The 70,468-nt window shown below is 43.4% G+C and overlaps 4 protein-coding genes across 7 annotated transcripts in view; 1 reads left to right on the top strand and 3 right to left on the bottom strand.

Annotated features, from left to right (window-relative positions):
* Positions 1-3,525: 3,525 nt before the first annotated feature.
* Positions 3,526-29,108, bottom strand: ADAT1 (adenosine deaminase tRNA specific 1). 3 transcript variants are annotated; one of them, XM_080643455.1, is made up of 10 exons: positions 28,909-29,108; positions 25,241-25,430; positions 24,845-24,913; positions 23,853-23,907; positions 23,234-23,364; positions 15,691-16,309; positions 14,918-15,063; positions 14,297-14,396; positions 10,909-10,995; positions 3,526-5,379 (listed from the first exon to the last, which is right to left on the bottom strand). In XM_080643455.1, the coding sequence occupies exons 2-10, from the start codon at positions 25,407-25,409 to the stop codon at positions 5,247-5,249; spliced, it is 1,509 nt and encodes a 502-aa protein (XP_080499581.1). In that variant the 5' UTR covers positions 25,410-25,430; positions 28,909-29,108; the 3' UTR covers positions 3,526-5,246. The 3 variants fall into 3 exon arrangements, with proteins under 3 accessions (XP_080499581.1, XP_080499579.1, XP_080499580.1); XM_080643453.1 differs by having other exon boundaries at positions 5,048-5,324; positions 28,909-29,080; XM_080643454.1 differs by lacking the exon at positions 28,909-29,108 and adding an exon at positions 28,760-28,822 and having other exon boundaries at positions 5,048-5,324.
* Positions 29,109-31,949: 2,841 nt separating this feature from the next.
* On the bottom strand, positions 31,950-49,362 carry KARS1 (lysyl-tRNA synthetase 1). Of its 2 annotated transcripts, XM_080645646.1 has the most exons (15): positions 49,159-49,284; positions 45,296-45,475; positions 43,189-43,339; positions 41,634-41,799; positions 40,143-40,236; positions 39,353-39,539; positions 39,149-39,274; positions 36,823-36,942; positions 35,440-35,602; positions 34,916-35,089; positions 34,682-34,767; positions 34,337-34,422; positions 33,633-33,759; positions 32,787-32,930; positions 31,950-32,227 (listed from the first exon to the last, which is right to left on the bottom strand). In XM_080645646.1, exons 2-15 carry the CDS (start codon positions 45,439-45,441, stop codon positions 32,132-32,134), a joined length of 1,866 nt encoding a protein of 621 aa, XP_080501772.1. In that variant the 5' UTR covers positions 45,442-45,475; positions 49,159-49,284; the 3' UTR covers positions 31,950-32,131. The 2 variants fall into 2 exon arrangements, with proteins under 2 accessions (XP_080501772.1, XP_080501773.1); XM_080645647.1 differs by lacking the exon at positions 45,296-45,475 and having other exon boundaries at positions 49,159-49,362.
* TERF2IP (TERF2 interacting protein) lies at positions 49,350-68,608 on the top strand. Its single transcript, XM_080645648.1, has 3 exons — positions 49,350-50,105; positions 60,402-60,559; positions 67,392-68,608. Exons 1-3 carry the CDS (start codon positions 49,436-49,438, stop codon positions 67,782-67,784), a joined length of 1,221 nt encoding a protein of 406 aa, XP_080501774.1. The 5' UTR covers positions 49,350-49,435; the 3' UTR covers positions 67,785-68,608.
* A 1,552-nt stretch (positions 68,609-70,160) lies between these two features.
* DUXB (double homeobox B) overlaps positions 70,161-70,468 on the bottom strand; it is a gene marked incomplete at both ends in the record, with an annotated part of 12,776 nt that continues 12,468 nt past the window's right edge. Inside the window, one exon of the mRNA XM_080645223.1 lies at positions 70,161-70,468. This exon is cut by the window's right edge and continues 280 nt beyond it. Coding sequence (XP_080501349.1) covers positions 70,161-70,468 — 308 coding nt within the window.

Here is a 70,468-nt window from a genome sequence, read left to right as displayed (position 1 = left end):
ATTAGACTGACTGTTAGAACACTTTAAAAAGCACAATTGGTTCCCCTTTTCATCTTTTATTTCCTTAGGGAGAAAAAAAGATCCTGGTGGTTGACATGTGGGAAGCAAAGCCTTGAGTTCCATAGGAGGATCTATATATAGCTCTGTGATCAACAGCTTTGCTTCCTTGCCTCCTTAGCAGCTGGAGACAGGCTGTTGCTTCCAGATGTGTGACGGAGAAGGTGCATGCAGGCAAACTTACATGTGCCTGGTGTGCAGCCAGAGGCTCCATAAACATTTGCCCAATATGCTTCTCCTGAAGACAATCTCATATTTATTAGCATAAGCTCTGGAAATTGGGACTAGCAAATTGAAGAGAGTCACTTATGAGCTGAGCGACAGACCAAGGTTGGTGTGTCCTATGTGCCAGGCACTGTACACATGGTGGGCAGCCCTTCTCATACCTATATTGTACATGATCTCATCTCATTCCCACAGCCCTATTGCCAGGGGGTAGTGCTGCTCTCATTTCAAAGGTGAGCACACACACTCTGATAATATATTTACCTCCTAAGATCACACAACTAATTTACATCCTGGAGAACAATTCCAACTCAGGGCTACAGCCAAGAGCCCCTAAGGCCTTGTTTCTCCAGCTGCCTGCTGGTTTCTCAGCCCAGTGGGTCCTGCTGTGCTGGGGTAGAAGGGCGTTCACAATGGCACAGGATGAGTGAGGAACGAAAGGACAGCCTAAAAATATCAGCTGAAAAGGAACTCACTGGAGGTCAGGACAGTTCACAAGTGGCAGCAATAAAAAAGGAAGTTGATGAAATCTTGGAGTGGCTGGTGGAATATATACATCAAGAAAAGCTTTCTTTCTCTCAAGTATCAGAATCTAATTCAACAAAAATGGGCAAACTAGATTATGTGCATTTATTGTTGGGCAAAGTTTGGGTTGCCCATAGTATAATTTCTCAAAGATTTCCTGAGAGATTGCACATAAAGGTCCTGTTGTTGAAATGAAGAAAGATGCTGGGAATGGGCTGTTGTCAGGTTAGTTTCACCACCAAGGGGCCCACCGTGCCTCTCCCCGTGGAGACATTGCAGGTTTCAATGCGCTTTTCTTTCTCTTGGCTGCCTGAGCATACAGCCATCACTGTTTCCATTGTGAGCTCTTCTCCTCTGGAGCCAAGCCCAAATTCAGGGAACATGTGCTCAAGACACATTTGGCAGCCTGGCTCCCTACTTGCAGTGACTTTCTGCCTTTGCCTTTTCCCCATCAAGGCACTTTCCTGCACTTGGAGGTTGAAAAGCAATGCTGAACACGCTTAGTTCTAAAAGCTGGTTCCTAATCCTACTGGCTCATTGGGATGAGACACAAAAAGTCCACACCAAATACAGAACCCAGGTTACTGAACTCAGATGAGAATTGTTTCCATCCCTTCCTTGTTACAGACATTACTGAGGCCATATGTTTCTCAAAGCATCAATGGGCTCAGTTTCCTGAAGAAAATTTCTCTTGTATTATTTACCCCATTAAGAATTTTTATGAGAAATCCTACCTTACCGTTGAACAAAATTGAGCATCCTACTAGCTGGGACCTTATTTTGTAGAACAGGTCACAGGTTAGAAATCAGAGATTAAATACTTTCCCTACATCTACACAGGTAGTTGCAGAGTTGGTATGAGAACATAATTACTTGAATATCCAGTTGTATAAGGACTAGTTTATTTTTATATTTTTTTAATTGAGGTAGAATTACATACAATAAGCAGAGATCTTATAAGTGCAGAGCTAAATAAAGTTTGAAATTTTTTACACTCATATAGTCAGCACTCTAATAAAAACCGAATGTTTCCATCATCTAGAAAGTTCCCTTGGGCCTTGTTCCACTCAACCCCAATCTCCCATCTTCCCCCACCAGGCAACAACCACTGTTCTGATTTCTATCCCCTTTGATTAGTTTGAGGCCCCATTTTTAAGAAGTGAAAATTGAATGTACACAACTTTGCCTGCTTCCCTGAAGTGTCTCTGCAGAAGTTTGCTCTCCCTTTTGGAACACAAGTACTACTTAAGCTTTGTTTTAGACCCATCTGAAAAGCCTTTCAGAAAGTCAGTCTTTGCCCCAGTACAGACACATTTAGATTTAAAGGAATTTACATTTATAAGTTATGAAGGCCAATTATGATTCAGTATAAAAAGAACTCATCTTTCTGGAAAATACAGTTGCTTTCTCCCAAAACATCTGCCTTCTTGCCTTTCTGTATCCAACCACTCCTTCAGGATAGCAGCCTTTGTTTCTGTGGAAAGGATTGCTTGAGCCTTGGAAAGTGAGCACGTATGCACCCTATCTTTCTACTTGGAGGCCATTTCCTGGTGTCAGTAACCTTCCTGCTGCAGTGGGACTCCTCTGAACAGCTCATCTCACTTCCCAGACATCATCCCAGAACAGTGGTAGCTGAAAATATAATAGCCAGCAAGGGAACTTAGAAACTGGAAACTGGGTTTTAGAAACTGGGAAACTTTGAGTAAGTCTTGCTCAGAACATTGTCTTAAAGCCAAAGAATGTTGCCAAGGTCCAGGTGGAGGCAGCTTTCCACCAGCCACAGACACGGTGAAAGCAGACGGTGCCTGCTTCTCTTCCTGGAGCGCTGGCGGCCAGGCTGGGTCATTTTCTCCACAGCAGATTCATCTCCCCAGACAGTGAGCTAATGCTTGGCACTGGCAAACTCCATGAGAAAAAGGCATTTAACCCCATGCTTTGTTTATATACAAACTTAAATCAAGCTAAGTTTTTTTAATATTCTAAAGAAAAAGGATAAAAGTGATGCACACATCGTCATAACATTAGAACCCACTGTGAACATAGAATGCAAAAGTGTAAACTCCCCTGAAAAAGTCGAATTCCAGAAGTCATTTTGTTAGGAAAGAGATAATTCTGTGGAATTATAAACAGCTGCCGAAAGCATGTGGTGAGTCCCTCTTTCCTATACAATGTCACTGAATATTTTCTGGTGTTTCTACAGTTTAAATAAAGAAACCTTTTTCCATTATTTTTAATTTCTAAAAGTGTATTTTTAAAATAGGTACTATATTAATATGGTTCAATTTTTTTTTTAATAACAAAATATAAAGGGTCTTCAGGAACAAGTGTCCCTCCCACTCCTGGGCCCCAGCCACTCCCTTTCCTTCCCCATAGCCTGTGTTAGTGGTTTCTTGTGTATCTATCTATCCAGAGACAGTTTAGCATACACAAACAAAACAGATATATAACTTTCATCGTTTTTTTTTTAAATATATATATTTATTGATTTCAGAGAGAAAGGGAGAGGGAGAGAGAGAGAGAAACATCAATGATGAGAGAGAACCATTGATTGGCTGCCTCCTGCACGGCCTCCACTGGGGATGGAGCCCGCAACCCAGGCATGTGCCCTTGACTGGAATCGAACCTGGGACCCTTCAGTCCACAGGCTGACACCCTATCCACTGAGCCCAACCAGCTAGGGCTCATCTTTCTTTTTTATACAAATGAAATGTTATAATGCTGTCTTGCATTTTGCTTTATTTTTTGCACTCATATTTAGAAACAAAATTTTGAAGACATATTTAAGTAAAGCAAAATTATATGTTCATTTACCCTTTGATTCAGCAAATCCCACTTCTAAATCTATTGACAAAAATACAAAATACTTTATGTAGCTTATTCACAAAGCATTTCCAAAGGAAAGAATGAAATGTCCACCAATAGCTGAAAATAAAATGAAACAAAATTAACTGTGTGTAGATTTGGAGTAATAACTAGAGGAACTATGTCGTGACTTTAAAACACAATCCCTGGGCCAGGGTGTCTCAACCTCAGCACTGTTGACCTTTCAGGCCAGATAACTCTTTGTTGTGGAGGGTTGGATGCCTTGTGCATCATAGGGTATTAGCACCCAAAGCTCAGGTGAGCTTCCCTTATTGGCAACAGTTTGAATGTACTTTGTTGTTGGGAGAATTTACTGCTGGATGCATGTGACTCCACTGGGAGAGTTTTAAAATGTAGGATGGGGGGTGGGGGGGGCAATGGGGGGGGGGATAAGGACACATACGTAATACCTTAATCAATAAAGAAAAAAGTTAAAAAATAAATAAATAAAATGTAGGAGGAGGCAGCATGCTGTGGCACAAGGAGCAACATGGGGAAGCACCAGGGTCAATCAGGAGGCAGAAGGAGTGAGAAGGAAATGTGGGCAAGAGTCATTCTGTGATGAGGCACGACAGGGAAGCAGGCTTGGGGTTGGCTAGTTTGACTAATTTCAGTGTATGCTGAGGCACAGAGGCTGTCCCTACCTTTCTGGTACCTGGTCCTGGGGTGATTAGGGCATGTAGAAGGTGGCCCAGAGTGTGCCCCAGACAGGAGCTGGTTTGAGTATGAGCTCTGGATTGGTTGGTTTGCATATAAAAGATAGACTCACAAATGAGTCTTACTATCTGTAGGGATAGGCTAGTCCTGGGAGGAGCAGTCTCTCTGGGATCAGCTAGGCCTACTCAAAACAATAGGAATTTCTCTCACATAATTGAAGTCCACTGTGGGCACTAGCTTCAGGCATCCAAACAAGGTCACCAGAGCTTTGATTCTCTTGGCTGTTTCATTCTTTGTTGCCTTAATTCTCAAGCTGGCTGTCTTTATGTGGAGGGCAAGTTCCAAGATTATGTGGCCCTTACAGCTCCTGATACAAGAGGAGAGAGAATCTTTCCTGATAGCTCTGGCAATAGTTCCAGGACTGTCCAGGGCTAGCTCACATTCCTGGAGCCAGGAATAAGGTTTGCTTCAACCAAGTCTCATGGTTGCATAGCTTCCCACTGAGCAGGAAAGGGTGGCTCTCCGAAGGAAGAAAGGCTGGGTATACAAAATATACATCCACTATGCGAGGCAAAGCTCTAGAACTTGCAAAGATGAAAACATCATCTCAGCCCAATACATTTGCTGAATTAATGTAGGAATACAAAGCAGAGCATCACTTTTAAAGTATCATAGTATTTCAAATTCTTAGTTCATATTTTAGAGAAGCAATAAAAAACAAGTCAGAACAGATTCCATGTTCCGCAGTTCCATCCCTCTTGCACAGAAGAGGTATGTTGCTCTGGTAGAAGGCAGACTTTTGTCCTTATTCAGCCTCAAGAAAAGCTAAGGCTTATCCAGCACAAAGGGAAAAACATGGTCCAGCATGAAGGGCTGGAAAATACCTTGCTACCAGTAAGCTCTTTGCAGACTTTCTCTTCTCATTTAAACTGGTGGTAATCCGGGGGGTTTCTGATCCAGGACCCAAATGCCTGCTTCCGGAGTGCGCTCCAGGCTTCCTGGTAAGCAGATGCAGCCTCCTTGTACTCCTGGTATGTTTCTAGCTTCCGCACCCTAATGCACACATACCACCAAGCACACAGGTTCTCATTGAATAGCTCACTACCATGGCCAACAAGACACCTGAGCAATCAACTGTTCAGATTTACTACAAGAGACTTAGGAACAGGATAATCTTAGTATGCTTTCCTAGAGAGACTCTGGCTCCTTTGTAGGAAATTCACTACAAAGTAACATGGATTAAAACAAGCAAGAATGAGCCCTCGCTCGTGTGGCTCAGCTGCTTGGAGCATTGTCCCATACACCAAAAGGTGTTGAGGGCACAAACCCAGGTTGCAAATTCAATCCCTGGCCCTAGTCAGGGCATGTGCAGGAGGCAACTAATCAGTGTTTCTCTCTTTCGCTCTCCCCTTCCTATCTCCAAAATCAATTAAAAAAAAACTCACAAGAAAAAACAGCCCAGCCAGTGTGGCTCAGTGGTTGACCATTGACCTATGAACCAGGAGATCACAGTTCGATCCCATCAGGGCATATACCTAGATTGTGGGCTCATCCCTGGCATGGAGTGTGCAGGAGGCAGTTGATCAATGATTCTCTTTCATCATTGATGTTTCTCTCTCTCCCTCTCCCTCTCTGAAATCAATAAAAAATAATTAAATAAAACACAACAAAACAGGCAAGACTAAACAGAATACTAGTTTTGTCTGGTCCTGGTGAAATCAGATAAAACAAGAATAACTATCATATTTTTGGTCTAAAGTTTCCTAAGTGTCTGTAATTTCCACCAGAGCACAGAGCCATTAGAAACCTCTTGGCTGCATTTTCCCAAACCAAGCAAAGCACTTTCCATTCTACACATACTCTCCTATACCAGCCAACATCCCTCCCAATCCCTTAGTCGTCTCTGCCTGCTAAAAAATGGCCATGTTGAGTAATATCTGTAATACTTATATCCTGTTAAAAGATTTTCTTGTGACAGACTCTTCTCTCCTTTGACCAAATCTGAGTCAGGCTCCTCTGAGCCCTTTTTTCAACTTGGACCTTGAGCTCTGTCCTTGCATCTTATAGTTGAAGAAACTGACACCCATGTCTTATTGATCCAATTTTTCCCTGCTTCTAAGTTGCATCTTAGCTTACTTCAGCAGGGCAAAGTTGCTAACTGCAGCAAAAATTGATTTCAGTTGTTTGATCAATTTCCTACAGCTTTTTGTTGGTTAAAGGATGGGATCTACACACATGACAATGTTATACTTTACCTAAGCCCTGAGTTTCTAAAACACAGCGATGGTTAAAAAAAAATCTCCCTCCCATCCTTCTGTGTCCTGGGAAATGGCTGATCGCAAAGAACTGCCTTTTCCCATGACTTAGATAAGACTCATGGATGCCCCCCTGGGTTACCTATGACAGGCCAGACACAGACCCATCAAATTCCCATTCTTTGCCTCATAATGATTAGCTGAAACCACTGACCAATCTTGACAAAATACCTGGTAACTTGACCAAATATTACTTATACTTCTCTCCTTAGCCCAGGCCCCAGAACTTTGATTCAACCTCAACCCGAGCCAGCATCAGAATGTATAACAACCCCTAACAGCCCTTCCTGAGAATTGACTGACAGCAAGAGAGGACATTTCCTGTTCAATTGTCCCATCACACCACCTGCTCATCCCACTCCCCCATTCCAGGTTCTGTTTAGTCTTGTATACCCCTCCGTATAAAAGAAAACCCCTTTTGAAAGAGAGGATCCAAGATGGCGGCGTAGGTAAACACCTAAACTGCTGCCTCGCACAACAATTTCAAAACTACAACTAAAAGACAAAATGTCTATCACCCAGAACCACGGGAAAGCTGGCTGAGTGGAAGTTCTACAACCAGAAGGAAAGAGCAAACAGCATTGAGAGGTGCACAAGCACTGAAAAGCTGAGGTACGGAGGCACGCGAATTGGGCTGGCGACTGGCAACGGGCAACTGGGAGTGCTGCTTTTTTCAACCCGAAGGGAGACATTACTCCAAACTCCAGTTTCTGGGGAGACGCGGGGGACCCAAACTCCTATGGGGAGAAGCTGGACTGTCTGCCATCAGGTCGGAAAGTGAGGGAGGCTTGCTTGCAGAGCTGCACGCAAAAATAATTGTTTACTGTGTTGGGGCATGGGAAGCGGGGATGTGGTCAGAGATGCAGAGCAGGGCCGGCTAACTGGCAGCCATCGCTGTTTGCCACGCCCTAGCCTAGTGACGCTCTGAGACCCCGCGCCGCACAATCTACAAACCCACCCAAGCTCCAAGAAGCGGCTTTAGCATATGAATGACCTGCCCTATCACAGCTTAACCTAGCAAACTTGCAGCCCAGGTCAGACAGCTCCAAAACCTCCAAACCCCAAGCAAAGAGGAGAAAACTGTAGTTCTCGCTGTAGCTCCTGCTGGGTGGCCTCAGACAGTAGCTGACCAGCACCCCATTGGAGATCCAGAAGCCAGTGTACCTAGTGGTCAGTGTGAGACACCAGATTTCAACTCCTCACATCCATAAGTGACACATTCAAGAGGCAGACTCAGTGAGCACCAAACCCCCACTGAAACAAGTCCTGCACCATAAGCGTGTCTCCAGCGCAGCAGTTCTTCCATTATAGACACAGAAGGTCCTCACAGCCAATTGGCCTGGAGGTCAATTCCTCCCAGTGACACCAACAGCAATAAAGGCTTAACTACACCAAGACTTTACACTCAGCCCACAAGGGGTGTACCAAGAGCGTCCACCTCAGGTGATTGGGGAGGCTGAGCTACTGGCCCCTATAGGTCACCTATCACACAAAGCCACTCCATCAACACAGGGAAGCAGCAAAATGCGGAGACAAAGAAACATGTCACGAATGAAATAAATGGAGGAAAGCAAACTACTGGACAACATAGAGTTCAGAACCACATTTATAAGGTTACTCAAGAATCTTCTAAAAACCGCCGAGAAACTTGATGAGACCTCCAAGGAGCTTAGTGAGACCTTCAAGGACCTTAATGAGAATGCCAAAAAAATGGAAAAGGACCAGTCAGAAATTAAGCATACACTGTCTAAAATAAAGAATATACAGAAACTCAACTGTAGATCAATGTACCCCAAGAATCAAACCAAAGATATGAAATATGAGAAAACAAAAAACACCCAACTGGAAAACAAAAAGAAAAAAGAATCCAAAAATATGAAGATAGTGTAAGGAGCCTCTGGGACAACTTTAAGCGTACCAACATCCAAATTTTTGGGGTGCCAGAAGAAGACAGAGAGCAAAATATTGAAAACCTATTAGAAGAAATAATGACAGAAAACTTTCTCTACCTGGTGAAAGAAATAGACTTACAAGTCCAGGAAGCGCACAGAACCCCGTACAAGAGGAATCCAAAGAGGACCACACCAAGACACATCATAATTAAAATGCCAAGAGCAAAAGACAAAGAGAGAATCTTGAAAGCAGCAAGAGAAAAACAGTTGGTTACCTACAAGGGAGTACCCATATGACTGTCAGATGATTTCTCAACAGAAACTATGCAGGCCAGAAGGGAGTGGCAAGAAATATTCAAAGTGATGAACAGCAAGAACCTACAACCAAGATTACTCTACCCAGCAAAGCTATCATTCAGAGTTGAAGGTCAGATAAAGAGCTTCACAGACAAGAAAAAGCTAAAGGAGTTCATCACCACCAAACCAGGATTACATGAAATGCTGAAGGGTATTCTTTAAGAAGAGGAAGAAGAAGAAAAAGGTAAAGATAAAAATTATGAACAACAAAATGACATCAAAAACATACCTACCAACAAGTGAATCTAAAAATCAAGTGACTAAAAAATCTGAAGAACAGAATGGACTGGTGAATATAATAGAATCAGGGACATAGAAAGGAAGTGGACTGACAATTCTCAGGGGGAAGGGGGTGTGAGGGGTGCGGGAAGAGATTGGACAAAAATCTTACACCTATGGATGAAGACAGTGGCGGGGGGTAAGGGCATGGGGTGGGGTGGGGAATCAGGTGGAGGGGAGCTATGGGGTAAAAAAAGAGGAACACCTGTAATAATCTGAATAAAGATTTATTAAAAAAAAAAAAAAAAGAAAACCCCTTTCCATCTGCCCTTTGAGAGGCTTACAAAACTTATGATTGGAGTGTTCTTGCCATTGCATTAGACCTCCTATTGTAGTAGACCCCTTCTCTTACTGCAATAATCCTTTTGAGTAAAGTCTCTCCTTACCTAAGTCCAGATTTGTTTTTAACACACAGAATGTATGGAAACCCACCCAGTTCCAGCTTGATTCATTTTTCTAGACAAGAAACAAAAAAAACTGACCATTGAAGACTGAAGGGCATCAATACTGACCACAGTATGGATGATGGTGATAACAGTGGCCAGCCTCTTCATATAGAAGTTTCTGGCTACTCTGCTGCTTCCCTGCTGTTATATAATAAAGATTTTGGGCTGGTCTTTGTTGCCAGTTCCTGAATGGGAACCTCTAAATCCTTAGAATTTCCCAAGTGATAGGACTATTTTTGTTATTCATGGTGAACCCTGAGATCACACCTAAGTTTATGTTTATCAAGTTAACTCATGGTGGGCCCTAGAATTTCAGAATGGGGCTGGCCATACCAGAAAGACCAACCAGGAGATGAGAGAACAGGAGCACTGAGACACCTGATACCACTATAACCTCCTAGGGTGGGAGGAGGAGACGAAGACTGAGTTCAATCACATCATGTGAATTATGAGTCAATCAACCATTCTTATTAATAAAACCCCAATAACTCTGGTCAGCTTCTTGGTTGGTGCTGAAAGGGTGATGCATCATCGGGACATGTTTGGGACTCTCCCAGACCTTGCCCTAAGTGTCCCTTCTTTTAGCTGGTCTTAACTCATATAGATTTTCCCCCAATATATTTTTATTGATTTCAGAGAGGAAGGGAGAGGGAGAGAGAGTTAAAAACATCAATGATGAGAGAGAATCACTGATCAGTTGCCTCCTGCACGCCCACGACTGGGGATCAAGCCCACAACCCGGGCATGTGCCCTGACCAGAATGGAATCTGGGACCCTTCAGTCTGCAGGCCAATGCTCTATCCACTGAGCCAACCCAGCTAGGGCCTAACTCATATTTTTTAAAAGGTAAAAGGTAATTGTAAATACAGTGCTTCTCTGAATTCTATCAGTTGTTCTGGTGAATTATTGAACATGAGTGGGAACGCCCTGGGTTTGCAGTCAGTTGGTCAGAAGTATGAGTGCCTTGCGGCCCCCGAGCTTGTGGCTAGCATCTGAAGTGAGGGCAGTCTGTGAGGACTGTGCCCTTATCCCGTGAAGTTTTGCCTGACTCTAGGTAGTTATTGTCTGATAACTGAAAAGGTTTGTACCACAAACCACTCATCCTCCATGCCTCAGATCATACACGTATCTACAAGCAGGGCCATGGGGACGGGATGGAAGAGCATGTGGTCAGTAATAAGCACCCACTGGCCTATGGAAACACCACTCCTGCTAAAGCTTCCTGCTACTCATGAGCCTAAATGAAACCAGAAGTCTTCCTAAATATGAAAAAAAATGGGTTAATAGTGTTACCTGAGGGAGTCTGGCCACTTGTCCTCTGAAATACTGCTTAGCAGCTCCTGGAATGATCTAAAGAGTTCCACTTTGCTGATTCGAGATCTGTTTGGAAAAAGACAAAAAGGGTTTATTAAGTGTTTGCTATGTACCAGATCCCTATCAAAGATGCGAGGCTTCACATGGTATTTAAGTTTGCATGTGCCAGAGATCCATTTCACCTGTAGTGGCAAGGAGAAAATCTAGACCTGAGGCTTTGATTAGGTTGAGGCACAAAAATGAATCTCATCTTTAGAAATGTCACCAGCAGTGAAATCATCAAGGGACAGGTTCAAATGGGGTAAAGGCAGAGGTGAAATTACCAAATCCCCCCCAGAATACCTATCAGCCACCTTGCTACCTCCTTTCAAGGGAGCTGGCCCCTTGGGTAACACTGTTTACAAGAAATTAAAAGCTTTTGTTTCAGAACCTTGTGTGCTGCTCCCTGTATGAAGTCCACTTGGATGAGCCATCTGAGGCAGAATCTCCAGACTCTCCCTTTGGGCACACGAGCCATTGCAGGCCAACCCGCTGCTTCTAACATCAAGCCTCATGGAGGTCATCATTTGGAACAGTGAAGGAAGTGAGTGTGACTTCCTTACCAGCTCACCTGGGGCTTCTGGGTTTGGCCCATCCACGGCAGTGTGTCCTAGACTGTATGTACCTCCTTCCTTTCCCTCATAAACACAATTCACAAGCTGATTTAGAAGTTGGGAACTGTTGTGTGTGCCCACACTGTGTGTCTCCTGTCTACACACCGTATCCTTCACTGTTTCCACAAATGGCACCATCAGCTTGGACACAGTGGCCTTATTGGTACATATGATATAGGGGATTGTACAATCTGTCAAGAAACTCCCTTACCGGACTGGGACCTGGCCTCCTGAAAAGAATCACTGCTTAAAGCAGAACCTTGAGCCCTCACAGGCTGCTTTCCCTGGGCCTGAATTGTGGTAAATGGCTATTGGCACGCAGGAATATAAAGCTGCTTTAACATTGAAAAAAACCCCAAAGCCAAAAAAGTAATGGAACTCATCTCATTAACAGATTAGAGGAGAAAAGTAATATAACTATGAGGAAAATGTATGCAGAAAAAGCATTTGTTAGAATTCAACATCCATCAAATGATTTAAAACCTTTTACAAATGAGAACTAAGAAAGGTATTGAAATTCATGGAGGGTATCTATAAAAACCTACAGCAAATATATGTCCTTAAAATCAGGAATAAGACAAGAGTACTTGTCATCACTGCTTTTATCTATGTTGTTGTTTGTGTTGAATCAGGCAAATAAACATGTCAAAAAAAATCCACCTGTGAAATTCAATTTCACAGCTCAATCCAGATTGTGGTGGAAAGGCCACTCCCCACAATCCCTCCCACCCTGAGGCTATTGCAGAGCACCTGTGGCTCAGAAGGAGGAAAAAGGGTAGATGAGACCAGCTGAGCAATTAGCAAAAGAAGAACCGGTAAGATAGATATATGAATCTCCAAACACACAACAATAACTATCTCATGTCCATCAGCTCACAAGCTCTATACTTCAGCAAAAGCCAATTTGAAGACACAAAATCTTATTTCCATAGTGCCCTTTTTTGCCAATACAATCACTTTGGAGCTTTATTATAAGTGATTCTTGGGTTCCAACCTTGACCTACTAAACCAGAATCCTTAGTGGAAAAGCCCAATTAAACGTTCTTTTCAAAATCTCCCAGGGAGAAAGAACAGTGTTTCTAAAAAATGGTGCTGGGACAACTGAATGCCAAAGAGTGAGGTTGGTCCCCTACCTCAAACCTGATAGAAAAAGTAACTCAAAGTGGATCAGTCAAAAGCATAAGCTAAACTATAAAACTGTTAGAAGAAAACATAGAGTAAATCTTTGTGACCTTGGATTAGGCAATGGTTTCTTAGACATGACACCAAATGCACAAACAACCAAAGAAAAAAATAAGTATCAGTGTTTTAAACACTGTCAAAAGGTGGGAAGACAGCCCACAGAATTGGAGAAAATATTTATGAAAGTGTATCTGATAAAGGACTAGTGTCTAGAATATATAAAAAAATCTTACAACTCAAAAATAAAAGCAATTTTTAAAAATGGGCTAAGGATCTGAATAGATGTTTCTTCAAAGAAGATATACAAATGGCTAATAAGTATGTGAAAAGATACTCACGATCATTAGTTATCAGGGAAATGCAAATCAAAACCACAGTGAGATAGCACTCTACACACACTAGAATGGCTTTAATAAAAAAGACAGACAATAACAACTATTATAAATGATGTAGGATAACCAAAACTCATACATTGCTGGTGGAAGTTTTAAAATGATGTAGCTGCCTGGCTGGTGTGGCTCAGTGGTTGAGCATCAACCTATGAACCAGGAGGTCATGGTTTGATTCCTGGTCAGGGCACATGCCCACACTGCAGACTCGATCCCCAGTATGGGGTGTGTAGGAGGCAGCTGATCGATGATCCTCTCTCATCATTGATGTTTCTCTCTCTCTCTCCCTCTCTGAAATCAATAAAAAATATATATGTATTAAAAAAAATGGTGTAGCTGTGCCCAGCTGGTGTGGCTTACTAGTAGTGGTTGAGCATCGACCCAGGAACAAGAGATGGGGGGGATTGATTCCTGATCAGGGCACATGCCCAGATTTTGGGCTCAATCCCCAGAAGGGGGTGTGCAGGAGGCAGCCAATCAATGATGTTTCTCTCTCATCGATGTTTCTATCTCTCGGTCCTCTCCCTTCCTCTCTCTCTAATAAAAAAAAAAAAAAAAAAAAAAAAAAAAAAAAAAAAAGAAAGAAATTCAACTAAAATGGTATAGCTGTTATGGAAAATAGTTTGGTAGTACCTTAAAAGTTAAATGTAAGGTTAACTTAATACCCAGGAATTCCACTTCTAGGTACACACAAGAGAACTGAAAACATATGTCCACCCAAATCTTGTTAAAAATGTTCATAGCAGCATTTATTCATAACAGCCAAAAAGTGAAGCAAGCCAAATGTCCATCAATGGATGAGCAGATAAACAAAAGGTGATATAATCATACAATGGAATATTATTTAGCCAAAAAACAGAACGAAGAACTGATAAATGCTACAACATAGATGAACCTTGAAAAAATGCTAAGTGAATTAAGTTAGACATAAAAGGCCACATGCTGTATGATACTATTTATATGACACATCTAGAATAGATAAATCTGTGGAGACAGAATGGAAATTAGGGGTTGCCAGAAGTGGGGAGAGGGAAGTGTGGGGAGTGACCGTTAACAGATATAGGGTTTTCTTTTTGGGATGATGAAATGTTCTGGAATTAGTGGTGTGGTGTACCCATCTCCTTCTGTCCCAATGTGCTGTACCTGGCCTGAAGGCTTCTGATTCCCTTCTTTGTTGTTCCCTGCGGAAAGCCATTGGCAGTGACATCCAATGGCTGCTCAGGAACTGCACTCCAGCTGATGGCTGTGAAAAGGTAAGATTCTAGAGTTAAAACTGTTCAGTTTTCTATAAACCCCAGAAGCGTTTTAATAAAAATATTTCCCTGCCTCTGCAGACCCATGAGAGCTAGATATAACATCAGACATGACGGTCACTCTGACCCTTGGCTTCCAGAGTACAAGTGGTTCATAATTAATCCTCTTCCTCCTCCTCATCATCATAACAACTATCACTGAGCATTTATTATATGCTAAACACACAGTAAATGAATGAAACAGAATTTCTCATTTAACCCTCATAACAGCCCTGATAAATAAATTATATTCTTATCCAAAGGTGAAGAAATTGAGGCTGAAAGAGGGTAAGTAGGTTGCCCAGGGTCACATAGAGCATGGACCTGACACAGTGTGGGTGTCTCCAAAGTCCACACTATTGACCATTTGCATGGTAAACAGCCTCCCCAGGCCGAGAGGATGCAGCCCACCCCAAGCCACTCCATGGTCTGGGGACGTTACTCCAGGGCAAGTGGAACCTGGATCCCTTACCTGCTCCACAAGGAACAAGTCGCCCTGGACTGTCAGCCCTTTTTGCCTGCACTGCACAGCGGCTCTGCTCAAACAGTAAATCCGACTGCTGTAATTTTACTTCTTGAACTCCAAAGCCTTTGGGTAAAGAGGAGACATTCTGACACCTAAATGTGATGAAAAATGCATTCAGTTGAGGCACGCTCCTTGAGAAAGTGAGTATCTAGGACTGTGGGCCACATCACCACCCCTGTGTCTCGGTCGGAGGCAAAGGCCATTTGACACAGGCCTTCCCCTGGCCATGGCCTCATCCTGTCCTCAGTTACTACGGCATTCACTGGCTTTAGCTGCCTTCTTTAGGGAGACCACACTTGAGTGGTCATCCTTTGTCATTTACCTTTTTAAAAATTAACACTAATGTTTGAAGGTTTTTTAAAAATTTAACAGCAATGTGTGTACACTGTAGAAAAATTAGAAAATACAATAATCACAAAGAAGAAAAAACTACCAATAATACCACATCTCAGTGGTAATAAATATTAATACCTTTGTGTATATCTTCCTACAATCTTTTTCTATATGCATATATACTTTAAGACTAAAATGAACTTACTTTATCTTCTAAATTGTTCTTTAAACATTATGTGCATCTTACCATATTAAATTTCCTCAACAGAAGTCTTAACAGAAATCACTTGATCTATTGCTGGCCATTTTAGTGATTTCCTTTTCTTTTTAAGAAATGATGACACACAATGCTAAATGTTTGGAGCCCTCCCTCCCTGCCCTCTCACCTCCTAACCAGTGCTCTCTGCATGGCTTCCGGGCTGTACGGGCACTTCCCGATGACCACAGCGGCCAGGTAGACAGGCTCTTCTAGGAAGTGCATCAACAGTGACCCCTGGCATCCGAGGACATTCCACCGTGCCAACTTGTCGCTGCAGGACATGGAGCAAGTCCTGTCTCCCCGGCCTGGCTTCACTCGGAGCAGCCCTACCCGGTGATACGCAACACCAGGCTTCCCCGAGTCTCCAACTTCGCCAGGCACACACTTGGCTCCTGTCCTATAAACATCCACCACTTTGGGACCACTGGGGGCCATCCCAGTAACAGTGGCCAGATCCTCTGAGGTGACATTAGAGCTGCTGACACTTGGTGGGATTGGGCCACTTCCCTGATTGCCAAAACTCTGATGGTGAGCCACACCGTTGGTGACTTTTCTGTCAGGAGTTCCTGGCTCAAGCCTCATTTTTTTGGTCACGGGACTGTCCGGGTCTTCACATTTCCTTTTATCTTCAGTAGCTTCCAGGTTACCACTGGCTTCCATTGATGGGTTATGGGCCCAATCTCTACTGACAGGATAGCAAGGCTGATCTTCAAACTCGAGCATTGGAATGATGGAGGCATCCCCACCTACAGGAGAAGAAACCCCTTAAACCAGTGGTTCTCAAAGTGCCACTAGCCACAGCAGCATATCTTAGGAACTTGTTAGAAATGCAAATTCTTGGGACCCACAGTAGACCTGCTGCAACAGAAACTCTGGAGGTGTATCCAGCAGTCTGTACATTAATAAACTCTCCAGATGATTCGGATGCAAACTCAAGTTTGAGAACCACTACTTTAAACAAAGCTTAATATTATTCTCCCAGCTGACCTGAGATGAATTAAGAACAGTTGCCCAAATTTGCCTAATACAAATCCTTTTGTTGAAGACCCCAAACCTCTGCTAGACTCAGTGAGTTATAATCTCTGGAGAGGAGGGGTCTGGAAAACTGAATATTTTAACAAAGATTCCAGGGAACTCTTATCACAGGAAGTTTTGGAAACACTAGGTTTAATAAATATTTTTATTGATTTCAGAGAGGAAGGGAGAGAGAGACAGAAACATCAATGATGAGAATCATTGATTGGCTGCCTCCTGCACGCCCCCTACTGGGGATCGAGCCCGCAACCCAGGCATGTGCCCTTGACCAGAATCAAACCTGGGAGACCCTTCAGTCTGCAGGCCTACGCTCTATCCACTGAGCCAAACCAGCTAGGGCAACACTAGTTTTAGACCAGGGTTTCTCAACCTCCGCATTATTGACATTTTGGGTCAGATAATTCTATGCTGTGGGGTCTGTCCTGTACATTATAGGATGTTTAGCAACCTCCCTGGTCTCCACATTAGAGTTCCCTAGTCTGACTATCAAAAATGTCTCCGAGGTTGCTAAATGTCTCCTTGGGAACAAAATAGTACTACGCTGACAACCACTTGTTTATTTTTTTTTTTTTTTTTTTTTTTTTTTTTTTTTTTTTTTTTTTTTTTTTTTTTTTTTTTTTTTTTTTTAAATAAATCTTTATTCAGATTATTACAATTATTTCTCCTTTTTTCCCCCATAGTTCCCCTCCAGCCATTTTCCACCCCACCTTCTGCCCTTACCTACCCCCCACTGTCCTCATCCATAGGTGTATGATTTTTGTCCAGTCTCTTTATGAACCCCCCCATACCCCTTTCCCCCTGAGAATTATCAGTCCACTCCCTTTCTATGCCCCTGATTCTATTGTATTCACCAGATTATTCTGTTCCTCAGGTTTTTAATTCACTTGATTTTTAGGTTCACTTGTTGATAGATATGTATTTGTTGTTCATAATTTTTATCTTTCCTTTTTTCTTCTTCCTCTTCTTTAAGAATGCCTTTCAGCATTTCATATAATACTGGTTTGGTGGTGATGAACTCCTTTAGCTTTTTCTTGTCTGTGAAACTCTTTATCTGCCCTTCAATTCTGAATGATAGCTTTGCTGGGTAGAGTAATCTTGGTTGTAGGTTCTTGCTATTCATCACATTGAAAATTTCTTGCCACTCCCGTCTGGCCTGCATAGTTTCTGTTGAAAAGTCAGCTGACAGTCGTATGGGTGCTCCCTTGTAGGTAACTAACTGTTTTTCTCTTGCTGCTTTTAATATTCTCTCTTTGTCTTTTGCTCTTGGCATTTTAATTATGATGTGTCTTGGTGTAGTCCTCTTTGGATTCCTTTTGTTTGGGGTTCTGTGGGCTTCCTGGACTTGTAAGTCTATTTCTTTCACCAGGTGGGGGAAGTTTTCTGTCATTATTTCTTCAAATAGGTTTTCAGTATTTTGCTCTCTCTCTTCTTCTGGCACCCCCATAATTCTGATGTTGGTACGCTTGAAGTTGTCCCAGAGTCTTCTTACATTATCTTCAACTTTTTGGATTTTTTTTTTTGCTTTTTGCTTTTTCGGTTGAGTGTTTTTTGCTTCTTTGTATTTCAATTCTTTGACTTGATTTTTGTGTTCCCCTTGTCTGTTTTTGGGTCTCTGTATAATATTTTTTATTTCAGTCAGTGTATGTTTAATTTCTAGTTGGTCCTTTTTCATCTCTTCGAGGGTCTCGTTATATTTATCGGCCTTTTCTAGGATATTCTTAAAAAGCCTTATAACCGTGGTTTTGAATTCTATATCCAGTCGTTTGTTTTCCTCCATTTCTTTCGTTTGTGATCTGATTCTTAGACGCCGCATTTTCACTGCTTCCCTGAGTTGTTAGATTTGTGTGCTAGGTTTCCAATTTGGCCCAGTGGGTCTGCCTCCCCAGTTAACCTGAGGTGGACACTCTTGGTGCACACCTTTGTGGACTGTGTGTACAGCCTTGTTGTAATTAAGTCTTTATTGTTGTTGGTATCACTGGGAAGAATTGACCTCCAGGCCAGTTGGCTGTAAGGATCAGCTGTGTCTATGCTGGGAGAAGTCCGGTGCTGGAGACAGCCTTATAGGATTAGACTTGCCAAATTGCAATAGCCTCTGTGCTCAGCTTGGATGGGGTGGAGTCTCAGTCTTGGCTTCCCATCAGCCTTGCCCTTGCTAGCACGTGTGTGCCTTCAGTCCTCTGCCTTCCCGGCTCCCGATTCTCCGCCCGAGAGTCCAGACTCCCCCCACAAGAGCGTGGGTCTCCGGGGGCTCGCCTGGAACTGGGGTTCACTGCAGTCAGAACTGGGGCTCACTTCAGTCAGAACTGGTGTTCAGTGCCGTCAGGAGCCTCTCACTCCCTTCCGCTAGGGAAAGCCTGTGGCAGCCTCCCGCAGCCTTTGTGCGCACTGGCGCGAGCGGACTTTCAGTCTTCCGCCTTCCCCGGCTCCCGAGTCTCCGCCCGAGAGTCCAGACTCCCCCCACAAGAGCGTGGGTCCCCGGGGGCTCGCCTGGAACTGGGGTTCACTGCAGTCAGAACTGGGGCTCACTTCAGTCAGAACTGGGGTTTTGTGCCCTCAGGAGCCTCTCACTCCCTTCCGCTAGGTAAAGCCTGTGGCAGCCTCCCGCAGCCTTTGTGCGCACTGGCGCGAGCGGACTTTCAGTCTTCCGCCTTCCCCGGCTCCCGAGTCTCCGCCCGAGAGTCCAGACTCCCCCCACAAGAGCGTGGGTCCCCGGGGGCTCGCCTGGAACTGGGGTTCGCTGCAGTCAGAACTGGGGCTCACTTCAGTCAGAACTGGGGTTTTGTGCCGTCAGGAGCCTCTCACTCCCTTCCGCTAGGGAAAGCCTGTGGCAGCCTCCCGCAGCCTTTGTGCGCACTGGCGCGAGCGGACTTTCAGTCTTCCGCCTTCCCCGGCTCCCGAGTCTCCGCCCGAGAGTCCAGACTCCCCCCACAAGAGCGTGGGTCCCCAGGGGCTCTCCTGGAATAGGTGTTCAGTGCAGTCAGAACTGGGGTTCAATGCGGTCGGGGGCTCCCTTCCCCCTTCCGCCAGAGAAAGCCAGCCAGGCACTCCGCCGCCCTTCCTCTCTGCGCGCACCAAGACCCTTTGCCGTACCTCCAATTCTCTGTGAGCTTTTCACCTTCCTTCTAGTTGTAGAATTTTCACTCAGTCAGCTTTCCTGCGGTTCTGGATGGTGTCCGTTCTGTCTTTTAGTTGTAGTTTTGAAATTGTTGTGCGAGGCAGCAGTTTAGGTGTTTACCTATGCCGCCATCTTGGTTTCTCCTCGACAACCACTTGTTTAGAATGAGCAGTTTCCCAAGTGCATTTTGTGGAATGTTATTCCACAAGATATCCTGGAAAACAAGTGGGTGGCTTATTTCATGGTTAAATAAGTTTGGCAAACAATGCTTACAATTTACCCATCTTGGAGATGTATGTGCATATCCTCAGAGTAAAAACTCTGCAGTAAATTACACAGCTGGTGTTTCCCTACACTGGTTTAGGGATTTCTGACCTACTCTGTGCTTACAGGGAATAGAAAAGAAACAAAAACAGCCCGGCCGGTGCTGCTCAGTGGATAGAGCGTCGGCCTGTGGACTGAAGGGTCCCGGGTTCGATTCCGGTCAAGGGCATGTACCTTGGTTGCGGGCACATGCCCAGTAGGGGGCGTGCAGGAGGCAGCTGATCCATGTTTCTCTCTCATCGATGTTTCTAGCTCTCTATCCCTCTCCCTTCCTCTCTGTAAAATATCAATAAAATATATTTAAAAAAAAAAAATAAGCCAGTCAGTGAAAGATATGGAGTTTCCTCAAAAAACTAAAAATGGAACTCCCATTTGACTCAGTGATTCCACTTCTAGGAATATATCCCAAGAAACTAGAAATACCAATCAGAAAGGATATATGTACCCCTATGTTCATAGCAGCACAATTCACCATAGCTAAGATTTGGAAACAGCCTAAGTGCCCATCAGCAGGTGAGTGGATTAAAAAACTGTGGTACATCTACACAATGGAATACTACGCTGCGGTAAAAAAGAAGGAATTCTCACCATTTGCAACAGCATGGATGGAACTGGAGAGCATTATGCTAAGCAAAATAAGCCAGTCTGCCAAAACCGGTTTGGCTCAGTGGATAGAGCGTCGGCCTGCGGACTGAAGGGTCCCGGGTTCGATTCCGGTCAAGGGCATGTACCTTGGTTGCGGGCACATCCCCAGTGGGAGGTGTGCAGGAGGCAGCTGATCGATGTTTCTCTCTCATCGATGTTTCTAGCTCTCTATCCCTCTCCCTTCTTCTCTGTAAAATATCAATAAAATATATTTAAAAAAAAAAAATAAGCCAGTCAGTGAAAGATAAATACCACATAATCTCACTCATTTATGGAATATAATAAACAACATAAACTGATGAACAAAAACAGACCCGGAGACAGGGAAGCATCGATCAGATCGTCAAACCTCAGAGGGAAGGTAGGGGAGGGTGGGGGTAAGGTAGAGAGATAAACCAAAGGACTTGTATGCATGCATATAAGCCTAACCAATGGATACAGACACGGGGGGGGGGGGGCATGAATAGGGGAGTGGGGGGCAATGGGGGGATAAGGACACATATGTAATACCTTAACCAATAAAGGAAAATAAAAAAGGAGCACAGCTCTTGAGAAGGGAGCTATTTCTTCAAACACTAACCTAATGTGGTGCTTTTCTAAAGTGTGTGAGTAACACATCTGTAGCTTTAAAACCCAAGAGTGGGGAAGGCAAGAGATGCATTAGTGGGCGTGTTGCCAGAGAGGCTGGCTGGCAGATTTCCAGAGACCTCATAAGGTGACAATGACTTTGGAGAATTTATCAGGGCTCACCTCCCACTCTGCAGGCTCAGAGATTTGATCTTGACAGATGCCTGAATTCGAGAGGCTGACTCATGCTAATAAGACTCACAAATAAGAGTCTGAAGTAACTAACCCATGCACCAAATTATCAATTAATAATGAGGACTAAATGCCAAGAGAGCCAAATAGTCACATTCTTTAGGCAGTGTTCTTTCTTTCTGCAGACAAACCATGGGTGGACATCACATTTAAAAATTTTTTTTAGAGCTCTCCCTCCAGGGAACACGCAGGCAGCTTCCCCTACCCCCTTATCTACAGCCCATTAATTCCTGAGCCCATTTCTTCTACTGTTCACTTCTATTTCTGTGACTTACTTAATAAATTTTCTCTTAAATTTTTGGATAAAAAATATTTTTTTAAATGAACCAGGGAGTTAGATTAGTGGCTCTAGATTTTTATTTCACAGACCAGTAAAATTTCCAAAAGATTTTAGATTAACAGAAGGCGATCAACTTTTTATTCCATCTAGTAAGGTCTTTAAGAATCCTAATTACTGTTATTTTAAAAAGATTAAAATCTTATAACCTTTAATTGAAAGAAATTAGCTTTTTTAAAAACTCACTACATAGTCCTGATTTTTCTCATAGATCAGTACACTCACAGAGCAGTACCAACCTACGGACATTGATTTATGTCATTTGATTAGGTGGTCGGACTAGCTTGATCCCCAGATGCATCTGATTCTCTACTAGAATCAGCCAGACCCTGGCTACTCAAAGTGTGGTCCACAGGCCAACACCACTGGCATCAACCATGACTTGATTAGAAATGTAGAACCTCAGGCTCCACCCCAGAATTTAAATCTGCATTTTAGCAAGATTCCTGGGTGATTCGTATGCATATTACGGTTTGAGAGGCACTGAGTTAGGAAACATCCTTTGGTCCTAGGACCAGAGCACCTACTGCTAAGAACAGCATGGATGAGCCCTATCATTTTTCTGGCCTTTGACTCTTAACCAACTCTTTTTCAATAGACTCATTCTTTCTTAAACTATATTTTTTATTTGAGTTATGATCAAGTCTTCACAGCTATTCTGTCTCTTAGAGTGATTTCCTATCTTTGCTCTAATTACATGTGTTACTCTTAAAGTTTAATACACAGAGAACAATCTTATATCCTCATTTCAAAGATTTTACGGTGAGGACAGCCATCCCTGAGTTGTTGCCTACCAAGGGCAGAAATTATTCTTAATTTTCAAGACAAAAACCAATAGAAATGACTCTCTGTAGGCCAGGTCTGGTCTTCCTGCCTAATGCAACCACAGCACCTGAACATCCTCCTGTAACTCACCAAAATTTACCTGAACTAACCATGATTGTCAACATTCCCTAAAAGACTATGAGAGTAAGGAAGGGCCTAGTCTTACTCACTGCTATGTACCCAGTGTGTCATACTGTCCCTGACAAATAGTAGAAAATATTTGTTTAATGCATGAATGAGTGAATGAATGAATGAATGAGTGAGTGAATGAAATAAGTTTATACTTCTAAGCCTTATTGTTGGTTTCAGACCTGGTGGGGATTCAGCTTTATGTTCCCCAGTCCTGATTAGAAACTGAGAAGTGAGTTCCCCTGCCCGGATACCCCCGCCCCCTGCCTTTTCTTGGCAGAGAAATGGTTAGGCACACTGGCCTGTTCACAAAAAGGCACTGCTGTTGATTGTAGCTACACTTCAGCCAGAAGTGCTTTTTTTGAGAAACATATCTACGGATAAGACGAACATAAGGAAGTAAACAATGCAACATTAATCCAAAGGCTTGACTATACTTACAGGGCGTATGGCTGGAGAAAAATAAAAACGAAAGGTCTGGTCTGAGTTTCCACAGTCCTCTCTGGGTTCCTGGGATAAAGATGCTATCCTCCTTCAGGGTGGCTGCCAAGTGAAGTTGATGGAGAAGGTACCTAATGGGTGCAGGATGTTATCAGAAAGAATACCAATCTCTGTGGTAAAGGGGAAGACTGGCTGGGTAATTACTAAGAAAGAAAGATCTACTAATGACCAATGGAACTGATAGTTATTTGGAATTATGAGAAATCTAGACCAGTGATTCTCAGTGTGGTCCTTGAACTGGCTGCATAAGCATCATCTGGAATTTGTTAGAAATGCAACTTCTAAAAAAAAAAAAAGAAAAGAAATGCAACTTCTCAGGCTCCACTTTTGACCTGCTGATTCAGAATCTTTGGGGGTGGGCCCAGCAATCTGGATTTTAACAAACCCCTTAGGTGATTCTGATGTATACTCAAGCATGAGACCCATTGTATAGACCAGTGTTAGTCAAAGTTTAGTTCACAGGCTAAATAACATAATCAGTTTTGCTGGGAGCTTATTAGAAATGCAAATTCTGGGGCCAACCCAGGCTAAATCAGACTTTCTGGAGATGTGACTTTACCTTTGGAAACTCCTTCTGGCTATGACCTCAGCATGGCTATCATTGAGGATATCTCCTGTGGCAAAGACAGGACACTAGTGAAGACACAGGAACCTGGAGACGCCCTGGTTCCTGGCAGCAGAACACAGCAGTTTCCCCCAGAACCCAGGATGGCCATGTAGCTCCTGGAGGGCTTTGCCAGAAAGCATCACAATCATTAACGGCAATGCATTTACTGCAGGCTTCCTCAACTCAGCACTACTGACATTTTGGACCAGAAAATTCTTTGTTGTGGAGGTCTGTCCTGTGCATTGTAGGATGTTAAGCAGCATTCCTGGCAGGCCAGCAGCACACTCCCCTCTCCCAGGTGTGACAATCAAAAATGTTTCCAGACATTGCCAAATGTCCCCTGGGGGCAAAATCTCCCCTAGCTGAGAACTACTGATTTATAGGGAAATCTTTATCTGGAGGACAGGGGTCCAGATTTTGTGTGCTCTGGTATCATACGTGGGCTCATGCTAATACATTTCCATGGGATTCAATCCATAGTGGTCCTTGAACAACTTCCTCATATATAGGAGGAAAAGCTAGGAGAATGGGCAAAGGAAACTTGAGGAGGCCTCTGCTAACTGGAAGCAGAAGATGAAGATGCTAGATCTCCAAGCAATTTCCATATTCTTTTTGGTGCCGAAGTCTAAGTCAAGAATGCTTTCTGGGTTTTCAGAGATACTGAAAATTAGCTAAGCCCAGGGAACTTCTGTTTGAGCATGAAAATACTGGCCAACTTTCAATCCTCTCAGAAAGCACGTTCCTGGCAGCCTCTGCTTCCACTGGTTATTCCCATTCTTTAAATGAGGTCTGTCCTTCCAACTGGAGCCAGTGAGAGTCAGCGTGAACTGAAATGTCAGCCATCTCAGTAATATGACCCCTTGGCCCTGGAGAGGAAAGTGCAACATGGACACCATTTCCAAAGCTCCCTAGACAGGCAATGTTTAGACCCAATGTGGGCTTACCGCTCTTCCTCATTTTGGACTGGCCTATGCATTTTGTTCCTGTCCCCATTGAGACAACTTCCTTTGTCACTGAGGGGAGAAAAAAACGAGTTATTAGTAAGCTTTTAGAATCGGAATAGTCCCCAGGCCTTGGGTTTAATAAGTCTGCACATTCCTCAGCATTCCTATAGGCCGATCTGTTGACTAATGAGTTTGCCGACCACTGACCCATCTAGGACTGCGGTTCCAGCACGGCCATTTCCCACCGCTTGAAGTACTGCGCCACCTGGCGGAGAGCAGGGGAACATGCCCAATATCGCAGTTTATACTCAGCGACGACTGTCCCTGTGTAGAGCCCTGTATCATTCTACCATCTCTGACAAAAAGAGGGAGAGTTTCAAGGAAAAAAGGTCTCACCTTGCACCTGTTTGTCAGGGCAGTCACGGGCTTGGCCAGTTATAGGCTGTATCTTCACCACGGCTGCTAGTAACGTCCATTCCCGGTTGGGCTCAGGCTTCCCCTGCTTGGGCAGCCTGCTCCCATAGTGCTCGTAACACAGGCGCGCAATCTCATCCGGGGTCCACATGGCTGAGCTGGTGCTGAGATCCTGATCAAAAATCACAACCGTCGTAAGTATAGAAAGGAGGACCAATGCACAATGCTACACCCTCGCACGAGTGTATTTCAACAGGCTTTCAAGTGTAGCTCAACCTGTGTTCACACTGAGGTTTCTTTATCTGAAACTCTAGGGGTCATTTTCTCCTACTTCCCTGCCTATTTTCATCTTTTAGGGAAGATAAAAGAAATCCCAAATCCTACCAACCCCAGAAGACAACTATTTCTTCAAGCTGTTTTTTTAAAAATGTATTTTTATTGATTTCAGAAAGTAAGGGAGAGGGGGAGAGATAGAAACATCAATGAGAGAGAATCATTGATTGGCTGCCTCCTGCATGCCCCCCACTGGGGATCGAGCCTGCAACCTAGACATGTGCCCTTGACCGGAATAAAACCCGGGACCCTTTGGTTCCCAGGCCAACGCTCTATCCACTGAGCCAAACCAGCCAGGGCCAAGCTGTTTTTTATCCTTGCTTTCAGGTATTTTATTTTTCTCTCTCCTCTATCCCCTTCCCCCCAAATTGGTTCTCTTTTTGAAAAATATATTTTTATTGATTTCAGAGAGAAAGAGAGATAGAAACATCAATGATGAGAGAGAATAATTGATTGTCTGTCTCCTGCACACCCCTCACTGGGGATTGAGCCCCTGATCAGAATTGAACCTGGGACCCTTCAGCCTGCAGGCTGACACTCTATCCACTAAGCCAAATTGGCTAGGGTGCAAATTGGTTCTGTACTTCCCTCCAGTAAGTCTCCACTGATGCCCCTCTCAGGAAAGCAACCCTTTAATTTCTCCTATAACATTTTATGATGCAGAGTGAAGTGACAGAGCCCAGTAGCTTCTCACTAGTCAAGTGTTCTCATAGGAATTGTGAAGAGTGTGGGTTCTAGTCACCATTTCTGGGTTCTAATTATAGCTTTGCCTATATTAACTGTGTGGAACTGGGTAGATTGCTTAACCTGTGTCTGTTTCTTCATCTATTAAAATAATAATTATAGTCAAATTTAATCCATGGGGTTATTGTGAGGATTAAGTATCTATAAAAAGTAACTGCTATAATGTTGAGCGTAATTAGTGTCAACTGTAATTAGTATTACTAAAAAGAACCTTTGATTTGGAGGAAAATCAAATTTGGAGGAACCTTTGGATGTGAAGGAAAAAGGGGCCACATCCTAAACCTGACAAGCTCAGGGAAGGCCTATATGGCAAGCCTTACAAACTCAGAGACCAAAAGTAACTACGTAGATGACTTGAATATAAAACTTCCTAACAAAAAGCAATTATGGTGGGTAGTCATGTCCTCGGCCTGTAGATTCCTTGACAAAGGTCAATCTTTACCTTAAGTGAACCTGTCTATTGGCTTTTTGCATCGAAGAAAACATACTTTTGAAATATCAGAGTATTCTCCTTTTCCAGACCCCTGAGAGCACAACTACCACCAGAGCAAGAGACCAAAGAAGCCCTCATTGTCATCTTGTTCCCCACATACCATCTCTAATCTATAATAAAAGGGTAATATGCTAATTAGACCAGACGTCTTCTGGACATCATTCCGGATGTCCTTCCTTATGAAGCCAGGGCCAGAGGGAAGCTAGTCCGGGTCCCTGGTGCCTGCGGGTGGCTGGAAGAGGGAAGCAGCCCAGGTCCTGGGTGCTAGAGAGAAGCCCAGGTCCTGGGTGCTAGAGAGAAGCCGGTGACGGCAGTTGGGGGAAGGAAGGCCTACTCTTGCACAAATTTTCGTGCATCGGGCCTCTAGTCTGTAATAATAAAAGCGTAATATGCTAATTAGACCAGACATCCTTCTGGATCACCTTCTGGACAAAGCCCGGGCTGCAAGGGAAGGCCAGGTCCTGGGTGCCTGCTGGTGGCCGGAGGAAAGCCGGGATCCTGGGTGCCAGAGGGAAGCCGGTGCCGGCAGCCGGGGGGCAAGGAAGGCCTACTCTTGCAGGAATTTCCTGCATCGGGCCTCTAGTGTGCTATAAATATTGATGATTGACTATCCTGTATCTACCAATGTAAAACATCTGTGTTTCTCTCTTTTGCCTTTTTATCCAATCCCAGAGATGTCCCTGCTTTGCTTTCTCCAGCCCCCTTAATCTACATGGATTTCATGTAACCCTCCTATGTCTCCTTTTATTCTAATACATAAAATAAGTTGCGAAACTGCTATTCTCTAAAGCATTTTCTCAATCCATCAAAATTTTGCTTCCTGGCATTTGTCAGTTTGGTTCAAATATACTCATAAAATCATAGGTTTGGACCTTTCTTACCTCCACAAAGCTTACATCAAAACACTAAGGACAACCAATCACAGCCAATTAGGCTTTAAGCTATAGCCAATAAAATAATTTCTTTTTTTGCTTATACACTTTCTCTGTCTTTCCCTAGCTCCTGTCTGCAGAGTGCTCCAAACCACTTCCGGTTTGGTGCTGGAGGATTAGTATTGCTTTTTGCTCAAATAAACTTTTAAAATTCTTTCATATGCCTATCTATTTAGCAGTTCAGATGTGCAGACCTATTACTGCAATAATTGGTCATAGAAAATCAGACCAGAGTGATTTAAAACAAGAATCTGGCAGAAACTGATATAACTGTTACTTTAAAGTCAGAAAACCAAGATAAGTCTTGCATCTATCTATTGGAATAAAAGAAAAGTATGGGAGACCCTAAAATCCTCCATTTGGATTTCCCTCTCATTTCTAGGGGGAAGGGATGCGGCTATCACAGGGCAATATATTTTATGAAGGCAGATACTCAGAGAAACAACCTGTAATTAAACCAGAGATACACATCACAAGCTACTAATAGCAAGGAAGACAGAACTTGCTGTAAGAAACGCTGACGCCTAAGATGAAGCAGCCCAGAACTGTGTATCACCTCATTAACATATGTGAGTCTGGATGAGCCTGCACAATAGATGAAGAAATGTTTTTTATATACTGGCTCCACTAAAATTCAAATCCACTCTCTCCTAGATCTTGAACAGCTTCTTCCTATGCCACAATAGTTCAGTTAAACAGGCTTTTTTTTTTTTTTTTTTCTGGCCCGTAAGACCAAGATCGCTTGTTATTACAGTTGCAAAGAGCTTATGAACACACTACCTTTTGAAGTAAAAATTAAGGCAAGTCGGCTGCCAGGGGAGTGAAGGGTTTAGCGATGTTGGGAGGACGGCAAGCCACTCCCTTCAGGCCCCCTCCTCAATAAACTCGGTAGCGGACCCTCCAGGCCAGGGCTGGGGCCCATTCGTCCAGTTACTACAGACACCCAAGGTGACAAGGGAATCTCCAGGCCCGTGAAGCAGGGACAACGTGCGCGCCTACCTCCGCGGGTTATGCGGGGTGCGGCTGCGAGGGCACCCCCCCCGCGCTCGCCCGCAGCTAGAGCTCTTACACGCGGCGTACACTGGCACTGCCGAGCAAGGAGCAGCACTTTGCCACGTAGCGCGCATCAGGGGTGGCACGGTCCTCACCTCTTCCCACACAATATGGCCTCGGAAAAGTCAGACCGAGGGCACCTCACCGGGAGTCCAAGATCCCCAGCTCGTTCGCGTGCCCACAGCCGAGTAAACCCACCGTCTCACCGTCGCTCCCCTCCCACCTTCAAGACGCGCGCCCTCGAAGGAACGAGCGGAACCGCGCAGTGTCTGGAACGTGACGCCACAAAGAGGCTGTTCTTCCAAGCCCCGCCCCCAGAAGTTCGCAGGGAATGCTGGCTCTTGTAGTCCTTCAGGGGGCGTGGTGCTGGTGCTTACAGCCCGGCGGCTTGAGAAAGCTGACTCCCGGGTAAGATATGGTTCAAATAATAGTAGAATGATATCATGTCTTGGAACACTAGCCTGAATTGCTGTCTAAAACAGCAATGTCCAATAGAAATATAATTTGAGCTAGATATGTAATATAAAAGTTTCTAATAGACATATTTTAAAAAGTCAAACTAAATAGGTGAAACTAATTTTAAACACATCTTATTTAACCCAGTACATCCAAAGTAGTATTTCAAGGGTAATCAATATGTTAAAAAATTGAGATATTTTAAATTCTTTTTTTTATTCCAAGTTTAAGAAATCCAGGGTGTATTTTACACTTAGAGCATATCTCAGTTTGAACCAGCCACATTCTAAATGTTCAATAGCCACATGTGGCTAATAATGAGGACTTTATAATCCTTCTATCATCTTGTCATTTTCCTGCTGACCCCATAAACAAGTTGTCTACTGCTGCTTTAGTTCTATCTCCAGCCTCGTTGAGGTGAGAGCTGGCTTCTGCCCCCAGTTTACTACTAAAAAGCTCTTTAATGGTCACCTGTGACCTCATTAATCCCTTTCCTCTTCAAGGGTCCACATTGATGGTACAATGTTGCCTGAAATCCAGGCCCTTATCTTGGCTCTATACCCTCTGCCTTGGTGAGATGATTGTTTTCACTTTAACACCACCTTGCTGAAGGATGTGCCAGGTGAAGTGTTTCTTCTGGAATACCACCCGGTTACCTACTATCATGCCAAGTGCTCCTGGAGCCTATGCTTAACTAACAGCAAGAGGTGTAGGTGCTCACCACTCTCTGAAGTTATTCCTACTTAGGTAACTGCATGCTTAGATCATTTTATCAGTAGACTGGCACCTCTCAAACCAGGATGCTTGCCATTTTGCTGATGTACAGAAGATAAGTCCTTTGTTATATGACCCATTAGAAAAAAAGGTCCCCCAGAAGCCTCCCTGTGCCAGGGATCAGGGACTCCATTATAACAGCAGTCTCTCAGCTGTACCCTTATCATTCTTGAGTTGAGCTGAAAATAAGAAAAATTCAGACTGCAGTAGGTCCTCGGGTTACGTCGGAGATCCATTCCTACGGCATGACGTAATGCGATTTTCGCCTAAGTCGGAACACCCTACATAAGCACCTACGTCACTCACATGGAGCACATACACAGCAGTAATGAAGTGAAACAGTAAAAAAAATTTAAAAGAAAGATAACAATTCCTGACCTTTACTTGTGGTAAATAAATAATAAAAAACACAAAGCACATATGTACATACGTCGAAATGACCTTTTTTTTTTTTTAATGGGAGATGGCGACGTAACCAAGAAACAACATACGTCAAGTCCAATGTAACCCAAGGACTGCCTGTATTCAACATGCTGCTATCCCCATCCATCTTCTAACAGGCATGTCAAACTTAACCAAATACTCACTCTTCCGTTTCAACCTGCCCTTCCTGTTTTATCCATCTCAGTAAATATAGGGCAACTCTACTTTTCAGTTGTTTATACCCAAATCCTTGAAATCATCTTAGGCTTTCTCACAAATCCACTTTCAATCAGCAAATTTTGCTGATCTCAGGAACACAGGCAGAGTCCAATGACTTGTAACCACCTTTATTACCTTAAACCACACAAGTCTAAGCCATCATCTCTCCGCATCCCACTGAAATAGTGCAAGTGGTCTCCCTACTTTGCACTCTTGTCCTCCACATGCTAACTAGATCTTTTAAAAATAATCATCTGCTCTGCCCAGCCAGAGTGACTCAGTGGCTGAGCATTTACCCATGAACCAGGAAGTCACAGGTTGATTCCTGGTCAGGGCACATGCCCAGGTTGCGGGCTCAATCTCCAGTTGGACGTGTGCCAGAGGCAGCCAGTTGGTGATTCTCTTGTCATTGATGTTTCTCTCTTCCTTCCTCTCCCAAATCAATTAAAAAACATACCACATATTAAGAAAATAAAAACATTCCTTTGTTCAAATCCCAATGGCTTTCCATCTCATTTATAAACCACTCCTCTGCACAGCTTATGGGGGGCGGGGGAGGGGGCTGTGAGATCTGGCCCTTCACTGACCTTCATTAGTTCTCCAGTCACATCAGAACCTTTGATCTTCCTAAATGTGGTCCTCTAGTCTGGATTACTCTTCTCTCAGATCTCCAGATCTCTTAGTTACCTAGATATTCTCTGATCACATATATAAAATAGCACTGTCCCCATCTACCTCTAAAATAGCACCTGTCTCCTTACTCTGCTTTATTTTTCTTCTTAGTATGTACTTCTACCAGAAATAATATATACTTGTCTCTTAATTTTCTGTTCACCCAATCTCCACCCCTAAGTAAAGAATATAAATTCTATGAAAGCAGGGACTTGGCTTTTGTTCACTGCTGTGTTCCTAATCCCTTAGACCAGTGGTCGGCAAACTCACTAGTCAACAGAGCCAAATATCAACAGTACAATTGAAATTTCTTTTGAGAGCCACATTTTTTAAACTTAAACTTCTTCTAATGCCACTTCTTCAAAATAGACTCGCCCAGGCCGTGGTATTTTGTGGAAGAGCCACACTCAAGGGGCCAAAGAGCCACATGTGGCTCGCAAGCAGCAGTTTGCCAACCACGGCCTTAGACCAATGCCTGGAAGACATTAATATAAATTTGTTGAATAAAGCAGTATAATTCTAAACCTTCTTTAGGCCAGCAACCTGAGAAAAAAGTGGACATTCCAAAGGTAAAAGAGTGATGAGGCAGGAATAGAGACAAATGGTTTATTTGGTAACAAGAAGTAAAAGAGGAATTCTTATTTCCTTTTCTCTCTGTGGTTACTGAACTGCAATAGTCAAGTGGATAGCAACATACAGGAATTCCCTTGCAGTCCTTGATCTTCTGCAATAGTGCAAAGATGCCTGAGTTCTGTGACTTGCAATTACTATTTTCTAGACAGAAGTGCCAGCTGTTGTGCCTTCCACTGTATCAACAGTTACATTTTCCTTCTTGTCTTCAGGTTTCATGGCAGGAAACAGAAGTACTTCCTACAGAAGATAAAATGCATTTTGAAGCTAAGAAACACTCTTTTTTTTTCCCACAGCTCTCCACCCATTCCTTTTGCCTCTGGTTATTGTTACAACCCAAACCCAGAGATCCCTACTTCCCAGCTGAAAAGACAGATGTGTTCTTTAACTCAGTTCCTTTCCATTATAGAGGATGGAAAAGAATACAAACATGCACTGCACTGCCCAGGGCACAATGTCAAAGGAACCAATAAACGTGGGAGTTCTCTGAGAGTTTGATTTCCTCATCTATAAAAATGGACTAACAATAGTTTCTACACCGCAAAGGGCTGACTTAAGTTAAATGAGATAATGCATAGCATGTCTCTGGGATCCTCAAGAAATGCAGCAATTAGTATTCCTTCTGCCTCAAATCCTGTAAGGTTACATGCTCTGATCTTCTGCCCATGGCGTTACATATAACTCCTTTGCCCGCTCCTTCCTCCAGCCCAAAGCACACTCTTATTCTCCAGGCCCAACATGCCCAGGTCTGACCCAATGGAGCGCTTCAGGGTGGTGTGCACATGGAGGGCTGCTGTACCTTGATGTTATTGGAGTCTGTGAGAAACATGGTGACTCGGTCAATACCCATGCCCCAGCCAGCTGTGGGGGGCAGCCCGTATTCCAGGGCAGTGCAGAAGTTTTCATCTATGAACATGGCCTCATCATCGCCAGCGGCCTTGGCCTAGAAGAGAAAAGAACCATACAGGGACACTGTTCTGGGCTGCATCATCTCTGTGCCTGAGTCAGCATGTAAGACACTCAAGAGGATGACCATTACAGGGATGCTCTGGACACCCAGCACTCACTGGGAATGGGGTTTCCTAGTAACTCTAGGATGGAGCCTGGAGGTCAGAACTGAAATCTACCTCAGAACACATGCAAATTTCTCTGAAATGAAAACAGCTCCACTGCTTGGGGGTCTGCAAGCCCCGTGAGACTGATTTTCAGAGACTCTGATGATTCCCAAGAGTCCTCCTCTCATTTCCTAAAACTGCCTGTCAGTGGCAATGTTCGTTCAGGCAGCCTGTGAGGGCTTTGTCTGCATTAATCTTTATCTGCCTCTCACCCCCAGTCACTTCAATAAATGTACCATCTGAGAAAAATTACATTCTTGTTAGGCAAATGTATTTTTAAGACAAGTGTCACACTCCCTACAGAGATAATTATGCCTAAAGCTCCTCTTATGTAGAAATTCTAGGGCTCAACTAGTTAAGTTCTCCATCTTAAAATGTGAGTTCCTCTAGTGAAGCCAGTGGCTTTATCCTTCATTTCTGCTGAAGTCACCAAGAGATGCAAACAATGACACAGACCAGGGTTCAAGCTGATTTCCTGGTGAGTATGGGCACTGATGAAATATATGCCTCTGCTCCCTCTCTTCCCTTACCTTGGCCTGTTCTTCGAAAAGCTGCCGTTGCTTCATGGGGTCATTCAGCTCAGTGTAGGCATTGCATATTTCCTTCTTCATGACAAAAAGCTCAAAGCGCTCAGTCAGACCCTCTTTAGAGCGGTGCCTAGGGACAAGAGACCAAAGGGGACGTTCACTAATAATCTACCATCTGGTACGAATATGAGTTCCTGAATTCCAGACGACTCAAAAGTTACTGAAGCCTGCACGCATTCTCAGCACCAAATCATTTGGTACAATAGTGAGGACGGTTACACAAGGAGACAAGGAAGCTCTATCTTCATAACCTGTGTGGTAGACTGCCACTCTGAACCACACTTCCTATAGTCCCTATTGCATAGACTCTGGGCTGCCCATAGGACTTGCTTGGTCAATGGAACAGCAGAGGCTTGATATGTGTTTGCACACTGGGGCTTATCCTTTGAGAGTGCTTCCTCTTAGAACCCAGCTGCCAAATAAGAGTCCAGGCTACATGTCAGAGAGGTGCACGTGGAGAAGCAAGGTGCCCTGGCAGAGTTCCTAGTTGAAAAAAACCACCTGAGTTACCCTAGCCAACACTACGTAGAACAGAGAGATTTCCCAATGAACTCATGAAATGTTGAGAATTAATAAGCTATTTTATGCTACTAAGTTCTAGGGATGTTATGAAGCAATAGGTAACTGACACATGCTGTATATCTTACCATTTTGCCAAAGGGCTCATTATCTGAGGGTGGTCACAGATGAATGTAGGATTGATGCAAGTCACTTCCAGGAACTCCCCAACAAGCTTAGTGAGAAAGAAAAGCAGAGCTAGAGATCTTTCTGAATGGCATTTTGATGGTCCCAGGCTAGGTGGAAGAGGATCAGTCTCCACCCATACCAACTCTTCAAGGGCCAAGAATTAACTGAGATACCATCCATAACTATTTTGCAGAATTTAATATAGCAAGATTTGTTAATTCTTTTATGTCTAGTTCACCTTCATAAGGAACAGGGGGCTGGTTACCACCGGATGAAGCAATGTACTAACGTGGATGGCCTTTCACCTTATCTAGGAGCCTGGCTGTAGTCCGAGGTGGAGGGCATTCCACACCTTTTGTCACACAGATATCATCAAGAATTTTGCGAGTTTCTGTAATACAAATGGATGAGTTAGGACAGAAGACATCACACTTCTCTAGTAAGAAGGTATATAAAGTGTGAAATGCTCGCCCCAACATTATCTAATTCAGAACTAAACAGAAATGAGGGGCATACAATGGAGGAGTGCATCACTCTACCTTCCGTTTCGAAGAGGTTCGTTTCTGGCAGCTTCACGCCCAGGGCTTTCTCAAGCTCTTGTACCATGCTGATTTTCCGAAATGGTGGGGTGAAGTCAATCTCATAGGCTTGGCCCTCTGGGCCATCTGGATGGTAGGTGACCTTATAACTGCCTGTAATGTGCTTTACCATCCCTGGGAAAGAAATACCATTTATTATTATTTTTAATATTATTATTTTTTAAATATGTTTTTATTGATTTCAGAGAGGAAGGGAGAGAGAGAAACATCCATGAGGAGAGAACATCCTGGATCGGCTGCCTCCTGCACACCCCACACTAGTGATCCAGCCCACAACCCAGGCATGTGCCCTTGACCGGGAGTCGAACCCGTGACCTCCTGGTTCCTAGGTCCACGCTCAACCACTGAGCCACGCCGGCCAGGCAAGAAATACCATTTAAAGAGGACCAATGGGAAGTCCTCCTGAAAGCAGCACACCAGCCCCTCAGACTGATATGAAAGACAAAACAAGCGGGAGGGGTCACCTGAAATCATCTTCTCTGTGATTTCCATGAGATCTCGATAGTCTGCGTAGGCCATGTAGAACTCACAGGTGGTGAACTCAGGATTGTGAGTCATGTCAATTCCTTCATTCCGGAACTGGCGTCCAATTTCATAAACCCGGTCAATGCCACCAACCACCAGCATCTAACAATAAAATATATGACGTGGTCATGGTGGCTAATCTTGTCTTAATGGCTCTGAAAAGTTTCAGCCTATAAAAGCTGTGGTTTTTACAGCTCAGGCATTATCTCAGGTCCCTACCTAAATGCCGAGCACCCTACTCTCTAGGTCTTTGTACTCTCTTTAGTGGATAGTCATCACAAATTATTTTGGCTGCCAAGGACCTCTGAATCCTGTTCCTTTGTCTGGGTGTCCCCCGTATCTTGTGTGAACCTCCCCAAGAAAGAAGCCTCTCTTGGGGTTAGGATGCAGATACATGACCACAGCTCCCCACCAATCAGACACCACTGTGAGGCTTCAACTAGGAAGCTATTGAAAGAAGATGTAGGTATTGCATGGAATTCCTTCTGGCCAAGGGCGCCAGAGAGATCTAGCTTTTAGAAGTAGTAACTGCAGAGGGTCCTAGGAGCAGTGACCTGTGCCTAGTGCCAGGGTTATGACCTTACAGGTTTCCCAGGGGATGACCTTACAGCGGATTCAGAAACCTCAGCATGTGGTTTCCAAGCCTGATTTTTTGATCCCCCTGAAAACTGTGAGCATCCTCATATATTTTAATACATTTTTCTTTTGCTTAAACTAGTTGTAAGAGATTTTGTTGTCTGCAACTAAGAATCCTGAATGATAAGTCTTCAGTATTTACTTTGGTGATTTGAAGGTAGTTATTTCAAACTTCTAGAGAGAGATTAAGTTCTCTTTTCTTCAAACCACTAAAATCAGATCTAATTCAAGGAGAACTATAAACTATAATGGAAACCAAAGTAGGGTAGGAAGACCTGTACACCTAGGAAAGATCCCTTTGCCTCTAACCCAGGGGTGGGCAAACTTTTTGACTCGAGGGCCACAATGGTTTCTTAAACTGGACCGGAGGGCCAGAACAAAAGCATGGATGGAGTGTTTGTGTGAACTAATATAAATTCAAAGTAAAGGAGCGGAGGGGAGAGCAAGAGAACCGGATAGAACAGCCGAACGGGCCGTAGTTTGCCCACGGCTGCTCTAACCTGTAATGTTCTACCGATCTCGTAGAGAAATTCTGTAAGTTTAACCCTCACAAGCCTGAAAAATTAGAATATTCTCCCAGCTGTTCTACCCTCACTATTCCTCTTATTTCTAACTGCATCTGTCCAGTCAATGGCTTTCCAGCATTCTGCTTCTCTAAGGCAACAAGGCATCCTCTTCTTGATTACCTTATGGTAGAGTTCTGGAGCAATTCTCATGTATAAATTCATGTCCAGCTCATTGTGGTAGGTGATAAAAGGCTTTGCCACAGCTCCCCCTGGGATGATGTTCATCATGGGAGTTTCAATCTAAAGGACAGGGAGAAACATTTAGTTCTCAGGGGTGTCAAACCAGAGGCATTGGGGAAAGTTCATGTTCTATCCCTAAGTAAAAGTTAAGTTCAATAGTAATGTGCAAGTACTTGACAAAAAAGTAGAGGCAGCTTAATTTGCAAATACCAAACACCATTAACATAGTACAACAGTTCCTTGTATAACATTTCGTTAATGTTAGTTATAACATTTAAATGCCACAGAAACTTAACTCTTAATATCAATCAGCCTTAATATCAACGGTAAAATTGATTTCATTATGTTGTTTTGTTTAAAGTTGCAGAATCTATGGATGATGTTTAGGGAGGATTTACTGTACCATACACTTTCACAAGCTGTTAAGTGGGAATCTAAATGGGGAACAGCCTTTCTTGAGTGTAATATATTAAATTTTATAGAATTTATTAAAAATTTAATTGCTAAAAAAAAAAAAGAAAAAGGGCCAAAAAATTAAAAAAATGTAACTGCTTGTATCCTTTGACTTAGTTATTCCATTTCTAGAAATTCATCCTACAGACACACTTGCATATAGATGTATTATAGAATTATATATCTGAAACCTGAATTTTATTAACCTACTAGAGGCCCGGTGCATGAATTCATGCATGGGTGGGGTCCAGCCAGCCACTGGCCAGTCTGGGGAAGGGAGGAGGGAGCCCCCCCGACACAGGAGGATGGCCGGCAGCCCCGCCCCCATTGGGCCTGTTGGCCAGTCGCAGTGCGTGTCACAGCGACCAGTTGTTCCAGTTGCTTGGCTTTTATATATATAGATGTTACCCCAATAAATCCAATTAAAAACAAAAAAGAAACACTTGCACATGAGCACAAAGATGTTCACTGAAACATTATAGAAGAAAAGCAGAAACTTAGAGAAAGAGACACATGCAAAGGGTTCCAGAATATATTAGGTGGGGGAAAAAAACCCAAACAGGTCCATCATAATATATATAATGTGACTTCACTTATGTTTAATGAAAAAATAAAACTCCTGCCCAGCTGACATGGCTCAGTGGTTGGAGTGTTGACCAGGAGGTCACGGTTTGATTCCCGGTCATGGCAAATGTTGGGGTTGCGGGCTCCATCCTGTGTGGGGCGTGCAGGAGGCGATCAATGATTCTCTCTCATCACTGATGTTTCTCTCTCTCCCTCTCCTTCTCCCTTCCTCTCTGAAATCAATACAAATATATGAAAAAAAAACAAAACAAAAACAAAAACAAAAACCTCCCAAAATGTCTACCACATCTGCAACATGCATAGCTAAATATGTATGTACACATAGTAAATGGAGGGGAATTAGTTGGGAGAAATAAAAGGGGACTTTCAGTTTTGCTTCTATTTACTTTTAAAAAATATATATATTTTATTGATTTTTTACAGAGAGGAAGGGAGAGGGATAGAGAGAAACATCGATGAGAGAGAAACATCGAACAGCTGCCTCCTGCACACTCCCCACTGGGTATGTGCCTGCAACCAAGATACATGCCCTTGACCGGAATCGAACCTGGGACCCTTCAGTCCACAGGCCGATGCTCTAGCCCAGGCGTCCTCAAACTACGGCCCGCGGGCCACATGCGGCCTGCCGAGGACATTTATCCGGCCCGCCAGGTGCCGCTGCATGTCCTGCTTAGCAGCCAACTTGTCCCGGGCCCACAGTGCACATAGGAATTTGTTCATAGTTTTTTTTTTAAACTATAGTCCGGCCCTCCAACGGTCTGAGGGACAGTGAACTGGCCCCCTGTTTAAAAAGTTTGAGGACCCCTGCTAGCCACTGAGCCAAACTGGTTAGGGCTTCTATTTACTTCTTTATTGTTTGAACATTCACTCACCTTTCTCTTGCAATTAGAAAACATGTTTTAAAATGTTTTTCCTAAAAAAAATTTTTAATTTAAATAAATTAAAAACAATTTTGCTACAGAAAAGCAAAATGAGTTGATAACACACTGAATGTGGTATAATTACTGTTTGAATGGTATCATTACTACACTTTGTCCTTTATCTAGGAAACCAGGTCCTTCCTAATCAGGGTACTAAGAAAACAAGGTAGTACAAAGATGCTGACAAGAAAGGGAACTTTTCATTGAGCATGAAGGATACTGACACAAGATATGCCTTGGAAAAGGGAAGGGAAGGAACATTAAGAGGCAAGCATAGCAAGGCAGCCTATTTAAGAACTCTCCATTACCTCTAGGAATCCCAACTCATCCAAGAAACTTCTTATATATGTGATGATCTTAGAGCGGATGATAAATTTCTGTCTCACAAAGTCATTCAGGATCAAGTCCAAGTATCTTTGACGATATCGTGTTTCCTAAACCAAAAGCAACAGAGATCACTAACACGTCTGATTCAATGGTATGATAGACCACAGTTGCTCACGAGAGCTTACCTTGTCTTTGAGGCCAAAGTGAAGATGAGGTAACATATGCAAGCAAGGAGACAGCAGTGTGATCTCATAGGGAATAATGCTCAGCTCACCCTTCTTGGTTTTCCCAGGATTACCCTGAACTCCAATTATGTCTCCCCGACGTAGTTTGTTATTGATACGAATAAATTCTTCTTCTGATTTATAATTCCTGAGTAAAAGGAAAATGTGATTCAGTATACAATATTCCAAATTAAAACTGACAAAAAACAAACAAAAAACCTGACCACTGGCTTACTCTGGAAACCTCAATAAACTGTTAATGCCTAGTTAATGTGAGCCCAAGAAAAATCTCAGATTCAAGATCAACTATTAATAAAATAAAGAGTATTATCTTTTGCTCTAGCTGGTTTGGCTCAGTGGATAGAGCGTCTGCCTGTGGTCTGAAGGGTCCCAGGTTAGATTCTGATCAAGAGCACATGCCAGGGTTGCGGGCTCAATCCCCAATAGGGGGCGTGCAGGAGGCTGCAGATCAATGATTCTCTCTCATCATTGATGTTTCTCTCTCTCCCTCTCTGAAATCAATTAAAATAAATTTTAAAAAAGTGTTATCTTTTAACTGCTACACAACCCAAAGAGCATTCATTACTCTCCAGGTGATCACATGGTCTTTTTATTCTCTCTTCAGCTTTTTTTACCCAACCATATCCTACTTCTTCTAACCAAGGGGAAAAGAAGACCACACGGGACTTTGTCCCCAACTGTGTTGTTCTGGTCCATCCTAGAAATCATGTAATTGGATGTTTCAATATACCTAGAATTGGCCATGACTTGCAACTTGACACCCTCTCCTCGAAGGTCATAGAAGATGAGCTTTCCTCCAGAAGCTCTTTTGGCATGGATCCTTCCTAGAAAAAGAAGAGCAAGAATATTGACTGATAGAACCAGAAGCCATTTCATGATGTCAGTGCTAAAAAAGCTCCCTCTGCATTTTTGTGTATCTGGGCACAACATAATTCAGAACAATTTGATTTTAGCCATAGGCTTAAATCCTGCCTTTGTCTTCAGGACAATGTTGGATGCCCATTCCAACCAGTTCAAGATGTGCAGGAAGATCTGACTTTAAAGATGTTCACTGAATTCACGAAAGATGGCAATGTTGGTGGCAGCATAGATTTTTTTGGATCATCCTGAATTCTCACAAATAATAAGGCAAATCACCAACAGTTCTTCTATGTGGGGAGCAATGGGGTGTCCAATGGGTCTGAAAACTGACAATCTCCCAAATAGTCATAGGTATTCACTGGAAAATGTGGCAGGCTAAATGGAAGATAGCAGCCGAAACTGGAAGGGAGTCTGCCCACTGCGAGTGAGTACAATGGGCTGCATTAAAGTCTAGAGCAGTGGTTCCCAATCTTTTTTTGGCTATGCCCCACCTAAGCATCTCTAAAATCCTGATGCCCCCCTTTGACATATAATTCTTATTATTCAAAAAGTGAACTCCTATTTATGTGGAGGAAGCCTAAAAGGCCATTAACTTGGTCTAAACAAGCTTCCAAAGAACATGGCATCCATGAAAGAGAAAAATAAAAGAATGAAAGGACAGTTGAAGTACTGAGGAAGAAATCACTAAGAAATTGTTAAAAAAATAATATGAAGTGGTATGAAAAAATAGCAAGTAAAGTTTCAAAACATATAATAGAGAACTGAAATGCATAAATATGTCACAATATATATTTATACTAGAGGCCCGGTGCATGAAATTCGTGCACATGTAGGGTCCCTAGGTCTGGCCGGCAATCAGGGCTGATCAGGGACTTCCTTCGTTTCGTGCCACCCCCTGGTGGTCAGTGCACATAGTGAGCAATTGGTCTCCCAGTAGAACTCCCACGGGACTTTGCATATTAGGCTTTTATATATGTAGACACTGTATATGAGCCCCCTAGAACCATAAGAAATGTAAAATATAATAACTATTAATAACTCATACTGGAATTGCTCCCCTTAAAAATCAAATTGCTTCCCTGTGGGGGCGTGTGCCCCACGTTGGGAACCACTGGTCTAGAGGATGAAGCCCTCTAGTGTAGGCCCCAGGAACTCTCTAAATTTAACAGCCAGAGATCTCTTCTAGGACAAGTCCCTGGAAAATTGAATAAGACCAGGGAAACAGACAAAGAAAAGAGAAGTTACAGCAAAAATGAAGGGGAAAGAGAGCCTGGAAATCTCAGAAAGCAAGCTACTATATTTCTGAACACTTCACTAAAATAACAGAAGAGGAAGCTCAGTGAAGTTGGAGTCTTCTTACCTGCCACCTTTAAGGTAATGTCACTCAGGTGGTCCCCAGGCTGTAGGTGACTGTATTCTTGGATGAAGTGAGTGAGTGAGATGTCTACATGGAACTTGTGTGGGTATGGGTTTTCTCCACTGACCTTTAGTTGATGGACTGCTTGGCTTCGGATCTTGTAGTATTGCTATTTAAATACAAAAAAAAAAAAAAATGAAAGTGAAAATTCAAGTGAGAAGTTGAACCTGGTCAGATCAGTGGCCCATCTGACAGAGTACTGTATTCTGCCTCGGAGTGGCCCTAATACACTGAGGTTTCTATAACTACCTCCAATCCACCCCAATACCCTTGAAATCACAGGATTGGATATAGAGTGAGATTTGCACTTAAAAGCAAGATTCAACAAATAAGAAATTTAAGTTCTGCCCTAGCCAGTTTTGCTCAATGGATAGAGCGTTGGCCTGTGGACTAAAAGGTCCCAGGTTTGAGTCTGGCCAAGGGCACATGCCCGGGGTTGTGGGCAAATCCTCAGTAGGGGGCGTGCAGGAGGCAACCGATCAATGATTCCCTCTCATCATTGATGTTTCTATCTTTCTCTCCCTCTCCCTTTCTCTCTGAAATCAATAAAGAAATACATTTAAAAAAAGAAAAAGAAATTTAAGTTCTGCCTAAAATAATAAGAATAAGCATAATTGGTACACGTGGCCTTGGTTACCACTTTTGTGGACACAATAGCATTAACTTCATTCCCACTTACTCACATTAGACCTTTCCCTAAGGCAGGCCCTTGGGGCCAAGAGGATGTTAAAAAAAAGAATATTCAAGTCCTAGCCAGTTTGGCTCAGTGGATAGAGTGTTGGCCTGCGAACTGAAGGGTTCCGGGTTTGATTCCTGTCAAGGGCACCTGCCCGGGTTGTGGGCTCGATCCCCAGTAGGGGGAGTGCAGGAGGCAGCCGATCAATGCTTCTCTCTCATCATTGATGTTTCTCTCTCTCTCTCCCTTCCTCTCTGAAATCAATTTTAATATATGAATATTCTACAGCAGGGGTCAGCAAACGTTTTCTGAAACAACTACTCAACCCTACTGTTGTAGTCTGAAAGCAGCCTCAGACATTTGTAAAAATTTTTGCATTTGTAAAAAAAAATGGTCACGGCTGTGTTCTAATTTTACTTACAATATCAGGGAGGAGGGAGGAGATGGGGATAGGGGGAATGGATCTGGCCTGCAGACCACTGTTTACCATCTCTGGTCTAAAGTATACACTTTCCATGCACCTTAGACTGGAGACACTTTCTCTGGGGCTGCATTACTGCCCAGCTAGTTCCAAGGAAGATTAATCAGTCACTTTGAAGTACTAGATGCTCCTAAATGCCTGTTGACAGCTGCTTAGAAAAATGCTCAGGGCCTGTGCTTTTGACCAGATGGAGTGGTAGGCTCTCCCTCACAGTGCCTTAGGGCCCAGTGGCTGTTCCAGTTCCTATTTTATCTTCTTAGTCATTGGTTCCCAGGCATTTGCCAGAAGTCCCATCAAAAGCTTCCCCATGCCCAGCCAGGGTGGTGGCCCAGACGACTCACGTTTGGGTCCAGGCTCTCCTCCTCGGCACCCACATCATTGTCAGTGGTGTGGTTGGTGGCAGCAGCAGTGGGCTGTTTCTCACTGAGCTCCTTCTGCTTGGCTTCCTTCTCCGCTATTTTCTTCTCAGCTTTCAGGCGTCTCTTTAGCTCACTGTTGGGAAGATGAAAATGTTCAATATGATAGTTGTCTGAAGAGTCCTCTACTATGTTCTGCCCCGTAGCCACTTGTCAAAAATATAAACAACATGGCGGAAATGTTCTTGCTTAGTTCTCCACCCCCAGTTCTAGTCTCTTGGTCAGGAAATTCTATACATGAGAGAGACAAAGGGAAAGGTAAACTTAAAGTAAAGCTGTGAAAGTTCTTTCTCAGTATATGCTTTCCGGTCTAAGGTCCATGGCAAAGAAAAATCCTACATATTAGTTTATATTTAGAATAGGAAAAAAGGTTTTCCAGAAAAATTAGCAATATAGCCTTTTCTCAAGCTAATTAGGTCAGGGAGCCTTTTGAAGCCAGGGACTGAATCTTAGTTGTCTGGTATCTATCCTTTGTAGGGTATGAAGTTCCTTGAGTACCATACCTGATATGAGAAGGCAATATCTCTAGCTCTGTCTGCCACCCTTCCCTACCCTCCAAGGAGTGGGTTAGTCTGGGGCAGTTCGGAAGGGTGGCTCTTTAGAGTTCAAGGAGACATTCCACAGATAATCTCTCCCTCTGCATTGATCAATGCACTGACAAGGGCCTTCAGCATTAGTCTCACTCTGCTCACTGGAGCCTGGCTCAGACAACAAACTGATAGAACAGTGTACAAAGCGGCATAGCATAGGGGGTAATTTATCATCTTTAGAGCCACACTCCCCAGGACTAAATCTGACACACCTACCTATCAATTATGTGACCTTGGACAAGTGATTTAACTTCTCTCCATCTTGTAAAATGGATAATAGACACCCTCCTCCCCAAATGTTATTGTGAGGATTGAGATAATGTATGCAAAGAGATGACCCTGTCCCTAAAGCATATAGTAAGCATGCAAATGTGAGCTATTACAGGTATCCCTCACTATCTTAACCCTTTACTCACTGCACCCAGGACAGAAACCTTAAAAAGCAAAGCAATTCTCTTAACTTGGTATCCCTTATGATCTGAAACCTTGCTATGTGAACCCAGAAACCAAATAGATTTGGATAGAAAGGGATACCTCATTATTCAAATAGATTTGATCATTCTTGCCCTGGCCAGTGTAGCTCAGTTAGTTGGGCGTCATCCTGTGCACCAGGAGATTGCTAGTTCGATTCCTGGTCAGAGCACATGCCCGATTTGGGGGCTGGATCCCCAGTGGGGGTGTGCAGGAGACAGCTGATTGATGCTTCGCTCTCACATAGATGTCCACCCCCCACCTTTTCCCTCTGTTGTGCTGTAATTCAGCTAGAGGGCATCTCATCCTATCTAGTTCTTCCTAGCATTAATGTAGTAAACCCATTCAACTGGGTGTTGCTCTCTCTTTTGTAAAATATATTTTTATTGATTTCAGAGAAGAAGGGAGAGGGAGAGAGAGATAGAAATATCAATGATGAGAAAAAATCAGTGATCAGCTGCCTCCTGCACACCCCCTACTGGGGATCAAGCCTGCAACCCCATATATGCCCTTGACCAGAAAGGAACCCAGGACCCTTCAGTCCGCAGGCTGACACTCTATCCACTGAGCCAAACTGGTTAGGGTTAGGTGTTGCTCTTTAAAGCAAATCAATCCTAAGGATAATCCAAAAAGGTCATGTGGCTAGAAATTAGACTGGAACCAAATTAATCTCAAGAGCAAACAAATTCTAGACAGACAGGAAAGGGAAAACAACCTGAACTGGAAATTTTTTATTCATACAAGGTTTCTTTTCAGCAGTGTTCTAGAATAAGATCTGCAAGTCATTTCCAGAATTTTAAGGACTGTGAATATGAATTTATTAAAGAGAATATGAGAAAAGTTTTGGTAGCAAGGCTTTTTGTTTCCTTAGCAACAAGTCCAAAGACTTAGCCAGAGGCTTAACAGAAAAGGACCCAAGTAAGGGGAGGACTTTTGCTCCCAGAACAATAAAGAAGGTAACGAGCACCAACCTTCTTTTATTAGAAAGTGGCTGGTCCTTGTGAAGCGCTGTGAAAGGAGCAAGTGGACCCAGTCGCGGCTGCCTCTGCCCCCACTGTGCCCAGGAGGTTTGGCGCAGGGACCCCCTAACAAGCCTTACAGCAGCTTGCGTCAACATGGCAGAACACCCTGGAACTAATGATTACCACCACCTAACAGGAAACACAGAGATGTGGTGTCAGATGGGACAGACAGTATACATAAACCCAACCAGCACTCCTACTCTCATGGGTTGGGGGGAGGATGTAAAACCTTTCAGTGTCCCATTTTACTTAGGACCCTCTTAAGTAAAGCAGCCCCTAACACCCACTCTTCTGCAACTGGAGCTGACAATGTTCTCAGTCCAGGCTATGGTAAAAAGATGCATATCTGGGGTCAAAAGTCAACAGCAATAACTTACAGGTAGAAATGATGACAACATTCTAGAAAATCAGAGACAGAACCTAAAGCAGTGTTTCTGAAGCTCCTATTTCTTGGCTCAGAAAAGCATATAAAATGTCACTGTCAACTACAACTCTAGATGAAGGTAAAAGCAAGCCACACAAAAGCACCTGAGTCAAAGATAAGACCTGTTTGGACCTCTAAGAATAAGGAAGAAAGGAGAATTTCAGGAAGGGTCTTAAAACTATATTATGTTTATACATTAACACTGGAAGGCAACAGAAATACAGGGATCATGTTCTTTACTACATTCAAATAAATTTGGCCTTTCACTGGAAATGAGTCACCTGTCAGGCAGGCCATCTGTTTTTTTGGGGGGGTTTTTGGTGTTTGTGTGTTTTGTTTTTTCTTGGCGGACATCTTGCTTTTATTTCTAAACAATCTCGATGCTTCTCATTACATCTCACAATGTTCATGGGAAGGGAGAGAACATGGACATCCTGTCGCCCACTGCAGAGCTGATTAATGGTGAGGATATCCACTGTGAAGGACAGGAAGCGGCAAGGCAAGGAGATCCCTTATGCCTGGGGATGGGCATGGCCAACAGCCCTCTGGCCTGTGCCCCTCCTCACGGGGAGGTCTCCATGGAATGCCCGTGACTCCTGACACAGGCCATCTGTTTTTAAACTTGGAGTAAATAACTGGCATAAAATGGTGCTCACTAAAGATTCAGACCAAGGAAATTCCAAGAACAATAATAGAAAATAGTAATCATATTATTTTAGCCCATGGTCACTAGAGGTATACCAACAACGGCAGATTCTTTTAGACAAAATGAGGTATGGTGCAGTTACAGAGTTTGATTTTAGATCTCTGCTCCAGAGCTTTGGATCAGTGGTAGACTATACTTTAGTTATGCACACTTCAGCAATGCATGTAATCACCCAGAGTCCCAGTCCATTAAAATGAAAAGTGGACACTTACAAGGTTATTATTGAGATCATATAAAAAGTTTGTACATTTCCAGCACAGTGCCTGACACAGAAAAGCTGCTTTAAAAAATGGTAGCTATGCTTAATCTAAGAAAATTCAGTAGAAAGAAAGTGGCCAGTCTCTAAAATTCTACTTTCAACTGGAGACCTTGCTTATGAATCATCTGTTGATTTACAACCCTAATGACCAATACTAATGTAACAGATCAAAGTCCAGTCAGTCTTCCCAAAGGCTGAAGTCCAAGACCAGGTTCCAAACATAGAGATCCATCAGACACTCTCAGAACAAAATATTAGGGTCTATCAAATAATGACTTTAGGTATTTCCTTTTTAATTTTTCAATAATACTTAGAGAACAAACCCAGAGACACAAAAGGGAACATTTTTACTAGTTGAGAGCAATTCTAGCAGGGCTCAGCAAGAGAATTGAGCCCTTATGCACTAAAACATCCATCCTATATAATAAAACCCTAATATGCAAATCAACCAAACAGCAGAACCACCGGTCACTATGACATACCCTGCCCCCTGGTGGTCAGTGGGCTCCCACAGGGGGAGCACCGCTCAGCCAGAAGCCGGGCTCAAGGCTGGCGAGCACAGCGGTGGTGGCGGGAGCCTCTCCTGCCTCCGTTGCAGGTGGGCGCTTAGGAGTGAGGGGTTCCAGACTGCAAGTGGGATGTCTGCCTGCTGGCTTAGGCCCGATCCCTGGGGGAATTGGGCTAAGCCGGCAGGCGGACATTCCCCAAGGGGTCCCAGACTGTGAGAGGGCTCAGGCCAGGCTGATGGACACCCCTCCCTCCCCAGCAGTGCACAAATTTCATGCACTGGGCTTCTAGTTACATATAATGAACTAACTTCTGTCCTATGCTTCTGGAATGGTTTTATTTATGTACCATTCTTGGGAGTATTGAGAAGAGTCACTCAAGCCTTAGCTGGTTTGGCTCAGTGGATAGAGTGTTGACCTGCAGACTAAAGGTCCCAGGTTCAATTTTGGTCAAGGGCACATGCCCAGGCTGTGAGCTGGATCCCCGGTGGAGAGCGTGCAGGAGGCAGCCAATCAATGGTTCTCCCTCATCATTAATGTTTCTCTTTCTCTCTCCCTCTTACTTTCTGAAATTAATAAAAATGTATTTTAAAAAAAGTTACTCAAATCATTGCCTATGTTCTGTGAAGAACCCTGGTTAAGAGGGAGTGTAGTATGTAGAGAATATTAGACATAGTTAAAAAGTGTAGCTAGTCCTGGCCAGTTTGGCTGGGTTGGTCGGAGCGTCATCCATCCACTGAAGGGTTGGATTCCCGATCAGAGCACATGCCCAGATTGCAGATTCCATCCTGGGTGAGGCGGAAGGTAGCCGATGGATGCTCCTCTCTCACATCCATGTTTCCCTCTCTCTCTCTCTCTCTCTAAAAAAAAAAGGGGGGGGGGTGTGTGACTGGTATAGCTCAGTGGTTTTGTTGACCCATGAACCAAGAGGTCACCAGATTGATTCCTGGTCAGCATTTGATCACCAGTAGGGTGTGTGCAGGAAGCTGCAGATCGATGTTTCTCTCTCATGGGTGTTTCTATTTCTCCCTCTCCCTTCCTCTCTCTCTAAAATCAATAAAAACATTTTTTTAAAGGGGGGGAGGCTAGTCTTTACTTATTTATATTTACCTTCACACTTCAAGGAATGTTGATGAACAAAGTTATATCCAGCAATGCTAAATGCAGCTTAGTATTCCTGGCTGGCTAAGACAGTTCCTACTACTAGACGTCGGTCATTCCCTCAGTACTCACAGGTTCTTTGAATAACCCATATGGACAGGTGCACGACACAGTTTTATAACTGATAACGTTATTTTTAAAATTTTTATTTACTAATTTGAGAGAGAGAGGAAGGGGAAGAAGGAGATTTTGTTGTTCCACATATCCATGTATTCATTCATTGATTGATTCTTGTATGTGCCCTGACCTGGGATCCAACCAGAAACCCTGGCATAAAGGGACACTCTCTCCCCAACTGAGTACCCTGCCAGGGCTAGAACTGATCATTTTAATACATAAGGTTCAGAATGGCCTCAGTGAGGCCAAGGAAAATTAAGGTCTTTCTGAAAAGCCAGGGTGTTTAACATTTCTCCAACCTCCTTATTGGGGCGTGGGTTCAGTATTAAAACAAGGCATTTCCTCAGGGGGAGGAAATGGAAGGAGTAAGTTTCGCTTGTCAAGTTTCGCTTTTCAATCACCTCTCAGTTCTTGGAATTCTTATTCCAGGATCCGACAGGTGGGAACCCACCAGGCCTAGACCCCGGGACACCCTGGGGAATGTAGTTTCCGGGCGTAGCGACTATGTCCCCACGCGTCCTCACCCATGAGAACCAGCAGGAAGGCCCCAGGCTTTGCCCCCTCGGCCGGAGCTTAGAGGAATTTCCTAGCCCGGACTCTCTGGCTGCAAAGGCCTTAGTGACCCGCAAAAATACTTACTTCTTGCTCAGTTTTGATTCTCCGCCGTCCACATTCACCTCAGGCTCCTGCACCGTAGCCATCTCTCCGGAGGCCCGAAGTGAAAGTAACGAGGCTGTACAGCAATTTCCCAGTCAAGGTCGGAAGCCCCGCCTCTTCCGGAGAGAGGGGCGGGTACTCCTTGCGCGCTGCCGCCGCGCAGGCGCAATGAGGGGTTTCGCAGCCGCGCCGTCGGGAGCAGTATCTCAGGTCCATCCGTTGTGCTCAGTGCCTACGTCTTCTGGTCTCTGCGTCAGCTATGGCGGAGGCGATGGATGTGGGCAAAGACAACGGGCCCACTCATTCCTCGACTCTGTTCGTCAGGGAAGATGGCAGCTCCATATCCTTCTACGTGCGTCCCAGCCCGGCGAAACGCCGGCTCGCGACGCTCATCCTGCACGGCGGCGGCACCCTGTGCCGGGTGCAGGAGCCGGGGGCCGTGCTGCTGGCCCAGCCCGGTGAGGCAGCGGCCGAGGCCTCGGGCGACTTCATCTCCACGCAGTACATCCTAGACTGCGTCGAGCGCAACGAGAGACTCGATTTGGAGGCCTATCGGCTGGGCCTGTCCCCGGCGGCCGACCAGGCAGCGGAGACGAAGAGCGGGGCTCCGGCCGACCGCGCCGCCGTGGAGCCCGAGGGGTCGCCGCTCACTGGGCGGATCGCCTTCACTGACGCGGACGACGTGGCCATCCTAACCTACGTGAAGGAAAATGCCCGCTCGACCAGCTCCGTCACGGGCAACGCCTTGTGGAAAGCGATGGAGAAAAGCTCGCTCACTCAGCACTCGTGGCAGTCCTTGAAGGACCGCTACTTAAAGCACCTACGGGGCCAGGAGCATAAGTACCTTTTGGGGGACGCTCCTGTGAGTCCGTCCTCCCAGAAACTCAAGCGGAAAGCGGAGGAAGACCCGGAGGCTGCAGACAGCGGGGGTGAGGCCTGATGCTGCGGAGGTGTGGGTCCCTCAGCCTGTACTGGTGCTGGTGGGGGCGGGCCCTTCATCCCAGTTCCATCTGGCGTCCTTTTTGGCGGCTTCGGTGTCATCGTCCGGCCCCTCCCCCCTTTGACATCCCGGTAAAATTACACCATTTTCTAATCTCTTCAATTTCCTTTTTCAATAATTAGGATATTGCCATGGTTTAATATTCAAAGGGTGTAAAAAAAGTACTATATATAGAAAATTTTCTCTCTACTCACCAGTTAGCTATTCAGTTTTCTTCCCCAGAGGCAACGGGGGAACCAGCTTCGTGGGTAACTGTATCAGAGATATTTCAGAGTCGTCCTATTTTATTTTAATCATTTATTTACCGAATTATAGGTGACATACAATATTATGTTAGTTTCAGGTGTACAGCATAGTGATTAGATATTTGTATACATTATGAAATGATCACCATAAATTTAGTCAACATACAAGGTTACTGACTATATACTGTGTGCTGCGGCACACTGGTGTGCTGCAAGAATTTTCAAAAACGTGCAATACCTGACTAGTCAGAGGCACTGACCTCTTTTCCCTTAGATTGTCAAATAATAAAATGTCAACAGCCAACACAACAATATCCCTCCAGTGTGATTGAATCAAAATTGTACCTTTCTTTTGTAAGATCGGCAAAAACATATATCTTTTGGTGTGCCACAGAATTTTAGTAATTAGTTTATGTGTGCCATGAGATGAAAAAAGTTGAAAATCCCTGCCCTGTGCTGTACATTACATCCTGTGACTTAAAACGGGAAATTTGTACCTCTTAGCCCCCCTTACCTATTTTGCCTGCCCCCTTCCCCCGCCCCCATTCCACTGCCTTCTGGCAACCACCAGTTTAAAGACATATTTCTTCTGTGTTCAGGTAGATTCAGTATAAACCATTTTAAAGGCAAGCCAGATCAGTTTATTTTCCTGTTTGGGCTTAATTGAATGTTTCACATAAGAAGGTTCTTGGCTATTGAAATCACTTCCTGGTCTCATGGGTGAAGTGAATTTTTAAAAAAATATATATTTTTATTGATTTCAGAGAGGAAGGAAGAGGGAGAGAGAGATAGAAACATCAATGATGAGAGAGAATCATTGATTGGCTGCCTCCTGCACGCTCCCCACTGGGGGTCGAGCCCACAACCAGGGCATGTGCCCTGGACCGGAATCGAACCTGGGACGCTTTAGTCTGCAGGTCCACGCTCTATCCAGTGAGTTTTTAAGTCAGTTGAATTGAATGTTTGTTTGTTTTTAAATAAATCTTTATTCAGATTATTACAATTGTTTCTCCTTTTTCCCCCCATAGCTCCCCTCCACCTGGTTCCCACCCCACCTTCTGCCCTTACCTCCCCGCCACTGTCCTCATCCATAGGTGTATGATTTTTGTCCAGTCACTTCATGAACCCTCCCATACCCCTTTCCCCCTGAGAATTATCAGTCCACTCCCTTTCTATGCCCCTGATTCTATTATATTCACCAGATTATTCTGTTCCTCAGGTTTTTTTTTTTTTTTTACATAAATCTTTATTCAGATTATTACAATTATTTCTCCTTTTTCTCCCCATATCTCCCCTCCACCCATTTCCCACCCCACCTTCTGCCCTTACCTCCCCCCCACTGTCCTCATCCATAGGTGTATGATTTTTGTCCAGTCTCTTCATGAACCCCCCATACCCCTTTCCCCCTGAGAATTATCAGTCCACTCCCTTTCTATGCCCCTGATTCTATTATATTCACCAGATTATTCTGTCCCTCAGGTTTTTAATTCACTTGATTTTTAGGTTCACTTGTTGATAGATATGTATTTGTTGTTCATAATTTTTCTCTTTACTTTTTTCTTCTTCCTCTTCTTTAAGAATACCTTTCAGCATTTCATATAATACTGGTTTGGTGGTGATGAACTCCTTTAGCTTTTTCTTGTCTGTGAAACTCTTTATCTGCCCTTCAATTCTGAATGATAGCTTTGCTGGGTAGAGTAATCTTGGTTGTAGGTTCTTGCTATTCATCACATTAAAAATTTCTTGCCACTCCCGTGTGGCCTGCATAGTTTCTGTTGAAAAGTCAGCTGACAGTCGTATGGGTGCTCCCTTGTAGGTAACTAACTGTTTTTCTCTTGCTGCTTTTAATATTCTCTCTTTGTCTTTTGCTCTTGGCATTTTAATTATGATGTGTCTTGGTGTGGTCCTCTTTGGATTCCTTTTGTTTGGGGTTCTGTGGGCTTCCTGGACTTGTAAGTCTCTTTCTTTCACCAGGTGGGGGAAGTTTTCGGTCATTATTTCTTCAAATAGGTTTTCAGTATCTTGCTCTCTCTCTTCTTCTGGCACCCCCATAGATCTGATGTTGGTATGCTTGAAGTTGTCCCAGAGTCTTCTTACATTATCTTCAACTTTTTGGATTTTTTTTTTTTTTTGCTTTTTGCTTTTTCGGTTGAGTGTTTTTTGCTTCTTTGTAATTCAATTCTTTGGCTTGATTTTTGTGTTCCTCTTGTCTGTTTTTGGGTCTCTGTATAATATTTTTTATTTCAGTCAGTGTATGTTTAATTTCTAGTTGGTCCTTTTTCATATCTTCGAGGGTCTCGTTATATTTATCGGCCTTTTCTAGGATATTCTTAAAAAGCCTTATAACCGTGGTTTTGAATTCTATATCCAGTCATTTGTTTTCCTCCATTTCTTTCGTTTGTGATCTGTTTCTTTGTCGCCGCATTTTCACTGATTCCCTGAGTTGGTAAGGTAGATTTGTGTGCTAGGTTTCCAATATGGCCCAGTGGGTCTGCCTCCCCAGTTAACCTGAGGTGGACACTCTTGGTGCACCCCTTTGTGGACTGTGTGTACAGCCTTGTTGTAATTAAGTCTTGATTGTTGTTGGTATCACTGGGAAGAATTGACCTCCAGGCCAGTTGGCTGTAAGGATCAGCTGTGTCTATGCTGGGAGAAGTTCAGTGCTGGAGACAGCCTTATAGGATTAGACTTGCCAAATTGCAATAGCCTCTGTGCTCAGCTTGGATGGGGTGGAGTCTCAGTCTTGGCTTCCTGTCAGCCTTGCCCTTGCGCGCACATGCGCGCCTTCAGACCTCTGCCTTCCCGGCTCCCGAGACTCCGCCCGAGAGTCCAGACTCCCCCCACAAGAGCGTGGGTCCCCAGGGGCTCGCCTGGAACTGGGGTCCAGTGCAGTCAGAACTGGGGCTCAGTGCAGTCAGGAGCCTCTGACTCCCATCCACTAGGGAAAGCCTGTGGCAACCTCCGCAGCCTTTGTGCGCACTGGCACGCGCGTGCCTTCAGACTTCTGCCTTTCCCAGCTCGAGTCTCCGCCCGAGAGTCCAGACTCCCCCCGTAAGAGCGTGGGTCCCCAGGGGCTCGCCCGGATCTGGGGTTCAGTGCAGTTAGAACTGGGGTTCAGTGCGGTCGGGGGCTTCCTTCCCCCTTCCTCCAGAGAAAGTCAGCCAGGCTCTCAGCCGCCCTTCCTCTCTGCGTGCACAAAGACCCTTTGCCGTACCTCCAATTCTCTGTGAGCTTTTCTCTTTCCTTCTAGTTGTAGAATTTTCACTCAGCTAGCTTTCATGTGGTTCTGGATGGTGTCTGTTTTGTCTTTTAGTTGTAGTTTTGAAATTGTTGTGGGAGGCAGCAGTTTAGGTGCTTACCTATGCCGCCATCTTGGTTTCTCCTCTGAATTGAATGTTGAGATGCAGGCCTGGTTAGTGCTCAGTGCCTAGGCTTTAAGTCACTTCACTTTTTACATAATAATGGCTATTGGAACTTAGATTGACAAACCCATTTGTTTAAAGATGCTTTCTCTCTACTTCCCTTCTCTTATGTGACAGTTTAAGTCTGGGGAGGTAAAATCTATTTCTCCTTTTCTTAAGCTTTGTAGAATTTTGTTTTTGGTAAAAGTGACATTTCAGATTTATTCATTCAACAGAGATTTGAGAGCCAGACACTGTTATCCTGCTGAGATGTAACAATAAGTAAAAGTCCCTGGGGTCATGGAGCTTAACATGCTAGCTGGGAAGTGGTAAGTGCAATAGAGAAAAATCAGGGTAAAGGTTGGGAGGAGGTTGTTTTCTATAGGTTTATAGGGAAGGTCACAATGATGAGCTGATATTTGAGCAGAGACCAAAGGAAATGAGAGTAAGCCAGGTGGTTATCTGAGGAAGTGTTCCAGATAGAGGGAATAAGTGCAAAGGCCCTGAGGTGGAAATATTTTCTTGGAGCAACAAAGAAATCACTGTGGCTGGAATAGAGTAAACGAGAGGGAGCATTCTCAGGGCTAGGTGTGTGGGCGAAGTATATCATTTAGGACCTTGCTTTTAAATCAGTGGTGTTGGCAAGCCATTTTTGACTTGGGACGAAATTAGGCTGACTCACCCACTCAAAATAGTATTTTGATAATCAGATATATAAATGTAAAAATTAAAATCCTAAAGTGACTAAGAGAAAATGTGAATACACTTTTTAATATTAGCATAGTGATAATCCTAAAACCGAGAAGACTAAGGAAACATTTTCTAAATTTGATTACTTAAAATTAAAAGCTTTTACCCAACAGGTGTAGCTCAGTGATTTGATGGACAACCCATGAACCAAGAGGTCCCTGGTTCAATTCCTGGTCAGGGCACATGCCTGGGTTGTGGGCTCAATCCCCATAAGGGACATGCAGGAAATCATTGTTTCTCTTTCATTGATGTTTCTATCTCTCTATCTCTCTCCCTCTCTCTCTAAAATCAATAAAAACATATTTTAATAAAAAAATTAAAAACTTCTCATGATAAAGTTAGAGGGCAAACTGGAAAAATATTTCCAATACATTGCAACAGAGTTAGTTTTCTTAATGTCCAAAGAGCTTGCAAAAGCTAGTAACTAAAAAAGAAAAACTAGTAGAAAAATGAGCAAAGCAAATGGAACAAGAAGTTTCCAGAAAAGGAAATAAATGGCAATAAACAATGCAGAAATATTGTTATTAAATAAAAGTAAACTAGACTCTGAACAGAGGACCAAATAAGCCATACCTGGATTTCTAACCCATGGAAACTATGAAATAATAAATGTGTGTATGTGTGTTTAAAGTAAACTGGACCAAGGAAATGTCATATTTTATCTATCAATCTGGCAAAAATTAACAAAATGAGTAATATCCAAAGTTAGTGCGGTATATGCAAACAAGTACACTCCTACATTGTTAATAGAAGGAAATTGATACAATTTCTTTGAAAGGCATTGTTTAAATTGCTTGTTCCCTTAATCGAGGCAATATTGCTTCTAGGAATTTATCCTACAGATATACAGAATACAAAAGGGTCACATAGTGAAAAGTAAGTCTCCTTGCTATATACCCCTTCCCCTGGTTCCTCTCCCAGAGGCAACCATTACTATTATCCTTGTTATGTGTACTTTTTGCTCATGATAATACTAGTATACTAGAAACCAGTTCAGCAGTTTGTTTGTTTTTTAACTTAATAATGATAGACCTTGAAGTCTTTGTGTCTGTGTGTTGCTTCAACTCATTCTTTGTTTATTGATTGCATTGTATTCCATTTTGTGAATGAACCATAATTTGTTCATTTTATTATAGAAAATTTTAAACATTTACAAAAGTAGAATAGTATAATGAACTATACTGCATGTACCCATTTTCCAACTTCACCTGATTATAGTTCATGGTCAATTTTTTTACTTATCCTTTCAATCCAGACTTTTGAGATTATATATTTATTTATATCTTCACCTGAGGACATGCTTAGAGGAAGGAGGAAAGAGAGAAACATTAACCAGTTACCGATTGCCTTCCGTACACTCTCTGACTAGGGATCAAACCAGCAACCCAGGTATGTGCCCTGACTGGGAATAGAACTGGCAACCATTCAGTGCATGGGATGATGCTTAACCAACTGAGCCAGGCAGACTTTTGGTATTATTTTGAAGTAAATGCCAGGCATCATCCATTTTATTTATTTCAGCATTATCTCCAAAAGATAAGGCTTTTTAAAATTACTATTTTAAAAATTTATATAAAAGAAAATTGACTTATTTTTGCGTACAGTTTATGCATTTTTAAATTACATATATTTTATTGATTTGAGAGGAAGGGACAGGGAGAGAGAGATAGAAACATTAATGGTGAGAGGGAACCATTGATCGGCTGCCTCCTGCATGCTCCACACTGGAGATTGAGCCCGCATCCTGGGCATGTGCCCTGACTGGAACTGAACCATGACCTCCTGGGAGAAACCAAGATGGTGGCATAGATAAACACCTAAACTGCTGCCTCGCACAACAATTTCAAAACTACAACTAAAAGACAAAACGGACACCATCCAGAACCACAGGAAGGCTGGCTGAGTGGAAATTGTACTACTAGAAGGAAAGAGAAAAGCACACTGAGACTCAGAGGAGCTGCAAAAGGCTGAGGTACGGAGATTTGTGCGCGTGGAGAGGACTGGAGGACTGGCGGCTGAGTGCGTGGCTGGCTTTCTCAAGCGGGAGGGAGACAAAAGCTCCTGATTGCGCTGAACTCCAGTTCCGGGCGAGACTCTGGGAACCCAGACTCATTCGGGGGGAATCTGGACTGTCAGGAAAAGAGAAAAGCACACTGAGACTCAGGGGAGCTGCAGAAGGCAGAGGTCCGGAGGCACTCGCATGCAGAGAGGACTGACTGGTGAGTGCGCGGCTGGATTTCTCAAGCAGGAAGGAGACGGAAGCTCCCGATGGCGCTGAACTACAGTTCTGGGCGAGAATCTGGGAACCCAGACCCATTTGGAGAGAAACTGGACTGTCTGGCAGTGGGCAAAACTCGAGGGCGGCTTTCTCTCAGAGGTGCTTGCAGCGATTACCGAGGGACACTGAGACCCAGGGGCCTCATAGGGCAGGGCTGATGGGAAGCCAAGGCTGTCTGCTCCGCCCTGAGACTCCGCCCCATCCAAGCTGAGCACAGAGGCTTTTGCAATTTTGCAAGTCTTGTCTCATAAGGGTGTCTCCAGCACAGAAGTTCTCCCAGCGTAGACACAGCTGATCCTCCCAGCCAATTGGCCTGGAGGTCAATTCCTCCCAGTGGTACCAACAACAGTCAAGACTTAACTACAACAAGGCTGTGCATACAGTCCACAAAGGGGTGCACCAAGAGTGTCCACCTCAGGTAACTGGGGAGGCTGAGCCACTGGGCCCTATAGGACACCTAGCACACAAAGCTACTCTACCAACTCAGGGAAGCAGCTGAAAATGCGGAGACAAAGAAACAGATCACAAATGAAAGAAATGGAGGAAAGTAAATGACTGGATATAGAGTTCAAAACCACAGTTACAAGGTTTTTCAAGAATTACCTAGAAAAGGCCGATAAATTTAGCGAGACCCTAGAGGATATGAAAAAGGACCAACTAGAAATTAAACATACACTGACTGAAATAAAAAATATTATACAGAGACCTAACAGCAGACTAGAGGACCGCAAGAATCAAGTCAAAGATTTGAAATACAAAGAAGCAAAAAACACTCAACCGGAAAAGAAAAAAGAATCTAAAAATTTGAAGATAGTGTAAGGAGCCTCTGGGACAACCTCAAGCGTACCAACATCCGAATTATGGGGGTGCCAGAAGAAGAGAGAGAACAAGATACTGAAAACCTATTTGAAGAAATAATGACCGAAAACTTCCCCCACCTGGTGAAAAAAATAGACTTACAAGTCCAGGAAGTGCACAGAACCCCAAACAAAAGGAATCCAAAGAGGACCACACCAAGACACATCATAATTAAAATGCCAAGAGCAAAAGACAAAGAGAATATTAAAAGCAGCAAGAGAAAAACAGTTACCTACAAGGGAGCACCCATACGATTGTCAGCTGATTTCTCAACAGAAACTATGCAGGCCAGAAGGGAGTGGCAAGCAATATTCAAAGTGATGAATAGCAAGAACCTACAACCAAGATTACTCTACCCAGCAAAGCTATCATTCAGAATTGAAGGACAGATAAAGAGCTTCACAGATAAGAAAAAGCTAAAGGAGTTCATTAACACCAAACCAGTATTATATGAAATGACGAAGAGGAAGAAGAAGAAAAAGGTAAAGATAAAAATTATGAACAACAAATACATACCTATCAATAAGTGAATCTCAAAATCAAGTGAATAAAAAATCTGATGAACAGAATAAACTGGTGAATATAATAGAATCAGGGGCATAGAAAGGGAGTGGTCTGACAATTCTCGGGGGGGAAAAGGGGTGTGGGGGGTGCGGGAAGAGACTGGACAAAAATCGTACACCTATGGATGAGGACAATGCGGGGGAGGTAAGGGAAGAGATTGGGGTGGTAACTGGGTGGAGGGGAGTTATGGGGGGAAAAAAGAGGAATAATTGTAATAATCTAAACAATAAAGATTTATTAAATTTAAAAAACAAACCATGACCTCCTGGTTCATAGATTGACGCTCAACCACTGAGCCATTCTGTCCAGGCAGTTTATGCATTTTTAAAATTATTTTTTTACTAGAGGCCCAGTGCACAAATTAGTGCACGGGTGGGGTCCTACCAGCCTGCCCTGATTGGGACCGATTGGGGGCGGGGCCAGCCAGGGGGAGGGGCTGTGGACAAGGAGACTTACTTTTCACTATGTGACCCTTTTGTATTCTATCAAGGGGACAATTTGCATATTAGCTTTTTATTATATAGGATTGTGGTAAAATGCACATCACATAAAACTTACCATTTAGCTGGTTTTAAGTGTTCAGTGGCATTAAGTACATCCATATCAGAACTTTTTGATTTTCCAAAACTGAAACTCTATATCCATTAAACACTCCCTATTTCTCTCTCCCCCAGCTCCTGACAAGCACTATTTTACTTTTTGTCTCTGAATTTGATCTCTCTAGGTACCTTATATAAGTGGAGACATATAATATTTGTCCTCTTGTGTCAGGCTTATTTCACTTAGAATAATGTCTTGTGTCAGAATTTGATTTCTTTTTTAAGCTAAATAATATTCCACTGTATGTCTACACCACTTTTTGTTTATCTGTTTATCCATCGATGGGCATTTGGGTTGTTTCTGTCTCTTGGCTATTGTGAATAATGCTGCTATGGATATGGGTATAGTAAAATTTGTTTGAGACCCTGCTTTCGTTTTTGGAGGGCAAAAACCCAGAAGCGGAATTACTCATGCATATGGTAATTTTATGTGTAATAGTTTGGGGAACTATCATACCATTTTCCAGTTATGTGTTTTAACATGTATAGATTTGTGTAACCACCACCAAAAATCAGGATATAGAACAGTTCCATCACGAAAAACTCCCTCATTTTGCCCCTTTGCTGTCTTTACTTGTTAAGTGGAAAAGAGAGCAAAGTCCTTGGAGAACAAGTTGTAAAGAGGAACCGAGAGGATGTTTAGTTTTAGGGGCCCTCCTTTGTGTAGATGGTAAATGGTAGATTTTGGTATAGTCCCCAGATCTGCCTTCAGCAGCTGGAAGAGCTGCCTTGCCTAAAGTCCTGTCATCTTAGAGTGGCTGGTATCCAGTGACTGATCTATATACAGTTTTTTTTAAAAACATTTTATTGATTTTTTACAGAGAGGAAGGGAGAGGGAGAGTTAGAAATGTTGATGAGAGAGAAACATCAATCAGCTGCCTCCTGCACACCTCCTACTGGGGATGTGCCCGCAACCAAGGTACATGCCCTTGACCAGAATCAAACCTGGGACCCTTGAGTCCGCAGGCCGGCACTCTATCCACTGATCCAAACTGGTTAGGGCTCTATATACAATTTTAAAGTTTTGGTTCCCTTGGGTCAACCGTGAAGGACCTTCTTGCTTCACATGAGGCCTTGTTGGCACTCTTTCACAGCTCAACTTTTTTCTGCCCATCCTGCTTTTTTCACTTCAATGGGGGTTTTCCCAGGCATGCTCTCTGATAAACACCTTATATTGTAACCTCCACCTCAGGATCTGCTTCCCAGAGAACCCAGTTTATTTCAGTTTTGTTAATTTGAAAAATCCATTAATACAAGACAAAAAATGCATTAAGCTTGAAGAGTATTTTTATTTTACATATCAGGATCTAGGAAAATTACCACCATTTGGATAGTATAATTTTTCAAAAGCAAGAGCAGAAATTATTGAATATGCGTCTTATGTTTTTCTTCTCCTTCTGTTAAAAAAGAGATATCTTCTAATGAAAAACAAAAAAGTACAGGCTCACTTTTGGTCCAGAGCTGACAGAGCATTTTTGTTTTCTGTAAAAGAGGCTCATTCTAATCTAGTGCTGTTCTTCTCTGTGATAGAACCACAGAATAAGAGAACTCCCGACTTGCCTGAAGAAGAAGAAGAGGAAGAGGAGGAAGAAGAGGAAGAAGAATTTGTAAAGGAAGAGATCAAGGAGAATGAAGAAGCAGTCAAAAAGATGCTTATAGAAGCCACCCGGGGGTTTGAGGAGGTTGTGGTATGTTAACTAGATTTAACTCATTTTTTTCTGTATCTGCATTCTTCTCCTTTGAAATTGGTCATCCCATCTACCTTTTTTATATACCCAATGCCAAGAAAGGTAAGAGAGAAGTTCAAGGTGGAAGAGGAAAATGGAAAGTGCGACTGATCTAGGTTCCAGGCATGTAGTTTTTGCTTTTTGACAGGAAAGCTTGAGGGTGATAGGTAGAAAAGTTGGGGCAAATTCCTTTTAAACAGTATAAAACATCCCATTTTTAGTACTTTGATCTCAGTATAAGTTTTTCAAAGTTAGCATTTTATAAAAATGTTTTTATGCTTCTCAGGAACATAAATATAATTTTAAAAAGAGTTTAATTTCTTAACTAAGCAAGTTTAGTTTTTATGTATTTAGAGTTTTTAGGAAAATTTTAGCTCTTTCATATTCATTCTCATTTCTAATATTCTGTTGAAATCCCATAATTCATCATTATAGAGTAAGGCAGGAGCCATAAAATAATGAGGAGTGACTGGAAAAACTCCAAATTATATGTGTATATCTTCTCTAAGAAAAAGGATATTTTATTTATTTTTAATACATATTTTTATTGATTTCAGAGAGGAATGGAGAGGGAGAGAGAGATAAGAGACATCACTGATGAGAGAGAGTCACTGATTGGCTGCCTCCATGCCCCACACTGGGGACTGAGCCTGCAATTTGGGCAATGTGTCATGACTGGGAATTGAACCGTGATCTGGTTCATAGGTCGAAGCTCAACCAGTTAACCAAACCGGCTGGGGGAAAAAGGGTCTTTTAAATTAACTTTTCTTATTAACACACAAAAAAGTGATTAGGCCTCAGTCTAAATCAGGAAAATAATTTAAAGTTTCTATAATTAGAGGAGAAACCAAGATAGCGGCATAGGTAAGCACCTAAACTGCTGCCTTGCACAACAATTTCAAAACTACAACTAAAAGACAGAACGGACACCATCCAGAACCACAGGAAAGCTGGCTGAGTGGAAATTCTACAACTAGAAGGAAAGAGAAAAGCTCACAGAGAATTTGAGGTACGACAAAGGGTCTTTGTGCACGCAGAGAGGAAGGGCGGCTGAGAGCCTGGCTGACTTTCTCTGGTGGGAGGGGGAAGGAAGCCCCCGACTGCACTGAACCCCAGTTCCGGGCGAAACCCCGTGGACCCAGGTTCATACAGGGGGAGTCTGGACTGTCAGGTAGAGAGAACGGCACTCGGAGACCCGGGGGAGCCCCGGCGGGCAGGAGTCTGGAGGCGTGCACCCAGTGTGCACAAAGACTGCAGAGGTTGCCACAGGTTTTCCCTAGCAGAAGGGAGTCGGAAGCTCCTGACTGCACTGAACCCCAGTTCTGACTGCACTGAACCCCAGTTCCAGGCGAGCCCCTGGGGACTCACGCTCTTACGGGGGGGAATCTGGACTCTTGAGCGGAGGCTCCGGAGCCGGGGAAGGCAGAGGTCTGGAGGCGCGCGCGCCAGTGCGCACAAAGACTGCGGAGGTTGCCACAGGCTTTCCCTAGTGGAAGGGAGTCGGAAGCTCCTGACTGCACTGAGCCCCAGTTCTGACTGCACTGAACCCAAGTTCCAGACGAGCCCCTGGGGACCCACAGTCTTGCGGGGGCAATCTGGACTCTCGGGCGGAGAATCGGGAGCCGGGGAAGGCAGAGGTCTGGAGGCGCGCGCCGCCAGGGCAAAGCTGACAGGAAGCCAAGACTTTCTGCTCCACCCTGAGACTCCACCTTATCCAAGCTGAGCACAGAGGCTTTTGCAATTTGGCAAGTCTAATCCTATAAGGCTGTCTCCAGCACCGAACTTCTCCCAGCGTAGACATAGCTGATCCTCACAGCCAACTGGCCTGGAGGTCAATTCTTCCCAGTGATACCAACAACAATCAAGACTTAATTACAACAAGGCTGTACACACAGTCCACAAAGGGGTGCACCAAGAGTGTCCACCTCAGGTTAACTGGAGAGGCCGACCCACTGGGCCATATAGGAATCCTAGCACACAAAGCTACCCTACCAACTCAGGGAAGCAGTGAAAATGCGGCGACAAAGAAACAGATCACAAATGAAAGAAATGGAGGAAAACAAACGACTGGATATAGAATTCAAAACCACGGTTATGAGGCTTTTCAAGATTATCCTAGAAAAGGCCAATAAATATAACGAGACCCTCGAAGAAATGAAAAAGGACCAACTAGAAATTAAACATACACTGACTGAAATAAAAAATATTATACAGAGACCCAACAACAGACTAGAGGAACACAAGAATCAAGCCAAAGAATTGAAATACAAAGAAGCAAGAAACACTCAACCGAAAAAGCAAAAAGAAAAAAGAATCTAAAAAGTTGAAGATAATGTAAGGAGCCTCTGGGACAACTTCAAGCATACCAACATCAGAATTATGGGGGTGCCAGAAGAAGAGAGAGAGAGAGCAAGATACTGAAAACCTATTTGAAGAAATAATGACTGAAAACTTACCCCACCTGGCGAAAGAGATAGACTTACAAGTCCAGGAAACGCACAGAACCCCAAACAAAAGGAATCCAAAGAGGACCACACCAAGACACATCATAATTAAAATGCCAAGAGCAAAAGACAAAGAGAGAATATTAAAAGCAGCATGAGAAAAACAGTTAATTACCTACAAGAGAGCACCCATATGATTGTCAGCTGATTTCTCAACAGAAACTATGCAGGCCAGAAGGGATTGGCAAGAAATTTTCAAAGTGATGAATAGCAAGAACCTACAACTAAGATTACTCTACCCAGCAAAGCTATCATTCAGAATTGAAGGGCAGATAACTTCACAAATGAGAAAAGCTAAAGGAGTTCATCACCACCAAACCAGTATTATATGAAATGCTGAAAGGTATTCTTAAAGAAGAGGAAGAAGAAAAAAGCAAAGATAAAAATTATGAACAACAAATACATATCTATCAACAAGTGAACCTAAAAAATCAATTGAATTAAAAACCTGAGTAACAGAATAATCTGGTGAATATAATAGAATCAGGGGCATAGAAAGGGAGTGGACTGATAATTCTCAGGGGGAAAGGGGTATGGGGGCTTCAGGAAGAGACTGGACAAAAATCATACACCTATGTATGAGGACAGTGGCGGGGAGGTAAGGGCAGAAGGTGGGGTGGGAACTGGCTGGAGGGGAGCTATGGGGGGAAAAAGGAGAAACAATTGTAATAACCTGCATAAAAATTTATTTAAAAAAAATAAAGTTTCTATATTTGGTGAGTGAAGGAATGCATAAGAATTGGCAGAATTCAGGGGTTGTTGCCTTGTGTAATCTGAGTTTTGTTTTATTATTTGATATTACATAGGTTAACTTTCCATAAACTTCCAAATGCATTCTGCAACTCCCAAACAAGGCCTACATAGGTCTCTTCTCACATAACACACTTCATAATGTGGCTATATGTAGTATAGTTTAGAAACCCTAATACAGCATTGTTTTGTGTGTGTGTATGTGTGTTTGTTTTGTTTTTGTATTTATTTCAGAGAGGAAGGGAGGGGGAGAGAGAGAGAGAAACACCAACGATGAGAGAGAATCATTAATCGGCTGCCTCCTGCATCACCCCCACTGGTGGGTTGAGCCCACTACCTGGGTATGTGCCCTTGACCAGAATCGAACCTAGGACCCTTCAGTCTGAAGGCTGACGCTTTATCCACTGATCCAAACCAGCTGGGCCTACAGCAGTGGTTTTTGATTATGTGCAGCCATTGATATGTAGTGGGAATGGATATAATGATAAGCAAAACATACAATTTCTGTCCTTATAGAGCTTACAATTTGGGAATGAAGTCACACTTTTAACAAATAATGTAATGCTGCCCTAGTTGGTTTGGATCAATGGATAGAGCGTCAGCCTGCAGACTGAAGGGTTCCAGGTTTGATTCTGGTCAAGGGCACATGCCTGTTTGCCGGCTGGATCCCCAGTATGGGCGTGCAGAAGGCAGCTGATCAATGATTCTCTCTCATCATTGCTTTTCTCTCTCGCCCTCTCCCTTCCTCTCTGAAATCAATAAAAATATATATAAAACAAACAAAAAGAACAGTATTCTTAAAAAAACTCACAAAAAAACCCCAAATAGTCTAATGCAAAAATATACACATAAGTGTATGCATATACATATATTTTTTATTTTTTTTAATCTTTATTGTTCAGATTATTACAGGTGTTCCTCTTTTTTTTCCCCCATAGCTCCCCTCCACCTGATTCCCCACCCCACCCCATACCCTTACCCCCCACCACTGTCTTCGTCCATAGGTACAAGATTTTTGTCCAATCTCTTCCCGCACCCCTCACACCCCCTTCCCCCTGAGAATTGTCAGTCCACTTCCTTTCTATGTCCCTGATTCTATTATATTCACCAGTCCATTCTGTTCTTCAGATTTTTTATTCACTTGATTTTTAGATTCACTTGTTGGTAGGTATGTATTTGATGTCATTCTGTTGTTCATAATTTTTATCTTTACCTTTTTCTTCTTCTTCCTCTTCTTAAAGAATACCCTTCAGCATTTCATATAATACTGGTTTGGTGGTGATGAACTCCTTTAGCTTTTTCTTGTCTGTGAAGCTCTTTATCTGACCTTCAACTCTGGATGATAGCTTTGCTGGGTAGAGTAATCTTGGTTGTAGGTTCTTGCTGTTCATCACTTTGAATATTTCTTTCTACTCCCTTCTGGCCTGCATAGTTTCTGCTGAGAAATCAGCTGACAGTTTTATGGGTACTCCATTGTAGGTAACTAACCGTTTTTCTCTTGCTGCTTTCAAAATTCTCTCTTTGTCTTTTGCTCTTGGCATTTTAATTATGATGTGTCTTAGTGTGGCCCTCTTTGGATTCCTCTTGTATGGGGTTCTGTGCGCTTCCTGAACTTGTAAGTCTATTTCTTTCACCAGGTAGGGAAAGTTTTCTGTCATTATTTCTTCTAATAGGTTTTCAATATTTTGCTGTCTCTCTTCTTCTGGCACTCCAAAAATTCGGATGTTGTTATGCTTGAGGTTGTCCCAGAGGCTCCTTACACTATCTTCATATTTTTGGATTCTTTTTTCTTTTTGTTTTTCTGGTTGGGTGTTTTTTGTTTCCTTATATTTCATATCTTTGGTTTGATTCTTGGGATACGTTGATCTATAGTTGAGTTTTGTATATTCTTTATTTTAGATAGTGTATGCTTAATTTCTGACTGGTCCTTTTCTATTTTTCTGGCATTCTCATTAAGATTCTTAAAGGTCTAAGTTCCTCAGAGGTTTTTAGAAGATTTTTGAGTAACCTTATAAATGTGGTTCTGAACTCTATGTCATCCAGTAGTTTGCTTTCCACCATTTATTTCATTCGTGACATGTTTCTTTGTCTCCGCATTTTGGCTGCTTCCCTGTGTTGATGGAGTGGCTTTGTGTAGTAGGTGACCTATAGGGGCCAGTAGCTCAGCCTCCCCAATCACCTGAGGTGGGCGCTCTTGGTACACCCCTTTGTGGGCTGAGTGCAAAGTCTTGGTGTAGTTAAGCCTTGATTGCTGTTGGTACACTGGGAGGAATTGACCTCCAGGCCAATTGGCTGTGAGGACCTTCTGTGTCTATAATGGAAGAACTGCTGTGCTGGAGACACGCTTATGGTGCAGGACTTGTTTCAGTGGGGGTTTGGTGCTCACTGAGTCTGCCTCTTGAATGTGTCACTTATGGATGTGAGGAGTTGAAATCTGGTGTCTCACACTGACCACTAGGTACACTGGCTTCTGGATCTCCAATGGGGTGCAGGTCAGCTACTGTCTGAGGCTATCCAGCAGGCGCTACAGCAAGAACTACAGTTTTCTCCTCTTTGCTTGGTGTTTGGAATTTTTGGAGCTGTCTGACCTGGGCTGCAAGTTTGCTAAGTTAAGCTGCGATAGGGCAGGCCATTCATATGCGAAAGCCACTGCTTGGAGCTTGGGTGGTTTTGTAGGTTGTGTGGGGCGGGGTCTCAGGGCGTCACTAGGCTAGGGCATGGCAAACAGCGATGGCTGCCAGTTAGTCGGCTCTGCATCTCTGACCGCGTCCCCGCATCCCGTGCCCCTGTGCAATAAACAATTATTCCTGTGCGCAGCTCTGCAAGCAAGCCACCCTCACTTTCCGACCCAATGGCAGAGAGTCCAGCTTCTCCCCGTAGGAGTCTGGGTCCCCCGCATCTTTCTAGAAACTGGATTTCAGAGTAATCGAGGACTTGTCTCCCTTCGGGTTGAAAAAAGCAATGCCTTCCGCCAGCCCCATTCGCGCGCCTCCGTACCTCAGCTTTTCAGCGCTTGTGCACGTCTCAATGCTCTTTTCTCTTTCCTTCTAGTTGTAGAACTTCCACTCAGCCAGCTTTCCCATGGTTCTGGGTGATAGACGTTTTGTCTTTTAGTTGTAGTTTTGCAATTGTTGTGCGAGGCAGCAGTTTAGGTGTTTACCTACGCCGCCATCTTGGATCCTCCTCTTACATATATTTTTTTCATATTCAGTATAGGAGCTTCTAATGTTCTTTTGGGATACCATAGATAATTATACATTTACATACACACAGAAGCATGTTTGCACACACACACCTCACCTGCACACACATTTTTCTTACCCTGTTATCACATATGTACATACATACATATATATACATACATACAAACATTCAAGACAAATAAATGTAAGAAGGAACATGGCATATTAGCTGTACTGAAGGAAGTCCAGTGTGATTAGAGTGAATAGGGCAAGGAGATGGTAATTGGTAGAGACCAGATATTGCAAGACTAAGTATAACTGGGTAATTATACTAGTTTTATTTATCACTTTCTCTAGGTGGAGGAAAGCCCTGATTTTGAAATACACATAACAATGTGTGATGATGATCCACCCACACCTGAAGAAGACTCAGAAACACAGCCTGATGAGGAAGAAGAAGGAAAAGTTTCTCCACCGGAAGTGGGAGCTGCAATTAAGATCATCCGGCAGTTAATGGAAAAGTTTAACTTGGATCTGTCAACAGTTACACAGGCCTTCCTAAAAAATAGTGGTGAAGTGGAGGCTACCACATCCTTTTTAGAGTCTGGTCAGAGGGCTGATGGGTATCCCATTTGGTCCCGACAGGATGACTTAGATTTGCAAAAAGGTGATGAGGATGCCCGAGATACATTGGTCAAAAAATTTGGTGCTCAGAATGTAGCTCGGAGAATTGAATTCCGAAAGAAATAATTGACAGGATAATGAGAAAAGAGGTGTGGCAGATGAGGTGGTATTTTATGATCATTGAACTTCAGAGATTTTTATGTTGGAACTGACAACGTCTTCTGACCAAATGCTGTCATTGCTCTGCGAGTCCAAGATTTTGTAGCCTTGCAGAGTTGTGTAGGAGGATAAAAATAAAAGATATTGGATATATTTAGAGCTGTCCCTGGCAGTATCAGTGTTTCTTGAAGGAAAATATAAACCAGAGAGAGGTCGGTCTACATAGTAATCTTTTTTTGGAATGATTATGGTACAGGAGCTAATAACCCAGTCAAAGGAAGAAAATTGGAAGACAGGTCTTTTCAGGCAGCGTGAATAAAGAGCCTCCTATCCTTTGGCAGAAGCTCCTCTAGATTGTGATAGATTCTAAGTCAAGGATTTAGAAATATGGAAAGATTTCATTACAAGGCCTTGAACATGGATTACCCCAAACCCTCGCATCCCCCAGTGAGCTCTGATTTCTAAGATCATCTGACAGTTAATGGAAAAGTTTAACTTGATCTGTCAACTACTTTGAAAACCCCATGTTTCCTTTGCTGACTTAATATTTGGAGACCCTGCTCCTTGGCTATTCTCTTCTTTGAGTCCTTGTCAGTCAAGCATCTAACGTGTTTCTTTACCTACCTATGTTTGTTTAAAGAGTCTCAAGAATAGTCTTACTTGGTTACTAGTAATAATGTGTTTCCATTTGTTGAGGATGGTTTGTGCTAAGGTTGTGTTAGACTTAAAAATCAGTGAATGAATTCCTTTGTTGTGTTGTTTTTGTTATTGAAAATAAATGGAACTTTGTATTTCAGTCTCCAATAAGTGTTTGATTGTATTCACAAAAACTTTTAGGTATAAAAACCATAAAGGAACTGACATTTTTGCTTATTATTTAATCAATAAAGTACTTCCATTTTAGAACTATTAGGTCATTAGCAAAATGGATGGAGCAAAGAGATCTGTGTTAAGACTGTGAAAGATGGTAAAATAGGGTGAACTGCTGAGAGCCAAAGAGGAGAGAAGCCAATCTGAAACAACCAGGAACTATCAGGTGTGTAACAGGAGGTCTGGGTATCCCCATATCCCCTTGTCCCCATTTCAGCACATGCCACCAACAGGAGTCCTGCAAGCACCTGCTTGAGGCTTTCTGTCTGCTTGAGTGCTATGGAGTGGCTTTCAGCTTGTGTGTGGAAATTAGAGGACATACACCCAGCTTCCTTGCTGACCCAAGACACGACACAACAATACATATTTGAGAATTATTCCATGAGTGGTATAATTATTTCATGTGTCGATTTCCTGGACACTGGACATGTTGATTACAGGGAAGAGGTCATATTTGTCAGTTAAAAGCTTTTGCTCAGGATTCAGCAGATGTGTCCACTGCCTCATGTCCTGGTGCTTCTAGAAGCATTATGGTGCTTGGAAACAATCCCTTACTCAGTGAAATGAGTACAGAAGATAACCACTGCCCACAACACAGAGTAGAACTTTTATTTGGGTTTCCAAGTGGTTTCTCCTTCCCCTGCATTAGTCTCATCCTGAACAGAACGAGTTCATTGTTTATTGTCCTTTAAATTGCACTGATTCTGCTTCCAAAGAAAGGAGGCCTGAACCAGGTTCTATGAGAATGATGTTGTCTTCCTCCCCTGAAAGTGAGCCTTGCATTATGTGGAAAAGAGCCTGAAAATGTTCACTGAGGCACAACTAGAATCCTGGAGCGTCCCTTTCATGTGGAAACAGTACTCAGAAAAGTTTGTACCTTTCCCTGAAAATTTGGGGATTGCAGGAGTTGACCTAAAGGCTTGAGGTTTTGCCCTAGTCCCGTGGTCGGCAAACTGTGGCTCACAAGCCACATGCGGCTCTTTGGCCCCTTGAGTGTGGCTCTTCCACAAAATACCATGGCCTGGGCGAGTTTATTTTGAAGAAGTGGCATTAGAAGAAGTTTAAGTTTAAAAAATTTGGCTTTCAAAAGAAATTTCAATCGTTGTACTGTTGATATTTGGCTCTGTTGACTAATGAGTTTGCCGACCACTGCCCTAGGTGGTTTGACTCAGTGGATAGAGCGTCTGCCCTTGGAGTGTAGGGTCCTGGATTCTATACCGGTCAAGGGCAGGTACCACATACCGCGGTTGCAGGCTCAATCTCCAGCCCTGGTTGGGGCGTGTATGTGAGGCAACCAATCGATGTGTCTCTCTGTCTTTCCCTCTCCCTTCCACTGTCTCTAAAAATCAATGGAAAACTATCCTTGGGTGAGGATTAATAAGAAAGTAAAATAAATAAAGGCCTGAAATAAATGTTGGTGCAGTTAGCCGAGGAAATGAGATGGGTCTCCAGCTGAGCTGTGTATTGTGTGGCTCAGTGTGTCCCTTCCCGAGGGTCCCATTCTGCAATCAGAGCCTGGCATCTCTCATCGTACCATTGCACAATGTAAGAGATGTCCATCTGATCCAGATCCTGTGATTGGTGTTTTTTGTGGTCAGGATGAGGCTGAGAATAGTCCTGCAACTGTAGTACTCCTGTGGCAGTCTGTTCTTTGTGATTCTGGCATTTTTCTTGGTTTCGGAGCCAGAAAGGATTGTGAGCACTGGAGAGGCCCCCTCCTGGAGTCAGCAGTATTGGCAGGTAGTTTGTAAGTGTCCAAGTAGAGGGAGGGTTCTCTCCGC

The sequence above is a fragment of the Plecotus auritus genome (genome assembly GCF_963455305.1).
Source record: "Plecotus auritus genome assembly, chromosome: 10".
NCBI classification, from domain to species: Eukaryota; Metazoa; Chordata; class Mammalia; order Chiroptera; family Vespertilionidae; genus Plecotus; species Plecotus auritus.
Note: the sequence above shows the minus strand (reverse complement) of the source record. Positions and strands in the feature narration are given on the sequence as shown.

Bases quoted from the DNA above. Each gene is read 5' to 3' on its own strand.
- KARS1 (XM_080645646.1), bottom strand. From the start codon at position 45,441: ATGTTGACGCAAGCTGCTGTAAGGCTTGTTAGGGGGTCCCTGCGCCAA. The intron at 43,340-45,295 runs GTTGGTGCTCGT...TCTTCCCAACAG, and splicing joins CCACTTTCTAATAAAAGAAG to TGAGCTAAAGAGACGCCTGA. The intron at 34,423-34,681 runs GTGAAAGGCCAT...TTTCTCACTAAG, and splicing joins CAGCCAGGCTCCTAGATAAG to CTTGTTGGGGAGTTCCTGGA.
- ADAT1 (XM_080643453.1), bottom strand. From the start codon at position 25,409: ATGTGGACCCCGGATGAGATTGCGCGCCTGTGTTACGAGCACTATGGG. The intron at 10,996-14,296 runs GTACAGCACATT...TTTTCCAAACAG, and splicing joins ATCAGAAGCCTTCAGGCCAG to ATCTCGAATCAGCAAAGTGG. The intron at 5,325-10,908 runs GTAACACTATTA...TCTGCTTACCAG, and splicing joins AAGTGGCCAGACTCCCTCAG to GAAGCCTGGAGCGCACTCCG.
- TERF2IP (XM_080645648.1), top strand. From the start codon at position 49,436: ATGGCGGAGGCGATGGATGTGGGCAAAGACAACGGGCCCACTCATTCC. The intron at 50,106-60,401 runs GTGAGGCCTGAT...TCTCTGTGATAG, and splicing joins GGAGGCTGCAGACAGCGGGG to AACCACAGAATAAGAGAACT. The intron at 60,560-67,391 runs GTATGTTAACTA...CACTTTCTCTAG, and splicing joins GGGGGTTTGAGGAGGTTGTG to GTGGAGGAAAGCCCTGATTT.